We start from the raw sequence: 67,870 nt of genomic DNA, 5'->3' as shown, positions 1-67,870 counted from the left end.
TGAATAATCCCTCTCTTTTTCATTTTTCCTCCTTTTTCTAAAGGAAAAAAACCCAATATTTATCTATCACCTCGGCAGAGTGTGGTTCCCAGCCTCAGACCTCAGCAGGACAAGTTGATTATAGATTTCAATTCCATATTTCCCTGGACGTCTGTGCCCATGACTCACCTGTGATGCCTCTTGGCCCTTTTGCTGCTCGGAATACAAACACCAGAAGCATCCCTGCTGCTGCAGAAGCCTCTGTCTGGTTTTTGGCTGGAGTTCCCCAGCTTGGGCAACACTTTGGGTGCCTGCAAGAGGCGAGGAGTCCCAGTCCAACAACCGTGCCCTTCTCTCTGCTCTTTCCCAGGCTTTTTAGTGCGATCCTTGGCTGCCGGAGCGAGGAGGAACCGCTGCCAACTGCATGGACCAATGCCTAGATTCATGGAGAGAGAAGAACTGGAAGAAAAATGGATTGGGGCTTTGCCCTTCATACCCACGTGCGGTTAAACACCCACTGTTGGCCGATGCCAGCACCAGATGGCACGAGCCACGGTGGCCAGAAGCCGCTGTGTTCCCGGCAAGGGCTCTCACGTAGCCAGGGTGGGAAAAGGGACATGATCTGGGTCACAGCATCCCGTGGATGAGCCATCTGGAGCTGGACGTGGGATTGGGTTGGATCCAGTCCTGCCTGTGGACGTGGTCCTGGGACACAACCGTCAGGGCTGGATGCAAGGGCTTGTCCAGCCCAGAGACAACAATGAGGCAGCCCAGAGCTGGGGAGAAGACTCATGGAATCGTAGAATGTCCTGGGTTGGAAGGGACCCACCAGGATCATGGAGTCCAACTGCTATCCCTGCACAGGACATCCCACAGGTCACCCCGTGTGTCTGAGGACGTTGTCCAGTCTCTTCTTGAACACTGTCAGGTTGAGGCCATGACACCTCCCTGGGAGCCTGTTCAGTGTCCAGCACCTCTGGGTGAAGAACCTTTGCCTCATATTCCACTGACCCTCCCTGGCACATCTTCTGCCGTTCCCTCGGGTTCTAAAGAGAAAATAGGGATTTTAGTAGAGCAGCACCATCCCTTCATCCTTCAACCACCAGAGTGGTCCCAAAGCTCAAACCATTGCCAAGGATTGACTGTTCCTAGAACAGATGATGCTTGCTGGCTCCAGGGCCAGATATGCTGGTGTCCACAGTGTGTCTTCCCTGATGCTACTCTAGCCCCTGTTTTGCTCCAGGGTTCTGTACCCATGTAGCACCCATTTCATGCGTTTTCTTCCAGAATGTCCCTCACAAAAATCATCTGGGGCCAGAACCAGCCCTCCAGGACAAGGGCTTGGTTGAGAAAACTCTGGGAAAGGAGTTAAAATCTCAAGTAGTCGTGACAACAAAGAAGACTGTGTGGGAAATGGGATTAAAATGCTCAGCTCCACGAGCAGCACGATGCATTTTACTGCTGGGCTCTGGGGAAGAGGCTGCAGCCGCCTCCTCCTCCTCAGTTCCCCAGCAATAATGGGCCAGGGTGGGTTTTGCTTTTACATCTGTTCTCCCCAGTATCTCCTGGGAGGTCAGAGAACTCACTGGTGCTTCCCCAGAGATAACCAGGATGGGCTTGGTCTAGGATAAACCAGTGTAAGCCCACTTTTATAGCACTGCCCCACATTCCAGCCTTCCCTCATGTCTCTCCTCTCTGCTCATTGCCATCAAGCTCATTAGGGAACAGCACCATGACCAGGATGATGCTCTTCATCCATGCCATGGCCAGGGAGCAGCTAGAGGTGCTGTCGCTTGGTGGTATGAATTTGCTGGGTCTCAGCAAAGGGGGGTTCCTCACCTCAAACCAACCATCAGTGATCAGAAAACACCAGTCAGGAATGCAAGAGAGGTCCCATGTGCCTTCACTGTGTTTCTCTTAGCAAAACATCTCCAGCCCAGCTGAGCCAGCCTTCCTCCAACCTCTCCTTAGGCTGGGTCCATCCCCTTGAGTTGCATCCCCAGCAGCGTTGGCAGCAGTTTTGGGGGGATCCTGCCCCTCTGCTCCGCTCTGGTGAGACCCCCTGCAGTGCTGGTCCAGCTCTGGGTCCTCAGCACAGGACACACATGGAGCTGCTGGAGAGGGGCCAGAGGAGCCCCAGGAATGATCCGAGGCTGGAACAGCTCTGCTGGGGACAGGTGAGAGAGTTGGGGGATTCAGCTGGAGAAGAGAGGCTCCGGGAGACCTTAGTGCAGCATTTCTGGACTTAAAAGGGGCTGATAAGAAAGATGGGGACAGAGTTTTGAGCAGGGCCTGTTGTGATAGGACAAGGGGTGATGGTTTTAAACTAAAGGAGGGAGATTCAGGCCGGATATGAGGCAGAAATTGTTTTGCGCTGAGGGTGGTGAGAGCCTGGCCCAGGTTGGGCAGAGAGGTGGTGGATGAACCATCCCTGGAGACATCCCAGGCCAGGCTGGACGGGGCTCTGAGCAACCTGAGCTGCTGAAGATGTCCCTGCTCATGGCAGGGGTGCCACTGGATGTGCTTTGAAGGTCCTTTCCTACTCAAACTACCCTGTGACTCTGTGACTCAGAGCGCGGTGCGGGGCTGGGACACAGGCCACACCACGACTTATTTGGTGAGCAGAAGTGATGCCATTCGGGCTGTGCACTGCACGGGGGGTCCAGACCTGATATCCCCATGAGTTCCATTCACAGGGACCATAGTGGGGACACGTGGGGTGTGCACGGACAGCTGTACCATCTTCTCCCAGATCCTGGTGGGACACAAGGAGCACCCCTGATGACACTGGTCTGCATGAGGTGGCCCAAGCTATGCTGGTCCTGCTGTGCCCTTTTCTGACCATGCAAGCTTGCACTTTGGACTGAAGAATCCAGACAGGGTGTTTTGGTCCTGGAAACCAGACTGTGTTTTGGGCTGGGAAGCCCAAAAGGTGAAAACAAGCCGTGTGGGTGACAACAAGCCACCCCCATGCCGGGGTTATCATCCCTTTGCAAAGCTGTACGGGAGCTGTCGCTTTGTGTGTGGCTTAAAATCATCACAAAGCCCAGCTTGCGATGTTTTGACTGCACTGCTCCGTATTTACATTGCTTTGCGTTTATTTGCATTCTTGGTGCTGTCTTTTTGGTGGCAGCAGAAGTATGCGCCGCGAACGGATCGCAGCAGGCGTTTGGGAAGGCTCGCTGGTGGCTTCCAGCTCTGCGCCGGTTTGATCTCGGGTCCCGGCCCGTCAGAGCGTTGCTTTTAGAACAAGCGCTCGCGAAGGAGAATTCCTGCCAGAGCACAGGACGTGGAAAAGCTTCAGATCAGCTCTGACGAGTCCTCCCCCACCCCGTTTTAAAGCTGCACCACTTAGATTCACTTGCACTGTTTAAATAGCGATAAATAAATTTAAATGTATCTATTTTATATTTTTCCTTTTTTTTTAATATTTCTATTTCTCTACTTTATATTTAGATAAATCCACTTAAATAATGATGATAAATAAATTTCTGCAGCACACTCAATGTTTTACATCCATTCGAAGTCCAGCAACTTGCTTCCATCATCTTCAGCGAGCAATCAGCTGGTTCATCTCACCCCAGTTTAAACACCGTGCAGAGGATCTGCTGAATCACCCAGCTCCTTCCGATGGCCGTGGGTTTGGGAGCTCTCCAAGAGGGCAATAACATCCTGGAGAAGGGAAGATCTAAGCAGGGTTTGCTCTTCCTGGCATGTCCAGATCCAGGAGACAACATCCACCCAAAGCCGCCTTGCTCCTGCAGGACCTTGGCTGGGAAAGGTTCAGCAGAGCAGCTCCGTGATTTATCAGCAGGGCTCATAAACGAACGCCGAAGCGCGAGAGCTGCTGCCAGGAAAATGTTTTGCCTGTCAAACTATTAAAAAAGTAAAAGGTTTATGACATCTCTGTGGTCGCCTCACCCCGGGTTGGGATGGAGCAGCCTTGACAAGACCCTCTGCCCATGGAAGCGTCGCGGGGGAAGCTGGACCAGCGTTACTGGGCTGGACCGGGGTCCATGGGGTGGGTTTGCCCCGCACCTCTGTGCTCCATCCAGGCCAGCTCTGCTCCCTCTCCCCTCAGCGAACAGCTCGGGGAGGGCTCGAACCCCACATGCTTTGGCACAGGATCTGCCCAGGAGTGATGGACTCTGGCAGCATCCTGCAGAGAAATTCCTCGCATGGACCCAGGGCTCTTTTTTTTTGGGGATTTGATGGATGTGAACAGGGAGGATTTGAGTGGACAGGAGTGGAACTGGCCTCCCTGGCTCCCGCCACGACGCTGGGAACCAGCTAATCCACACCATGAGACCCTGAGAAGGACCTGAACAAAACTCTGGGTCTGAAGAACATGTGGGATGAAACTACTGTCCATTTTCTCCAAGAACAGGGACAAAATCCTGAGCCAGATGAATTCTCGATCCCACCCAGCGCTGTTGTCACAAGGCTTTTCCTTTCCTGTTACTTCTAGATATCCACCATGAGGTTTCAGGGTTAACAGGTACCCTCTTCAGCTGAGGCAGTCATAGGGGAGTCTGAGTCTAGATGTCCAGCGTTAGGTTTCAGGGTTAACAGGTTCCCCCTTCAGCTGAGGCAGTCGTGGGGGAGTCTGAGTCTAGATGTCCACCATTAGGTTTCAGGGTTAACAGGTTCTCTCTTCAGCTGAGGCAGTCATAGGGGAGTCTGAGTCTAGATGTCCACCATTAGGTTTCAGGGTTAACAGGTACCCTCTTCAGCTGAGGCAGTCATAGGGGAATCTGAGTCTAGATGTCCACCGTTAGGTTTCAGGGTTAACAGGTTCCCTCTTCAGCTGAGGCAGTCGTGGGGGAGTCTGAGTCTAGATGTCCACCATTAGGTTTCAGGGTTAACAGGTTCCAAGGCAGTCGCAGGGGAGAGGGGGAGTCTGAGTCTCCTCTCAGCAGATGGAAGTGGCTGATTTGGGGGTGCAACATGCCTCCGGTTTGGGCTGTGTTGCTTAAACTTTAGCTGCTGGTTTGATCCCTGTGTTGTTCCCAGTGCTTGGAAAGAAGAAATCCAGGCCCTGAATTACCCAGCGTGATGTTTCTCTCCGCTGGTGCCGAGCTCTGCTGGCCATGGCCCAAGGGCTGGCAAGCTCTGCTGGTCCCCAGCCCCACGGGCAGCGAGCCCTGAGCCCCCCAAAGCACCCAGCGGTGGGTGCTCGGGTGCTGCTGCTCGCCAGGGCAGGGAAAAGTGAGGGAGGGGAAAAACAAATAACCCCAGAAACGAAAAACAAATACAAACAACCCACAACTTCGCTCTTCTCGCTGAGCCCGGGATCAGACCTCCGTGTTCCTGATGGGTGAATAACTTACAGCAAGACGATGTATTTATAGCATCGAGCTCATGAGTTTTTAATTAAAATTCCATTTTCTTTTGCTCCAGATGGCATGAACAACCATTTCGGTGTTTTTGTTGGGTTTTTTGAGGGATCACGAGGCTCTTGCTGGGTCGGGTTTGTTTTGGGGGTGCGGGGAGGGGGCGTATGGGGGGAAGGGAAGGGGGGCAACATGTTCTGTACAGCACATTGTCTGCATTTATGGATTTTCTGGGATGGAGGAGAAGGTGACTGGCTCCCCCCTCACCTCCGCAGACAAGTGTTGGGTCTTCGGGGACCGCATCCATCCAACCGCCGCGGTGCAGAGAGCAGCTCGTGGGACAGGAACGGCTCCACGTCAGAAAATATCACATCAGGAAACCAAACCTTTTACCGGAGCTAAATGGAGCTGGCGGAGAGGCTGCATCGGGGAGCAGCGATGCCGGGACGTGGTCCCCGCCGTCCCCACCGAGATGCTCGGCTGGGATGCAGCTGGAGATCAACACAGGCACTTCCCAGCCTAATGTTGCCTCCTGGGGTCTACTGAGCCCCGCTTGGAAATCTGGGGGTGATGGGGCTGCTCAGGGATTGTCACAGAACCACAGAATCCCAGAATGTCAGGGGTTGGAAGGACCTGGAAAGCTCATCCAGTGCAATCCCCCCATGGAGCAGGAACACCCAGCTGAGGTTCCACAGGAAGGTGTCCAGGCGGGTTTGAATGTCTGCAGAGAAGGAGACTCCACAACCTCCCTGGGCAGCCTGGGCCAGGCTCTGACACCCTCACCCCCAACAAGTTGCTTCTCCTCTTTCAGTGGAACCTCCTGTGTTCCAGTTTGCACCCATTGCCCCTTGTCCTGTCACTGGTTGTCACCCAGAAGAGCCTGGCTCCATCCTCCTGACACTGCCCCTTTCCATATTGATCCCCAGGAATGAGTCCCCCCTCAGTCTCCTCTTCTCCAGCTCCAGAGCCCCAGCTCCCTCAGCCTTTCCTCACACGGGAGATGCTCCACTCCCTTCAGCATCTTGGTGGCTGCGCTGGACTCTCTGCAGCAGTTCCCTGTCCTTCTGGAGCTGACGGGCCACAACTGGACACAAGATTCCAGGTGTGGTCTCCCCAGGGCAGAGCAGAGGGGCAGGAGAACCTCTCTGACCTACTGACCACCCCCTTCTAACCCACCCCAGGTACCATTGGCCTTCCTGGCCACAAGGGCCCAGTGCTGGCTCATGGTCATCCTGCCTGGATGTCCCTGGGAGGTAACCTACCTAAATAATGAGCTGGGGCAGGAAAAGTTCCCGCTTCACGGAGCTGCTGCTGCAAGGCTGGAGGATGGACAGAGCCAGGAACACCCCGACCCAGCGGCACAGGGATGTGTCCAGAGGAAAAAGTCGAGTTCAGGTCCTTGTTTTGAGTGTTCTCCTTGCAGGAGCCTGGAACCCCCTGGTCTGGGTTGAGAGTGACAAGGGCAGGGGGAGAAGGGATGATGGGGGAACAGACTTTTGAGCAGGGCCTGTTGCGATAGGACAAGGGGTGATGGTTTGAAACCAGAGGAGGGAGATTCAGGCCGGACATGATGCAGAAATTGTTTGTGCTGAGGGTGGTGAGAGCCTGGCCCAGGTTGGGCAGAGAGGTGGTGGCTGAACCATCCCTGGAGACATCCCAGGCCAGGCTGGACGGGGCTCTGAGCACCCTGAGCTGCTGAAGATGTCCCTGCTCATGGCAGGGCTGGGAACTAAAGGACCTTCAAGGCCACTTTCAACCCAAACTATTCCACAGTTTGATAATTCCATGAACCCCAGAGTCAATCCCGGTTCAACTCCTGCTCTCCAAGCCCCTTCCAGATGCACAAAGCATCTCCAGCACATGGTGGGAGCAGCAGCCCCAGCCCAAAGCAGATTAGGAAACACCACGAAGACTTGGCATCTTGTTTCCGCTGTGCAGCTGCTTTCTGCATGAACAGAGAAGAATTGAGGAAACCTTCCAGCTCAGTGGACCTGTAAAGATATCCAAGCCCTGTGAGTAAACACACTCAGTCATACGATGTGGAGCACGGTGCTGCCACAGCTACTGGGATCTCCATGTGAACCCCAGCAGCCGGAGTGGGCAAAAATACAGCAGAAGCTCTGCAGATCATAGAATCATAGAAGAGTTTGGGTGGGAAGGGACTGTAAGGCTCCCACAGTTCCCCCCTGCCATGAGTAGGGACATCTTCAGCAGCTGAGGTTGCTCAGAGCCCCGTCCAGCCTGGCCTGGGATGTCTCCAGGGATGGTTCATCCACCACCTCCCTGTTGACAGATGATGGAGCGGGGCCGCCCAGGCTTTCACCTCAGGGGAATAAGGCAGGATGCACTGGGTGAGGTGTATGAGTCTGGATGTGGTGGTCCCATGGAGCTCAGAGCCCCAGGTCCTGTGCAGGATACTCCCAGGTTAAGTCGGTACCCAGGAAGGAAAGCAAAGCTCCTGTCCTGCATCCCTGGTTCCTCTCCACAATGAAGTGGGAGCTGCTCCCTGCTTTCCTCCTGAGATGTGAGGATGGGCAACCTGAGCACGTTCCCCTCCCAGTCCCCAAAAAACATCCCCCAGAGCAGTGGGAGAAAGCAAATCTCCACATGTCCTGCCCAAGGCACGGACCCCGACCATGGGTAAGGAGGACAGCGCTGCCTGGAGCATCCTTGGCAGCTCAGCCCTTCCCCGCAGGACTCGGTGTCTGGGGCAGAAATGCATTAGGATCCCACGAAGACAAAATAAAGAGCCTTTTGGGAGTGACTCGGCAGCGCAGCCGGAAGAGAGACGGCACAGTTTGCTTTTTAGGAGATCTTTTTGGTTTCTTTTTTAATTTTATTTTCTTTTATTTTTGGCAGCTGAAACGGCAGCAGGGAGGGAGTAAATGGCCTTGCTCGAGCCCAGATGCATTTGTGGCTTTCAAGAGGCAGAAGTGGCCGGAGTATGAGAGTCTCTGTGCTGCAAAGGGCATGAGTCACAGCCCAGCAGTGGCGGGGAGGGCAGAGGGGGAGGCTGTGAACCCGGTTGGGTGCCGGGATGGAGGAGCAGGATACTGGGATAGAGGAGCAGGGTGCTGGGATACAGAAGAAGGAGTGGGGGAAGAGGATGCTGGGATGGAGGAGCAAGGTTGGAAGAGCAGAAATACTGGAATGGAGGAGCTAGGAGCTGGGATGGAGGACCAGGATATGAGGATGGAGAAGCAAGATGCTGTGCTGGAGGAGCAGGGTTGGAAGAGCAGGATGCTGGAATGGAGAAGCGAAATACTGGGTTAGAGGAGCCAGGAGCTGGGATGGAGGAGCAGAATTCTGGGATAGAGGACCAGAATGCCCAGAGAGAGGAGCAGAGAGCTGTGATGGAGGAGCAGGAATGGAGGAGCAGGATGCAGGGATGGAGGAGCAGGGATGCAGAGATGGAGGAGCAGGGATGCAGGAGCAGGGATGCTTGGGTGGAAGAGCAGGGATGCAGGGATGCAGGGATGGAGGAGCAGGGATGGAGGAACAGGGATGCAGAGATGGAGGAGCAGGGATGGAGGAGCAGGGATGCTTGGGTGGAGGAGCAGGGATGCATGGATACGGGAGCAGAGATAGAGGAGCAGGGATGCTGGGGTGGAGGAGCAGGATGCTGGGGTAGAGGAGCAGGATGCAGGGATGAAGGAGCAGGGATGCAGAGATGGAGGAGTAGGATGCAGAAATGGAGGAACAGGGTGCTGGGATGGAGGAGCAGGGATGCTTGGGTGAAGAAGCAGGGATGCAGGGATGGAGGAGCTGGGATGCAGAGATGGAGGAGCAGGGATGCTGGGGTGGAGGAGCAGGGATGGGTGAGCAGGGATGCAGAGATGGAGAAGCAGGGTGCTGGGATGTAGGAGCAGCTGCCAGGGCAACCCAAGGGCCCATTGCAGGAGCCCTCACCAGTCTGATGCCATAAATGAAGACACCTGCTCACACCCTGTGTGTCCTCATGCCAGGTGGAGGCAGTCAGGAAGGGCCTGTCTCTGCTGCCCTTCTTCAGGCTCCTTTCAGCACCTTCCTCTTCCTCTCAGTGCTATCTGGAGTGACTGGGGGGATCCACTGACCCTACACAGCTCCCCTCTCACAGGGATCCTCTGCTTTTCCATTTTCTCCAGCAGCAGAGAGCTCAATCCCTTTGCGGAGCCAAACCTCACCCACCCAGCACCCCCAGTCCCCTCTCTGGCAGCAGGAAGGTTCTTCATCTCCCTGCCTGCGCTTGGCAGTGGCCTTGAACCCCTCTGCAGGGCGGTGAGGTCTCCTGGATGAACCCCAGAGCACTCCCGGGGAACACAGAGCCGTGGCAGGCACGCTTGGGGCATCTTTGCAAGTGATGGCTGGGCTCCCCAGTCTGGGGTGGAATAAGGCATCAGAGCTCCTTACTGCTGCTTTCCCACGTCTGAAGAGGTCCCGGAGCAGGACAGAAGCTGCTGATGGTGCCCTGGGGCTCATCTCAGGGGCTCAGCAGGGAGCAGCAAGTGTCTGGGGTAGTAAAGAGCCATGGGATGCTCCCCAGGAGAAGAGGTGGCCTCTGCCTTTTCCCCAGGGCTGCGCTGGTGGGCGATGCAGCAGCTGCCGGCGACAGCTTGTGTTGTGTTCTGTTTGCTGACGCCCGCGGCTGCGGCTGGCGAAGAGCAGAGCTTGTGCTGGGGGAGCAGCAGCACCCTGCCAGACACTGCACTCACGAACCACAGCACCCATGAACCATAGCACCCATGAACCATAGCACCCATGAAACATAGCACCCATGATCCACAGCACCCATGAACCACAACACCCTGCCAGACACAGCACCCATGAACCACAGCACCCATGAACCACAGCACCCCATGAACCACAGCACCCATGAACCACAGCACCCTGCCAGACACAGCACCCATGAGCCACAGCATCCATGAACCACAACACCCATGAGCCACAGCACCCATGAACCACAGCGCCCTGCCAGACACAGTATCCATGAGACACAGCACCCTTCCAGACACAGCACCCATGATCCACAGCACCCCATGAACCACAGCATCCATGAACCATAGCACCCCATGAACCACAGCACCCATGAACCATAGCACCCATGATCCACAGCACCCATGAGCCACAGCACCCATGAACCACAGCACCCTGCCAGACACAGCACCCATGAGACACAGCACCCATGAACCACAGCACCCATGAGACACAGCACCCATGAGCCACAGCACCCTGCCAGACACAGCACCCATGAGCCACAGCATCCATGAACCACAACACCCATGAGCCACAGCACCCATGAACCACAGCACCCTGCCAGACACAGCACCCATGAGACACAGCACCCATGAACCACAGCACCCCATGATCCACAGCACCCATGAACCATAGCACCCATGATCCACAGCATCCATGAACCATAGCACCCATGATCCACAGCACCCATGAGCCACAGCACCCTGCCAGACACAGCACCCATGAGACACAGCACCCATGGACCACAGCACCCCACGAACCACAGCGCCCTGCCAGACACAGCACCCATGAGCCACAGCACCCACGAGCCACAGCACCCACGAGCCACAGCACCCATGAACCACAGTGTCCTGCCAGACACAGCACCCATGAGACACAGCACCCATGAACCACAGCGCCCTGCCAGACACAGCACCCATGAGCCACAGCACCCATGAACCACAACACCCTACCAGACACAGCACCCATGAGCCACAGCACCCATGAACCACAACACCCTGTCAGACACAGCACCCATGAACTGTAGCACCCTATGAACCACAGCACCCACAAACCACAGCACCCATGAACCATAGCATCCCATGAGCCACAGCACCCATGAACTACAGCATCCCATGAGCCACAGCACCCGTGAACTACAGCATCCATGAGCCACAGCACCCATGAACTACAGCACCCCACGATCTACAGAATCCTCTGAGCTGCAGCATCCCATGACCTATAGCACCCATGAACTACAGCACCCCATGAGCCCCAGCACCCCATGCACCACAGCACCCCATGCACCACAGCACCCATGATCTACAGCACTCCACGAGCTACAGCACCCCACAAGCTACAGCAACCTGTGAGCTACAGCAGCCCATCATCTACAGCACCCCCCTGAGCTACAGCACCCCACCAGCTACAGCACCCTTGAACCTCAGCACCTCATGAGCCCAAACATCCCCTGAGCCTCAGCACCCCATAATCTACAGCATCCCACAAACTACAGCACCCCATAAGCTGCAGCACCCCATCAGCACCCCATGATCTACACACCCCATGAGGCACAGCACCCCATTAGCTACAGCACCCCAGGATCTACATGCCCCATGACCTACAGCACCCCATAAGCCCTAGCACCCCATAAGCTGCAGCACCCTATGAACCACAGTACCCCATTATGTGTGCACCCCATGATCTATGCACCCCATGATCTGTGCACCCCATAAACCGCAACACCCCCTGAGCTGCAGCCCTGGTAGCAGCCCCCGGCACAGCTCCTGTAAATGATCGTTCCAGCTCCTCTGTGCAACGCATGAGGAATCTGAGGGTGACACGGTCCCCTCCGGACAGCCGGGTACAACCATCGCCCTCCTGGCAGTGAGTGACGCCAATGAGCAGAGCCTGGCAGAGGCTTTCCCTGTCCCCAGGGTGACGGTGACACCAACACATCCGCACCACCTGCCCCTGCAACGCTGAGCTGCTCTGTGCACCATGGGCTTCTGTTTCCTGCAGAAACCCTCCCCAAACCCAAAGTTATTTTGCTTTTCCTGGGTGAGGAACCACCCTGCCCTGGCACTACCTGTTGGTTACACACACGGGTGCTCAAAAGGACCGTGGATCTGGGAATTGCGCTGCTGAAGGCAAAGAAATCACAGCTCTGCCTCCTGCGTGATTATTCTTTCAGCTTTTTACACCCTTCACCTCCTGTGTAAGTCTGGGTTTTCCTCCTTTTGCTTTCACAGGGTGCAGAACAGATGCAAAGCACATTCTGGATGGGCTCAGTGAGCCTCTCCTGCCCCTTCTCACCTGCACAACTTGAAAACCAAACGGAAATGTTGCTGGTGTCAGGGGGAGAAGAGCAGGGCTGGGAGCCAGGGGGGCACCTGTCACCTCCTGGCACGGGGGAAGGTCCCCTCAGCCCACGCTGAGAGCTAATTCAGTGTGACCATGGAGCATCCTCCCTCCCATGTCCTGCAGCAGAGCAGCAGAGGCTGTGACATTCAATAATTCCTGTCCTCACGAGCACTTTTGACACCGCTCCCCCTTGGGGCAGGTTTTGTGTGTCCCCGCTCCTGCATCTGGACACCAGGGCAGAACTGGGGACAGGACGCTGGGGACCCTGCAGCGATACTGCAGCAGGAACCCCCTGGGGACCGGAGGGACCTGGGTGTCCCACTGCGGTGACACATGTCACTGCTCGCCAGCAGCCTGCTTGAGGTGCCAGCACATGTGCAAAGCACAATTGTTCCTCGTTTCAGGTGTCAGCGGGTGGTGAAATGTGTCCCGGGGTCACACGTGCAAGCCGAGATCATTCCCTTTTCCAGATGGCAGGACCCATTCCTGCTACCACCCAGGAATTCTGTATTTTGGGTGTTTTCTCCCAAAGCTCTCCCCGGTGAGCACAGCAGATGCCTGGGGTGGAGCAGGGAGAGGGAGGGTGGCAGCAACACAGGACTGGGATAACCCTTGGTGGCCATTGGCCAGAGCAGAGGCCACAGCGCTGATGGCAAAGCACACGCTGGCAGCAGCACCCCTGGAGTGGGGCTCACCCGAGCGCCCACCCTGCACGGGGTCTGCGTGTTTGGGGTGCCCCACACGCACCCCTGCAGTCGTGCATGTGCGATGCACAGCAGAGGTGCACACACATGAGCACCCATGCAGACAGAGGGGCTGCAGGGCTGTGTACGATGTGGGAGTGTGTAATAGGGCATGTGCATGTGTGTAAATACAAGTGTGTGTGTGTAAATATGTGCGTATGTGTGGCTATGTTGGGGTGTGTATGTGTGCATATACATACGAGTGTGTGGGGGAGGGGGTGTGTGCACACAGGTGTGCATGGGTGTGCAAGAGTGTGAGTGTGCATATATGTGCACGTGTGTGTGTACAAGTGTGGGCAAGGGGATGCACACACATATGCCTGAGTGCGACTGCGTGTGCATACACAGGATGTGCTGGTACCGGCGTGTGCTGGTAGCAGAGCTGGGACCGGTGTGGGTGTGGGTGCTGGTGCCAGTTTGGGTGTGTGCCAGTACCAGTGTGGGTGCGGGTGTTGGTACTGGTGTGTGCTGGTGTGGTTGTGGGTGTCCATGCCGGTGTGTGCCAGTACCAGTGCGGGTGTGCACACTGGTGCCAGTGCCGGTGGTGTTGTGGGTATCGGTACCGGTACCAGCAGATGTGCGGGTGCCAGTGTAGGCACCAGTACCAGTTTGGGTGCGGGTGTTGGTACTGGTGTGTGCTGGTGTGGTTGTGGGTGTCCATGCCGGTGTGTGCTGGAACCAGTGCGGGTGTGCACACTGGTGCCAGTGCCGGTGGTGTTGTGGGTATCGGTACCGGTACCAGCAGATGTGCGGGTGCCAGTGTGGGCAGCAGTACCAGTGGGGTGCGGGTGTCGGTTCCAGTGGGGGTGCAGGTTTAGGTGAGGGTGCTGGTGTGTGCCGGTACTGGTTCCAGCAGGGGTGCGCGTGCTGGAACCAGTACCAATGGGTGTGTGAGTGTCTGTACCAGTGCAGGTGAGGGTGTGGGTGCCGTTTGGCATGAGGGTGTCGGCATCACTGCCAGTGTGGGTGCAGGCTGGGGTGAAAGTGCTGCTGTGTGCCCATACTGGTGACAGTGGAGGCGCTGGTGCCACATGGGGTGAAGGTGCCAGTGCCAGTACCAGTAACGGTGGGGGTGAAGGTGTCAGTACTGCTTGGGCTGTGGGTGCTGGTGTGTGCCGGACCAGTACCAGTGTGGGGTTATGGGTATCCATGCCAGTGGGGGTGTGGATGACGGTACTGATGGGGGTGCAGGTGCCAGTGCAGGTGTTGGTACCAGCAGCAGTGTGGGACCGCTGATGTCAGTACCAGTGGAGGTGCGGATGCTGGTACTGATGGGGGTCCAGATGCTGATACCAGTGTGGGTGCAGGTGCCAATACCGGTACCGGTGTGGGTGCAGATGCCAGTGCAGGTGCCAGTACCGACAGCAGTGTGGGGTTACGGGTGTCCATGCCAGTGGAGGTGTGGATGCCGGTACCCATTGGGGTGCGGATGCCGGTGCCGGTGGGGATGCAGGTGCCGGTATCGGTACTGATGGAGGTGCGGATGCAGGTGCCGCTACCGGTACTGATGGAGGTGCGGATGCCGGTGGGGATGCAGGTGCCGACAGCGGTACCGGTACTGACGGAGGTGTGGATGCCAGTGGGGATGCAGGTGCCAACAGCGGTACCGGTACTGATGGAGGTGCGGATGCCAGTGGGGATGCAGGTGCCAACAGCGGTACCGGTACTGACGGAGGTGTGGATGCCGGTGGGGATGCAGGTGCCGACAGCGGTACCGGTACTGATGGAGGTGCGGATGCCGGTGGGGATGCAGGTGCCGACACCGGTACCAGTGCGGGTGCGGACGCCGGTGCCGGTCCCGGTGGGGCGCGGGGGGGCGGTGGTGCTGAAGGACAGCTCCGCCCCCACCCGCCCCCTCCGCCCCCCCCTCCTCCTCCTCCTCCGCCGCTCCGCTCCGCGCCGGTCCCTCCGCCGCCGCCGCCGCCGCCGCCGCCGCCATGCCCCAGACGGCCCCGCCGCCGCCTCCCGCCGCCGCCGCCGCACGATGAAGCGGCAGAACGTGCGGACGCTGGCGCTCATCATGTGCACCTTCACCTACCTGCTGGTGGGAGCCGCCGTCTTCGACGCGCTGGAGTCGGAGGAGGAGACGGCGGAGCGGCGGCGGCTGGAGGCGAAGAGCCAGGAGCTGAAAAACAAATACAACCTCAGCGCCGAGAGCTACCGCGAACTCGAGTGGGTCGTGCTCAAGCTCAAGCCGCACAAGGCCGGAGTCCAGTGGAAATTCGCCGGGTCCTTTTACTTCGCCATCACCGTCATCACTACTATAGGTACGGGTTGTCCCCGCCCCGGTGTTTCCCGATGTCCCCGGAGACCCCATCCCTCCTCCCGGCCTCGGGATACCGGCTCCGGTCACCTCCCGCGCAGACCGTTGCCGATGCGCCCCGTCCCTGCGATATCGGGCGACCCGCTCGCCCGGCTCCTCCGCTACCAGGAAACCCCCCGCCCATCCCCGCGGTATCGGGGTGACCCGCCCGCCCGGCTCCTCCGCCACCGGGAACCCCCCGCCCGTCCCCGCGGTACCGGGGCGATTCTCCCGGGTGGCTTTTCCGCCACAGCGAAACCCCAGCCCAGATCCTCCCGAAGTCGCCCGTCCCCGTAGAGTCAGGGTGACCCGAGCCGCCCGCGGCTCCGCTGCCCTGGGAACCCCCCGCCAGGACCCCCCGCCCATCCCCGCGATATCGGGGATCCCTCTTGTCCCGGTTCCCCGTCCTCAGCGAACACCGACCCGCCCGTCCCCGTGGTCTCTGGTCTCCCGAGACGCCCTCCTGCTCCCAACCCCGCAGCCTTTGCCCCCATCCCAGCTTTGGGGACCCCGGCACGGACCCGGGGCTCCCCTCTGCAGCCCGGGGGTGTCGGGGGGGGGAAGTCTGAGCTGGGACCCCCTTCCAGCTCTGCGGGGGGGGTGCAGAGTCCGACAGGGCTGTGGGGGCTGAAAATGCTCGGGGGGGTCACAGTGAAACAGGCAATTTCCTCAGCTGACCCCTTCCCTGGAGGAGGAGGAGGAAGGTCCCGTGGGGACAGGGTTCCCTCACAACCCATCTCCTGCCCCTCCCAGCATGGTGGGATCCCCAGCCACGGAGGGGCCAGGGATGTGTCCCTCTGTCCCTGCAAGGGGGGTGCCATTGCTGCACCTCAATGCTCAGGGTGGTGTCTCAACCCCAACCCGACCTGACCCAGGGGTGCCCAGGGTGCCAGAAACCAGAGTCCCTGGGGAAGAGCTGCTGGGGGGTCCCCACTTTGAGAGGGGGGTTGCACAGTAGGGGGGCTGCATGCCCCCCCCAGGTTGCAGACTGCTGCTCCATGCGTTCACCCGGTCACATCATCGACTCATCTGTCCTTTGGGTCACCTCAATGGACTGCCTGGGGTCACCTACCGGCCCTCGGTCCCCAAACTGCCCCATCCTCAGCGCACTGAGGGCCTGGAGGGCTTGGGGACAGCTGGTGGCTGCACCAGAGTGGCACATGCTGGCTTGTGCCTGGCTGGCATCCCTGGTACCGGTACAGCCCTGGAGGGATACAGGCAGGAGCTGGAGGGAGGGGAAGGCCAGTGGGACACCAGGTTTGACACGCAGATGTTGGGGTGGCTGGTGGTTCCCAGGGCTGAGACACTGATGTTGGGGGTGGCTGTTGATTTTGGGTGCTGAGACATGGATGTTGGGGGTGCCTTTTGCTTCCCAGGGCTGAGATGTGGGGTGTCAAGGTGGCTGTTGGTTCCTGGGGCTGAGATAGGGGTGTTGGGGTGCCTGTTGGGTTTTGGGGCTGAGACACCGATGTTGGGGTGTCTGTTGGTTCCCAGGGCCGAGGTGCGGGTGTCGGAGCAGCCGCGGGCTGAGCGGAGGCAGCGTCTGGGCTCTCCCGGCTGGCGGGAGCAGCTGGGAAAGGCTTTGAAAGTGAAGACAAGCAGCTTATGTTTGACGTGAGAGGGAGGAGGAGCAGGCAAGGGGGTGCACGGGGGGGCTGGGGAGGGGAGCAGGAGCGAGCGGCATCTCGCCAGCCGACACAAAGGATGCTGCAGTGATGGAGGAGGGAGACAAAGCCAGTGGATGTGTGGGGTCCCGAGGGGCCGTGGGGCTGCAGGCAGGTGTTAGGGACCATGTTGTGCCCCCCTGGGGACACCCAGCTCCTCTGCCCTGCCTGCAGCCGCCTGGATGGGAGAGACGGAGCAGGGATGGGGGAGCGTGGCTGAGCCCCAGTCTAAGTGTTACACCCCAGGAAAGCATCCTCCAGCTGGGGCTGGGGGTTCAAACCTTAAAACCTCCTCTTGGGCTCGATGTGGGAGCTCAGAGGTTGGGGTGTTGACACCCAGCCCCAAAAAATGTGAGTCCAACCACAGCAGAGTGGGACAGAGTGCTCCCAAACTGGGATTTACTGCTCTGCAGGTGTCAAGTCCTCCTCTCCCGGTAGCTCCAGCCTCTCTGTAATGTCCGTGGGTGCACAGGGGGAAGGGGCATGGACAGAAATACACAATACAATATTGTTTTTATCAAAATCCAGACGATTTCGAAGGCAGGTGTTTTAGCTGGGCCGCTGCAATGGAGCTGGGGGAGCTGCTGAACGGGGCCAGCGTGGCCCAGCAGAGAGAACAAAATCATCAAAAGCCGTGAGAGGGGGAAGAAAATCCCATTATTGCCATGAAATGAGATTTTCCGGTGGGGAAAAGCAAACCAACCAAAGAGTCATTTTTCCAGGAAATCACCCCTCTGTGAAGCTCCTGTTGCAGCTGGGGGCTCCCCGCTGTGGCCATTGGGGTGCCAGGGCTCCAGCACTGGTTGGGGTCCCCAGCTCAGGGCGCAGGAAGCAGGAAAACCCAGGAGGGTGAGGGGTCCCACTCGGGAAGTTTCTTCTTATATTTTGCCACTTTTTAATACATTTAAAACATTTTATCTGGGAAAAGAGCCAAGAGACGAGCTACTCCGAAGGTCGTGACGTGCAGCCCCCCCAGGAGCTCCCGGGGACCCCCAAAGCACCGCAGAGGGGCACCAGGATATTTAGGTTTGCTGTCGCCCCTGCAAAGCTGGGGACAAGGGGAGCGACAGGGCAGACAGAGCCAGGTCTGGGGTCCCTTCCAGCAATGACAGTGTCAGTAGGACATATCCCCTGTCACCTCTGTCCCTGTCCCCTGTCACCTCCATCCCTGTCCCCTCCCCAGGGCCTCCACGCTCCAGGGATGGCTGTGACGGCTCTTGCTGGATTGCACCCAAAAAACGTGTCCCCCCCACCTCGCTGTGCGTGCGGCCACGAGCGGCCACATGGACCGGGGCAGGTGGTGGATGCCACCGCGGTGTCACCATCTGTCACAGCCCTCTGCCCTCCCCACTTGTTTATCAAGGGAGCAGGGACCTCGCCTAGGCCAGGAGACCACGGGGTGACACTGGGTTCGCACCGACCTTCTTCTGCTTGTGGTGTCCCCACCAGTCACCCTGTCACACCTGCTCACACCTACAGGCTTGGCCTGGGGATGAAGGACTTGAGGACACCACAGGACGTGCACCCCTGGTCACCTCTGGTGCCAGCGGTACCAGCACAACCCTCCCAGCACTGGCACCGGTGGGAGGGGAAGGACCCCCTGATTCTCTGGCCTTAGGGGATGCAGCACGGGGAGAACACAGGAGCCACCGCCACTGGGACAAGGAGGTCACGGTATTTTTGGGGCTGGTTGGGGTGAGGGAGGTCAGGGATGGGGCACCCGCTGCCTCCGGACATTTCTGTTCCCATCCTGCACTGGCCATGCCCGCCGAAAATGACGGCAGTCGAAATTAGTGTTGGCACCTACGGACATGCCTTTGATAGGTTTCAGAGTTAACATGCTGGAGGGGAAAGCTGTACCGCTGTGTTCCAGGGCTGGGACCCCAGGCGACAGGGAGAGACAGGAGCATCTCACCTCTTTCTAACCCTGGGGATGCGCAGAGGCCCCTTCCAGGCCGGCGGCTCCTTGGTCGCTGCGGGGTGTTCGTTTCGGTGCCCCTGTCGTGCTGCTGAGTGCAGGAGCTGCCAGAGAGCAGCTTTCCTCCCTCCCCAGTTAGATATCAGGCCACCCCCTGCCACCTTTGCCTGTGGTATGCTGGGATTGCTGCCTGGGGTGTTCACTCTGAAACCTAATGAGGGCATATGCACCTCCCCCCATACCAGGGACTTGCCCTGCACGATCATCCCTCCCCCACATCCCGCTCCCACCTCCCCCCCATCCTCTCCTCCTGCCTGGGCTATAAATTCCGGCTCTTCTCCATCCCGGAGCGATAACAGCAATTAATACTCGCTCCCTCCCTGCCCCCCCGCCCGGCCTCTCCCAGCTGATGTCTCATTAAACTCAACAGCAAAGCCTGACTCAGAGCAAGGCATAAACACCACGTGCCGAGCGGGAGATGCTCCAAGGCGAGGAAGGTTCATCCCCCAGGCAAAAAGGACCCAATTTCTTTGTGTTTTGAGGGTCTTTTTTCCCCAATTACCAAACCCCAGGGCTGGTTCCTTGGTCTCGGTGCTGCCAGGTCTGGTGCCAAGAGGCCAGAGCTGAGCCGGAGCTGCGGGAGAGCCCCGCTCTGCCGGCGTGTGATTTATGAGCCGGCTTAAATATTTATCAGGCAGCTCTCAGGCTGAAGTGACTGCGGTGCAGGATTTATAGCCGGCACCGCCGCCTCGGATAAATCACAGCCGGGGGGGTGAATGGAAGGAGCAAGAGCAGAGCGAGCTGCGGTGGGGGGGTCCCACCTGGCTGGCTGCACAGGAGGTGAAGGGGAGCGGCTGTGGGGCAGGAGGGCCCCACTGCTGCTGCAAGGTGCTGGTGCATGGTGCAAGGTGCTGGTGCACAGTGCATGGTGCATGGCTCTGCACACAACGCTGGGTGCTGGTGCATGGTGCTGGCGCACAGTGCATGGCGCTGGTGCATGGTGCAAGGTGCTGGTGCACAGTGCATGGTGCACGGCTCTGCACACAACGCTGGGTGCTGGTGCATGGTGCTGGTGCACAGTGCATGGTGCTGGTGCACGGCTCCGCACATGGCACTGGGCTCTGGTGCATGGTGCTGGTGCACAGTGCGTGGCTCTGCACATGGTGCTGGGCGCTGGTGCACAGTGCATGACTGTGCACATAGCACTGGGTGATTGGTGAAGGGCGCTGATACAAGGTGGTGGTGCACAGTGCTGAGCGCTGGTGCACATTGGTGGGTGTTGGTGCAGGGCACTGGTGCATGGTGCTGTGCACTGCACATGGTGCTGAGCACTGGTGCACAGTGCTAGCTGCTGGTGCACAGTGCTGGTGTTTGTTACCGTTGTACAGTGCTGGTGCATAGTGCATGGTACAGGTGCACAGTACTGGGTGCTGGTGCATGGTGGTGAGCACTGGTGCACAGCACTGGTGCCCTGTGGTGGGTGCTGGTGCATGGGGCTGGGCACAGACACACGGTGCTTGTGCACAGTGGTGAGCTCTGATGCATGGTGCTGGTGCACAGTGCCAGTGTCCTGTGCTGGGCGCTGGTGCACAGTATTGGTGCATGATGTTGGGCACTGGTGCTGGCTGCTGGTGCACAGTGGTGAGCACTGGTGCACGGTGCTGGGTGCTGGTCCACAATGGTGGGTGATGGTACACGGTGCTTCTGCACAGCTCTGGGCACTGGTGCATGTTACTGATGCACCATGCTGGTGCACAGCGCTGGGCACCGGTGCGTGTTATTGGTGCACGGTGCTGGGCACTGGTGCATGTTACTGTTGCACAGCATTGGGCACTGGTGCATGTTACTGGTGCACCGTGCTGGGCACTGGTGCACGGTGCTGGTGCACGGCGCTGGGCACTGGTGCATGTTACTGGTGCACGGTGCTGGGAACTGGTGCACATTACTGGTGCACGGTGCTGGGAACTGGTGCATGGTGCTGGTGCACAGTGGTGAGCACTGTGGGATGGTGCTGGGCGCTGGTGCACCCCCCCACCCTGCCAATACTCCAACTGAGCCAAGCACTGAGAGGAAGGAGCCGAATCCACTTTTCCCAGGGTGGGGGTGAAGGGGCCTGGGGGGGTGCAGAACTGAGCCATGGGGCAGCCAAGGCCTGAGCCAAAAATTGGTGGGGGATAACCCCATTTTCTGTAAAGAAGGAGCAGCACAGACCCACCCACGCCTCCTGAGGAATGGGACATAAGGAGCTTTGCAGTGAGGGCTCAGAAGCTCTGGGGGGGACACTGCATCATGTCACTCCCTGGGGACACGATGCTCCAGCTGGTGCTGCCTTCCCCTCCGCTGGGGTTTGGGGGAGCAGGGGGGTGCATTTGTAGATGGGCTGGGGGGAGTCAGGGCGGCATGGGAGCTACTTGGGGGGCTGAAGTTTGCAAGAGGCTGCGGTCACTGTCACCCCCGGGGGGCTCCCACGAGGTGATGCACAGGGGGTCATGGTCTCTCTGCCCAGGTGGAATTGGTGCAGGGGGCAGCTCGTGTCCTTGTCCCCATCCCTACCCACCCCGGCAGAAATCCGCCCTAAAGGCTTTAAATGACTTCTTATTCCACCCCCGGGGGCCCCTTTTCCCTGTGCAGGAAGGAGCGGAGCTCCTGCTCTCCACTTCAGCCATCCCAGGGGAGTGGGATTGTCCCCCCCGCAGGTCTGTGCTGTCCCTTGGCTTATGGGGTGTCCCCCCCCAAATAAAACCCAACAGGACCGTCCTGCAGGTCAGGGTGTCTGTGTGTGCCCAGCCATGCCCATTGCCGGGGTATCCCGCCCTGCACCCCAGCACAGAGAGCAGCCCCGAGGGCAGAGGGGGACCCGGCTGCACCCCCCTTTAGTGGAAGGAGGGAGGGGGGTCGGAGGGGCCAAGAAGGGGCCTGGCGGAGCCCCAGGATGGAGGGAAAACTGCCAGTTTTGGCGCAAACAGGGCGCTTGGCCGGCGCCGGGATTTTCCATGACACCATCCTGACCCCCCCGCCACGGCAGCATCCGGCCCCCGGCTGCGGGCAGCACCGCCCAGGGGGGACAGGCAGCGGCTGCACCCCCAGACCCTCCCGCTGGGCACCCCAGGAGCAGGGAGCGGGGTGGCTCTGAATCCATTTGGGGTGACACCCCCCAAGTGTACAGGAAGGGGTCGCGGTGACATGGGGACCAGGGGGGTGGCAGGGGCACAGGCAGCAGGGGATGGGAGGAGGTACTGGGGGGTTACCCCAATGCTGTGTTTTGGGGGGAGCTCAGGGTGTGGGTCCCACCTGCAGCCCCCCCAGCTTACTGGGGAGGTGGTGTCCTGGGGGGGGTGGATGTTGTATGGATGGGTAGATGGATGGACAGATAGATGGATGATGGATGGAAGGATGGATGGATGGACAGATAGATGGATGATGGATGGAAGGATGGAAGGATGGATAGACAGTTGGAGGGATGGAAGGATGGAAGGACGGATGAACAGATAGATGGAGGGATGGGTGGATGGATGGACAGATAGATGGATGATGGATGGAAGGATGGATAGACAGTTGAAGGGATGGAAGGATGGATGGACAGATAGATGGAGGGATGGATGGACGGGTGGAAGGATGAATGGGTGGATGATGGATGGATGGATGGATGGATGGATGGATGGATGGATGGACGGACAGATGGATGGATGGGTGGATGGATGGATGGATTGCTGGATGGATGGAAGGATGGATGGATGGACGGATGGATGGACGGATGGATGGACGGATGGATGGACGGATGGATGGACGGGTGGCAGGGTGTGAGGACAGCTGGCTGGCTGCCCCTTCTCCCGCCCCGGTGAAGGCACAGAGAGGACAGTCGCTGCTCCAGGTGCAGGACCCAGCTGGGACAGGGACACCTGTGTGCTGTGGTCCCAGTGCTCATTCCAGCTCCATGTCTCCCCAGAGTCCGGTCCCTCTGCTCCCGCTGCCTGCCCCCCTGCCCTGCCCAGGAGCTGTCCCCGGGCAGCACGAGCCCCTTCCTGGTCCTGGGGGGACAGAGGCACCGCAGGGCCCCTGTGTCCCCACGCAGCACCGTGTCCCCCTGTACCAGGGCTGTGTTTGCTCGGCAGTGCCGCTGGCTGCCACATGCTGCCTTTCCCAGCCGCTCCCCGCCTGCTTGTTTGCTCACTGTGCGAAGACAAGAGATCTCCCAGGCAGCACTGAGTGGCACCCCGAGTGCCACCTGCATCCCCTGGGTCCCCATCCCCAGCCGGGGGGACAGCCAAGGTCCCCAGGCTCAGCCTGGCACTGGTTAACTGGTAGGACTGGGAACAGCCTGAATTGCTGCTCTTGGCCACAGGTGATGGAGAGCTTGGCACTGCCCATGTCCTGCTTGTGCCTTGGCTGAGCTCGTGTCACCCAGGGGACACAGCAGGAAGCTGGTGCCCGTTAAACACTGAGCAGGTTGTTGGTCCTTACTGGGAGCAATGGGGCAGGGGGATGCAGGGCTGGCGCTTCTCAGAGGAGAAAGATGCTCCCTGTGGCACACAGGATCCCAGAAGATGCCCACCCACCCCAAGGGATGCCCACCCACCCAATAGGATGCCCACCCACCCCATGAGATACCCATCTACAACACAGGATGCCCACCTACCCCATAGGATGCCAACCACCTCAAGGGATGCCCACCCACCACCTCCATCTCTAGGGGACCCCCAGGGGTCTCTCCATGAGGAGAAGGGGGTGCCCAGGGCAAGCAACTGGGGGGCTCAGGGTGTTTGTTGCTTTTGGGTGCTAAAGGGCTTTGGGAGCAGGGGGGTTGCTGTGTGTTTGTGCCATACCAGGCAGCAGTGAGCGTGGGGTCTGCTCGGGCGGGTGGTCTCCATTGGGGGGATGACATCTCCAGAGGACGAGGCTTTTCCTCCACCAGGGCATCCCTGGGACACTCCTGACTGTGGATCCCCTGGTGTCTACAGGTGCAGTTGTGTCCCCCCTTTTCCCCCAGAATGCATGGGTATGTAGTGACCTCGGTGGCTGCTGCTGAACCTGCCAGGAAGGGGGACAGCACCCGAGGGCTGCGGGTTTCATGGTCTGAAGCCAGGCTTGAAAGGACAAGAGCTGAGTTCATCCCAGGCTTAGAAAGACAAGAGCTGGGTTCATCCTGGGCTTGGAAGGATGAGAGTTTATCCTGGGATTGGAAGGATGAGAGCTGAGTTCATCCCAGGCTTGGAAGGACAAAAGCTGGGTTCATCCCAGGCTTGGAAGGACAAGAGCTGGGTTCATTCTGGGCTTGGAAGGACAAGAGTTGGGTTCATCCCAGGCTTGGAACGATGAGAGCTTATCCTGGGATTGGAAGGATGAGAGCCAAGTTCATCCCAGGCTTGGAAGGACAAGAGCTGGGTTCATCCCAGGCTTGGAAGGATGAGAGCTGGGTTCATCCTGGGCTTGGAAGGACAACAGTTTACCCTGATTTGGAAGGATGAGAGCTGATTTCATCCCAGGCTTGGAAGGATGAGAGTTGTGTTAATCCTGAGCTTGGAAAGATGAGAATTGGTTTTGTCCCAGGCTTGGAAGGATGAGAGTTGGGTTCATCCCCAGAAACAGGGGCTGCTCCAAAGCACTGAAGACTGCTTTGGTGGATCCCCACATCAGCTGGGATGCCTGAACCTTCCTCATCATCCCGGCGATGGACAGGGAAAGCTGCAGCAGGTCAGACACCGCAGGGACCAGGCTGCTGCGCTGGCACGAGGTGGCAGCTCCACTGGTAAAGGGGGAGACACCAGCCCAGCAGACACCCTGGCTATGGGACGATGGTGACATGAGGAACCCCCCCTGCTACCAACAGGGACCTCGGGAGCATCCCCAGCTGCTGAACCACAGGAGGAGCAGCGTGGTGGCTCTGGCAGCGGGGTGCAGGGTTCCTGCCCGGGCATGGGGGTGACAAAGATGCTAAAGGGAGTGGAGCATCTCCCGTGTGAGGAAAGGCTGAGGGAGCTGGGGCTCTGGAGCTGGAGGAGACTGAGGGGGGACTCATTCATGTGGATCAATATGGAAAGGGGCAGTGTCAGGAGGAGGGAGCCAGGCTCTTCTGGGTGACAACCAGTGACAGGACAAGGGGCAATGGGTGCAAACTGGAACACAGGAGGTTCTGCTTAAAGATGAGAAGCAACCTGTTGGGGGTGAGGGCAGCAGAGCCTGGCCCAGGCTGCCCAGGGAGGTTGTGGAGTCTCCTTCTCTGCAGACATTCAAACCCGCCTGGACCCCTTCCTGTGGAACCTCAGCTGGGTGTTCCTGCTCCATGGGGGGATTGCACTGGATGAGCTTTCCAGGTCCCTTCCAATCCCTGACATCCTGGGATTCTGTGATTCTGTGAATCTGTGTATTTTGGCACCAGCCATGGCTTATGGCCACCAGCCCTCGCTCCCTGCCAGCCCTGATTTCCTGCAGAGGTTCTGTAAAGCAGGGAGACGGTTTTCTGACTGCTTCGTACCCCCAAAGCCTCAGTCCATCTCTTGTCATCAGCTGGGACTCCCCATCCCCTGCCCGGGCTCCGTGCACCCCCTTGTCCTGGCTCCCTGCACCCCCAGACTCCCTGTACCCCCACCCCCCTCCAGCACCCACTCCCACCCTAGGGACCCTCTCCCTGCCTTCCCAGCCCTTTGCACCCACCAACCATCCAACACTTCCCTCTGCAAATTCCCCCTCCTGTCATCCCCGGCAGCTGCTCCGCTAATCCCCCCATCCATCCATCCCTCTGACAGCCCGGGATTTGCTCCAGGCTTGGGCCAGCCCAGACCTGCACCTGCTCCCCGGAGCCATGGCCAGATCCCCCCCCAGCTCCTCCGCAGCCCTAAAAAGGAGACGAGCCGGCCGCGTTCCTCAGGGACATGTCATGTTTTCTCCCTGGGGACATTGTGTTTTCTCCCTGGGGACACACACGTCTGCTTGCAGCACCCTGAACGGGAGCCTGGAGCACCCCGACTTTGCAGCATCCCTCCTGGGACACCCCTTGGGTGGGGAGGCTTGGGGGGGCTGCAGGAGATGGAGAGGAGCAGGGATGCTGAGCCCCTTCTCATGGGGAGCGGAAGAAACCACAGAGGGATTTGGGGGAACTTCAACCTTTGTCACCTTCCCGGGGTGTCCCTCTCCCCATCAGCCAGAGATTTGATGTCCCAGTGACCTCCCCACCATCCTCAGACACGCTGGAGCTCAGGCAGCGTCCGCTAAAGCCGGGAAAGAGCAGCAGGGGCCCTGGCAGATTGACGGATGCTTGGACACGCTGTGAGAGCTCATAAAACTCCCTTCCCCGGAGAAACGGGGCTAAATATAGCGAGGGGAGGCTGTGCTGCTGTGGGCAGGGCGGGCAGGGACGGGGCTCGGGGGCAGCGCTCGGGGCTCGCGTCCTAAAACCGCATCCTTGGCCGGCTGATGCGCCAGGACTGGGGACGTTTGGGCTGTTGGGAAGGGGACGGAGGTGACAGGCAGGAGATGAATGGTCGACTGGCAGGGTGAGGGGTGGGATCCTGGTTTGAAAAGCAGCACCCAGGTGGCACAGTGTTGCCTTGGTGTCCCCTCTGCCACTGGGGAGGGGACAGGGAGCCACAGGTGGGGAGGGGACACCAAACAACAGCCCCTTTTTCCACCAGTGTGGGAAAGGACAGGCTGGAACCTGGCACCGGTAAGAGCAGCAGTGATCTCCAGTGATGCTCTTCAGTGATGCTCTTTGGCACTGGGGAGGCCAAACCTTGAATCCTGGGGCAGTTTTGGGCCCTCACGTCAAGAAAGGCCTTGAGGTGCTGGAGCGAGTGGAGAGAAGGGAACGGAGCTGGGGAGGGGCTGGAGCACAAGTGTGATGGGAGCGGCTGAGGGACCTGGGGGGTTCAGCTGGAGAACAGGAGCTGAGGGGAGACCTTCTGATCTCTGAACTGCCTGAAAGGAGCTTGGAGCCAGGGGGGTCGGGCTCTGCTCCCCAGGAACAAGCGCCAGGAGCAGAGGAAACGGCCTCAAGTTGCCCCAGGGGAGGTTGAGGTTGGATCTTGGGCTGCAGTCCCCTGGGGTGTCCCCGTGTCACAGCTCTGTGTCCCATCACCTCTGCTCTGCGGGGACCAGGAAGTGTGAGAATGTCCTCGGGATAAACCTCTGTTTGTCCGTCTCCTGACTTTTCCCGTGGATGAGGAAGAGGAGGGAAGAAAGGAAAAGAAGGGTAAGGGAAAGAAGGGCAAGGGAAAGAAGGGCAAGGGAAAGGGCAGGAACGGAAAGGGCAGGAAAGGAAAGGGCAAGAAAGGGCAGGAAAGGGCGGGAAAGGGCAGGAAAGGGCAGGAAAGGGCGGGAAAGGAAAGGGCGGGAAAGGAAAGGAAAGGGCGGGAAAGGAAAGGGTGGGAAAGGAAAGGGCAGGAGAGGAAAGGAAAGGGCGGGAAAGGAAAGGAAAGGAAAGGAAAGGAAAGGAAAGGAAAGGAAAGGAAAGGAAAGGAAAGGAAAGGAAAGGAAAGGAAAGGAAAGGAAAGGAAAGGAAAGGAAAGGAAAGGAAAGGAAAGGAAAGGAAAGGAAAGGAAAGGAAAGGAACAGTGTCACAGCTGGCGGGAGGGCAGCACCCCCATTCCATGGCTCCACCACCTCTGCCCAGCTACAGGAGCCCAGATCCCATCAGGGACAAATAATCTGCTGGCACAGTGACGGGATAAATCCTGCCTGTGTGGATTTTGCGCAGGCAGGAGATTAACTGAGACTCCAATGGGCTCCCCCGGGCTGGGTGCAGATGCTCCCCCAGCTCCCACGGACATGGCAGTGGGACATGGGGATGTGGGGACGTGGGGCTGGGTGACAGAGGGGCTGCTCCTGATTCTCCATTCCTTAAAAAATCTCTAATTTCTGCATCTCCTGTGTCTCTCCACCCGCTGCTCGGACACAGGCCACCCCGGGATGGGATTTCAGGGAAGAGCCATCTCCAACTTCATAGGATCACAGAATCATTTTGGTTGGAAAAGCCCCTCAAGATCATCCAGTCCAATCATAACCCCTGGCACTGCCCCATGTCCTGAGAACCTCATGTCCGTCTGTCCAGCCCTCCAGGGATGGTGACTCCAGCACTGCCCTGGGCAGCCTGTTCCAATGCCCCACAGCCCTTTGGGGAAGAAATTGTTCCCCAAATCCAACCTCAACCTCCTCTGGTCAACTTGAGGCTGTTTCCTCTGGTCCCCTCACTTGCTACTGGGGAACATCCCCCACCCCAGCCAGGGTCCATCCGAGCACCCGTCGGCCACCCCCACCCCAGCCCAGGGATGCGGCACCTTGTCAATCACCCAGCCCTCCAGCTCCTTTACTATGACCCCAGGACTTACCCCCTTCTCCAGCTCCATTTTCCTTTGGACTCCCCATTCCACCCATCTCTCAGAGTCCTCTGTGGTCACTCCTTGTTCCCAGGGGTCAGGATTGGGGTCCACCACTGGCGACTCACTCAGGGAAACTGTTTGAGGTGCTGCACCCCCCTACTTGGACCATCGAGCTGATTCCCCCTCTGCGGCTTTGCCCCCCAGGTTATGGCCACGCGGCACCCAGCACGGATGGGGGAAAGGTCTTCTGCATGGTCTACGCTCTGCTGGGGATCCCCCTCACCCTCGTCATGTTCCAGAGCCTGGGTGAGAGGATCAACACATTCGTCAGGTACCTTCTGCACCGCGTCAAGAAGTGCCTTGGCATGAGGCGGGCGGAGGTCTCCATGGCCAACATGGTCACCATCGGGTTCTTCTCCTGCATCAGCACCCTCTGCATCGGGGCAGCCGCCTTCTCCTACTACGAGCACTGGAGCTTCTTCCATGCCTACTACTACTGCTTCATCACCCTCACCACCATCGGCTTCGGGGACTATGTGGCCCTGCAGAAAGACGAAGCCCTCCAGAACAAGCCCCAGTATGTGGCCTTCAGCTTCGTCTACATCTTGACGGGCCTGACGGTCATCGGGGCGTTCCTCAACCTGGTGGTGTTGAGGTTCATGACCATGAACGCCGAGGACGAGAAGCGGGACGCCGAGCATCGCGCTCTGCTCACCCGCAACGGCCAAGCCAGCAGCGTCCACACCACGGACACGGCCGCGGCCACCCCGGCGGCCACGGGCGGCGGGTTCCGGAACGTCTACGCCGAGGTTCTCCACTTCCAATCCATGTGCTCGTGCCTGTGGTACAAGAGCCGGGAGAAGCTGCAGTATTCCATCCCCATGATCATCCCCAGGGACCTCTCCACCTCGGACACCTGCGTGGAGCAGAGTCACTCTTCGCCCGGCCGCTGTCCCCAGACCCCCAACAACCGATGCTTCTGCAATGCCCGCCGCTCGGCCATCAGCTCCGTCTCCACCGGCCTCCACAGCCTCGCCGCCTTCCCGGGGCTCACGAAGCGCCGCAGCTCCGTCTAACCCCAATCCATCCCCCCCAGACCCTCCTCCTCAGCCAAGGACTCTTCTTGGTCACAGCAGGAGGAGAATACTCCAGGGTTTGGATGTGGAGAGGGCAGCGGGCTCAGGATGGGACCCCTGGGGAGCCGGGGACCGTGCTGCTCTGGGATGGATACAGGAGGAGCGGCGATGCTGCCCTGGTCCTCCCCGACGCAGAAAATAAAACAAGGGAGCTACTGGTGTTATTTTATTTTAATTTATTTTATTTTTGCAAAAACCACTCCTCAAAAATGTGAAACTTGAAGAGCTGGAGGGTGTTTTAACCCAACGTGAGGTTTGAAGACGGGGGGGCGTGTGTACACCTGCAGCTCCCACTGTGGTGCCTCTGTGGAAGCAACTGGGGAGCCCCACGGCCCTGGGACAGCCCCACGGCAGCCCCACAACATCCCAAGCGCCATCCGGACACCGCGTGGGACACGGGGACAGGAGGACGTGGGGCTCCTGGTGCTGATCCTGCGTCCCGGCCCCTCCATCCTCTGCCTCCCGGGGAGGAAGGCAGCGAGGATGCCACGGCCAGAGATGTCACAGCGAAGGCGAGCGCGCATCAGCGCGCAAATCAGGCTAAGAGGGGCTTAGACAGAGCTTTTTTTCCGTCGCTGCGCACATCAGCTTGCCCCCGCGGCCGGGAAAACAAGACGTGAGTCACGTAGGCTGCCAAAAACTCGGTGGGCAGCCCGCCGGCAGCTTCACGGGGTCATTTTAACCCTTTTTAGATGGGCAAACCCGAGGACTCTCTGCCCCGGGATGCAGGAGCAGGAACCCCCCATCCCCATCCTCCCCTGGGGCCGGAGCCGTTACCCTCGAGAGCTTTTTTGGAGACAACCTGGGGCATTATAGGACTTTTTCAACCTCTGTCTTCACCTTCAACCTTCACGGGGAGCACCCCCAGCACCCAAAGCACAGGCTGTCCCCCTATCGATGTGGACACCGGGGGACACCGGGACATGCGCTGGTCCCTCTATGAGCCCCAAGGGTGTCAGGGGGACTTTGGGGACAGCCCAGGCACCCAACCCGCCTGTTTCATTTCTCACCTTTTACCAGAAGAAAAACCAATGTATTTCTAATACTTGACCTGTACATACTGTTAGATATCAAGAGGATATTTATTATAAATGGCGTTATCACCATATCTATAGAAATCTATAATTATCTATCAGATAGAGGAGTCTTGGGGGGAAATTCATTGATGACTGCGGGGAATTTCTCTTTCTGCTCTCTGCATCTTTCTCGTTGTTGGGCGCCCGTGGGCACCCACGCTCCTCCCGGCCAAGTTTCTCGGGTTCTCATGCCAAAGTCTATTTGTACCGCGGGGTTCTTCCTTTTTCCTTAGCGAGAGAGAAATAAAGGCTGGTTCAAACCTCGGCATCGCCTCGGCTCCTTCGTCGGGCGCCGGGTGAGGATGAGGAGCGGAGGGTCGCGGTCCCCTGGGGTGTCCCCGTGTCACAGCTCTGTGTCCCATCACCTCTGCTCTGCAGGGACCGGGAAGTGTGAGAATGTCCTCAGGATAAACCTCTGTTTGTCTGTCTCCTGGCTTTTCCCATGGATGAGGAAGAGGAGGAAAGAAAGAAAGGGAAAGGGAAAGGGAAAGGGAAAGGGAAAAGGGAAAAGGGAAAAGGGAAAAGGGAAAAGGGGAAAGGGGAAAGAAGGGAAAGGGGAAGGGAAGGGGAAGGGAAAAGGGGAAAGGGAAAGGGGAAAGAAGGGGAAGGGGAAGGGGAAGGGGAAGGGGAAGGGGAAGGGGAAGGGGAAGGGGAAGGGGAAGGGGCAGGGGCGGGAAGGGAAGGGAAGGGAAGGGAAGGGAAGGGGCGGGAAGGGGCGGGAAGGAAAGGAAAGGAAAGGAAAGGAAAGGAAAGGAAAGGAAAGGAAAGGAAAGGAAAGGAAAGGAAAGGAAAGGAAAGGAAAGGAAAGGAAAGGAAAGGAAAGGAAAGGAAAGGAAAGGAAAGGAAAGGAAAGGAAAGGAAAGGGTTCAGCATTGAGCTTTGGGCTACAGCATCCTATGGTAGGCTTATCAGGTGAGGGACCTTGGGCTGCCCCTCCCATCCCACCATCACACCCCAAGGAGGAGGGGGGGGGGTCCTGCAGCAGCTTCTCCCACCCAAGGAGCCCCCCAAATCCCAGCAGAGCTGTGTCCTTCCTGCTCGTGCCCATAGTGGCATCTCTGCAGCCTTCGCTCCATGGTGTGGGCTGGAGATGTCCCTCTGCTCCATGCAAGCAGCACCCAATGAGTGCGAGCAGCTGTGACCAGGGGGGACAGGGCTGAGCCCCCCTGTATTGAGCTATGCGGGGAAACTGAGGCACAGACAGGAGATCAATAGAGGGGAGAGCTGAGGGTACCTCTAGTGGTGTTGGGCATCCGGGTCCAAACTTCCAAGGGGATTTGGGCATCACCGGTGGCCAGAACACACCCGAATCATAGAATCATCGAACCACAGGGTGGTTTGGGTTGAAGGGACCTTAAAGCTCCCCCAGTGCCACCCCTGCCATGAGCAGGGACATCTTCAGCAGCTCAGGTTGCTCAGAGCCCCGTCCAGCCTGGCCTGGGATGTCTCCAGGGATGGTTCAGCCACCACCTCTCTGCCCAAGCTGGGCCAGGCTCTCACCACCCTCAGTGTAAACAGGATGACAGGGACATGTCATCCCCATGACTGGGGCCACCGGCAGAGCTCTGGGGTGCTCTCCTGCCTTCAAGTGGATAAAACTCCCTCCATTCAAACCCAGGCCAGAGCTTAATCTGCTAAAGCTAAGCCTACAAAGAGCAGGTGTGTCCTGGCAGCAGCCAATGGAGACAGCAGCTTGTCCCCAGGGTGCACCCATGGGGATGTGTTGGAGGAACTGGGAGGCTGCTGGTGCCACTGGACTGGGAGTGGTGGAGATGCCAGAGGGACCTAGAGAGGATGAAGGTGCCAGGGGGACCTGGAGAGGATGAAGGTACCAGGGGGACCTGGAGAGGATGAAGGTACCAGGGGGACCTGGAGAGGATGGAGATGCCAGAGGGACCTGAAGAGGGTGGAGATGCCAAAGGGACCTAGAGAGGATGAAGGTGCCAGGGAGACCTGGAGAGGATGGAGATGCCAGAGGGACCTGAAGAAGGTGGAGATGCCAGAGGGACCTAGAGAGGATGAAGGTGCCAGGGAGATCTGGAGAGGATGAAGGTGCCAGGGGGACCCAGAAAGGATGAAGGTGCCAGGGGGACCCAGAAAGGATGAAGGTGCCCGGGGGACCTGGAGAGGATGGAGGTGCCAGGGAGATCTGGAGAGGATGAAGATGCCAGAGTGACCTGAAGAGGGTGCAGATGCCAGAGGGACCCGGAAAGGATGAAGATGCCAGAGGGACCTGGAGAGCATGGAGAAATGGTCAGAGGAACCTCACAGAGTTTAACAATGAGAAGGTCAAAGTCCCATCCCTGGGGAGCAACAACTCAATAGAGCAGTGGCCACCCAACGGGAAAGGCCCTGGGGGTGCTGGTGGACACCAGGCTGACCATGAGCCAACAACGTGCTGCAAGGAAGGCTGAGGGTATCTGGGGGGTCCTCCTCTGCTCAGCACCAGTAGGGCCAGTGCTGGGCTTCCCAGTTCATGAAAGACAGAGACAGACTGGGGAGAGTCCAAGGGTAGACCATGAAGATAATGGAGGGACCGGAGCATCTGTCCTAGGAGGAAAAGCTGGGGAGCGGAGAAGGTTCAGGGGGGTCTCACCATGGCTACAAATACCTGGTGGAGGAAGAGGATGAAGTCACGATCTTCCCAGTGCACAAAACACTCGGTCACCTCCAACGGGTCCCCCAGCCCAAAGTGGAAAGCTGGGACATCCCCAGGAGAGCCATGGGGACCTGCAGGACCACCGGTGACACTCCTGGAGGGGTTGGGAGCCCTTGAACCAACGTCCCCACTGCCTCAACCTGGGGGATTTTTTCTTTCTCTCCTTCTCAAAGCATTTAAATTATTCTTGTCAGCTATAGCCCAAATGTTTACAGACCCCTGGAGCAACTTAAAGTTCCTCCCCAGGATTAAGCAGCGTAGCCGGGACTCATCCTGCTGCCTCCTCTGGACTGTGAGGAGGAGGAGGAGAGAGGGATGGGGAGTGAAGGCTGCTGAAAAAGGGGCAGGTAGGGGGTGGGAAGCAGGTAGAGAATGGAGAAAATGGGGGAAAATAAGAAAAGAAATCAAGCAAACTCATGCTGCCCTGGTTTCTAAAGCCATTTTGGGTAAATAGGGGTTTCATTGAAAAAACAAACAAAAAAAACCAACAAACCAAACAAAACCACCACACATATTCAATGTTTCTGTTTTCCCATCCCAGTTCATGACACCCGGAGGAAAACTCCAGCAGATGCTGTTGAGGGGAAGAAAACTTCATATTTATAACTTAATCTTCTCCCCACCGCATCCCACACGCGGTCCCAATATCCCTATTGTCCTGCACTGGGGGCCTTCGGGTGCTGATGACACCTGTGTGGGGACCTTGGGAAGGGGGACATGCTGGGCATCACTACTCCCTGTCCCCAAACTGTCCCCTCACTGACCTGAATTTGGGGAGAGGTGCCGGGGAGGAGCGATGCACCTGCCTGGATGCGGCTGCAGCACCTCCTTGGGGACCCTGTGCTGGTGATGGGGACACCGGGGTGACCCAGGGGGTGGAGGGGACCCGCTGCAGTGGCATCTCCATGGGTGGCATCAGGTCATCCTCTGTGTCGTGATGTCACTCTGGGGTGATGGCACGATGTCACACGTGTGCGTGTTGTGCGTCATGCTCTGCCATTGCTCCCCTCCCCATCACATCCTTCCCCAGGGACACATTTTGGTCCCCTCCCTATCTCATCCCTCCCCTCGGACACATTTCGGTTCCCTCCCCATCCCATCCGTCCCCAGGGACACATTTTGGTCCCATCCCTATCCCATCCCTCTCCAGGGACACATTTTTTGTCCCCTCCCTCCCCAGGGACACATTTTGGTCCCATCCCTTCCCAGGGACACATTTCGGTCCCATCCCTCCCCAGGGACACATTTCGGTCCCCTCTCCATCCCATCCCTCCCCAGGGACACATTTTGGTCCCATCCCTCCCCAGGGACACATTTTGGTCCCCTCTCCATCCCATCCGTCCCCAGGGACACATTTTGGTCCCATCCCTCCCCAGGGACACATTTCGGTCCCCTCTCCATCCCTTCCCTCCCCAGGGACACATTTTGGTCCCACCCCTCCCCAGGGACATACTTTGGTCCCATCCCTCCCCAGGGACACGTTTCAGTCCCTTCCCTCCAGCATCCCTGGGGGCAGCAGGAGATGCTCACCCCCCCCGCCCCTCCGTGCCCCCCACCACAGGAAGGGTTAACTCCATGGCGCTGGCGGCCTTGGCCTTGGCGAGGGCCCTTGGAGCAGGTTTCTCTCCCCCCGTCACGGCCGCCGGGGCTGACGTGCGATGGAAAAACAATTTATCTCCGGCTGACGGGGAGGCCGGGGGGAACGGCAGTGGAGCTGCTGCCAGGTGTGGAGGGGCCCCCCGACACCCTTGGTCGGGGCGCTGGGAGGTTGGGGACCATGAGTGGGTGGTGAGACCCTGGGGTGCAGGATTGGCCCCCAAAGGGGCTGGAGGGGCAGGTGCCCCCAAGAACCAGCTCCAGCATGGGGGTATAGGGAGGCTCGGGGGGCTGCATCCATGAGTGAGGACCATGAACCCCTGTGGACAGCACCCCCATCCAGCCCCATCAAGGCTTAGTCTGGGCCCAGCAGGGTTAGTCCAGGTATGGACAGCCCAAGCAGGATTAGTCCAGGCAGGGCAGGGGTAGCCCAGGAAGGGCTTAGCTTGGGGAAGGTTAGTCCAGGTAGGGTTAATCCAGCCAGGATTTACCCTGGGAAGGGTTAGAACAAGTAGGGTTAGTTCAGGCATGGTTAGTCTGGGCAAAGTTAGCTGGAGCAGGGTTAGACCAGGCAGTTCAGTCTGAGCAAGATTAGTGGAGGCAGGGTTAGTCTGAGCAGGGCTGGGTTAGTCCAGACAAGGGTTAGCCCAGACAGGGTATAGCCGAGGCAGACTTAGTCCGGGGTGGGGCAGGCTTATCCCAGGCAGTGTTCATTCAGGGTAGTTATCCCAGACAGGGCTTAGCTGGGACAGGGTTAGTCCAGGCAGGGCACGTTTAGCCCAAGCAGAGTTAGTCCATGTGTGGTTAGTCCACGCAGGGCAGGCTCAGCCCAGGCAGGGTTAGTCCAAGCATGGTTAGTCCACACAGGGCGGGCTTAGCCCAGGCAGGGTTAGCCCGGGCAGGCAGCCCGGAATGGTGACCCCGGCCGGGGTGAAGGGTCGGTCGCTCCTGCCTGGCTCGGGACGGGCAGTGGGGCCGGATTCCCGGACCGGGAAAGCCCGATCCTGCTCCGCCGGCGCCATCTGCCGGCACCGCCGCGGCGGGGACACGTGTGACACGGAGTCCCGGACACACCGCGCACGGGGACCGCGGCGCTGCACAGCGAGCCGGGGAGAGGGGCACCAGGGCGTAGGGACCGGGACACCGGGGTGTCTCCAGGGGGACCGGCGGCGGGGGGACCACAGGGCGACAGCGTAGGGAGTGCGGTGTGCGGGGACGGGGCCACGGGGCCACCGGGACAGGCGGTATCGGGATACGCAGCACCGGGGCAGGGAGCGCCAGGCAGGGCTGCACCGGGGACAGGGAGCACCGCGACAGACAGCACCGGGAGGGCGGCATCGGGACGGACGGCACCAGGACGGGCAATACCCAGCAGGGCAACACCGAGCAGGGCAGCACCGGGGCAGGGAGCACCGGGACAGGGAGCACCGGGACAGGGAGCACGGGGACAGGGGGCACCGGAACGAGCAGCACCGTGCAGACAGTACCGGGCAGGTGAGCACTAGGACGGACGGCACCCGGACAGGACGGCACCGGGAAGGGCAGCACAGGGAGCGCCGACATAGGGGGCACCAGAACGGGCAGCACCGGGACAGGGAGCACCGGGGCTGAACTCCGGGAGCGCAGCGACCACGGCAGGACCGGGCGGGCGGGGCCATGTGAATATATGGGCGTGGTTAGAAGCTGAGGGAGGGGTCACACAGCCCTGTGGGCGTGGTCAGCGTTGAGAAGCGGGGTCGCAGAGCGCTGTGGGCGTGGTTAGACGCTGATGGGCGGGGGTCACACAGCCCTGTGGGCGTGGTCAGCCGCTGGGGGCGGAGCGGGGCAAATAGGGGCGGGGTTTGACGGGGCGGTGGGCGGGGCGCTGCGGGCGGGGCGGGGCCGTGGCGCGGCCCGGTGCAGGGCGGGAGCGGCGGCGGCGGCGGGGCCATGGCGTGGTCGCGGTACCAGCTGGGCCTGGCCGCCCTCATGCTGCTCACCGGCTCCATCAACACCCTGGCGGCCAAGTGAGTTCTCCCGGAGGCTGATGGGGGTCCCGCACCCCGGGGCTGGGGTCCCACAGCGGCCCTGGGCACCCCCGGGGCTCGGGGCCCTCCCGGGGCTCAGCCCCGCGCAGGTTCCGCGCTCCCCGCGGGGGATTTGAGCTCGGCCTTCGGGGCCTCCATCCCCTCCTTCCATCACAGGGTTGGTCCACCAAGGCTCCGGGGGTGTCACACCCCGGGATGGGTTCCATGTCCCCTCATGTGGCCTTGGGGACAGCGACCCTTGGGCGCCCCAGGCCGGGCTGTGGTCAGGCTGGGTTGGCACAGCCCCCCCCGTGTCCCCCGGCTGGGGGAGTCGCCATGGAACTGGGGGTCAGCCCTGGGCTGGGGTGCCCCATGGGACTGGGGGTGCCCTATGGACTGGGGGTCAGGCCTGGGCTGGGGTGCCCCGTGGGACCGGGGGTGCCCGATGGGACTGGGGATGCTGGTGCTTGGGGTCCAGCTCCTGGTGATGGGGAGGAAGGGGGTGCATGGCCAGGGGGGCGGGGGCTCCTCTTGTGGGTGCTGCCCAGGGGTGCAAATCTCCTGCCGTGGGTGCTGGGGAGGAGCCATGCAAGTGCCCCCCAAAACCAGGCTCCCCACACCCGCTGCAGCTCACCCCAAAAGCCAAAAAGGCTGAGCCCCTTCCCTGGGGGAGCCCCCGGGCGCAGCAGGATGAGGATGGTGAGAGCTGCCCGGGCAGGGCAGACCTGCCGGGCCTGCTCGTCCCGCTGCCGCCGGGCAGACACCTGCACACCCATGGGGTTTCAAGCTCCAGCCGGTGTCACAGCCAACCGAGGTCCCTGGGTGGGGAAACTGAGGCAGAGCAGAGCCGGGAGGTGACCCGGGCGCTCAGCCGGCTCACGAGACCCGTGTGTCCCGACAACGCCTCTTGCGACACCGGCGGCGGGGCTGTGTGTGCCGTGTCACCCGGCGCTGACTCACGCCGAAATCCCGCTGGCCTGGCTGAAAAGCCCCTCGCCAAGTGACAGGGACGGGCTGGGGATCGTCCCGGCCACTGCTGCGGCCCCGTTTCCCCCAGCTCAGCAGATCTGCGGTGCAGCTGCCGCTCGGCGTCAGCAAAAAAGCATCCGGAGGGGAGCGGGGTGCCGGTCTCGGGGTGCACTGCAGTGTGGGGGTGTGCTGGGGACGGGCACCGTCACCTAGGGGCTGCGGTCCCTAAGGAGGGGACATCCTGACCGAATTGGGCTGTGGGGACAGTCTCTGTTCATCCCTCTGTGCTGCTCGGTGCACCCAAAAGAGGGGGTTTGTGCCCCAAAACTGTGGCTGGGGGTGTGAGCAGTGGGAGCTGCTGCCCCCCCAGCCTGCGATCCAGTGTCCCTTGTGTGTCCTGTGTCCCTTAGCGCCCAAAGCTTCAAGGTGACACAGAGGGGAGGGAAGGGGTTGGGGTGGCCCCACTGGGCTGTCCTGGGCTCACAGGCTCCAGCAGCGATGGGTGCAGGGACACGGGGTCATGGGGACACTGGATCACGGGGACACTGGATCATGGAGACATGGGATCACAGGGACACCTGATCATGGAGACACCCAGTCACAGAGAGACAGGAGTGCAGGGACACCTGATCAGGGATCACAGGAGTGTAGGGACACCCAGTCATGGCGACACAGGATCACGGGGACATGGGATTGCAGGGCTGCATGACACGAGTGTGGGGACCCCATATCGTGGGGCTGTGCAACGTGGGCGCAGGGACACCAGACCCTGGGGACAACGGGTCACAGGGCTGTGTGACACGGGCGTGGGGACACCGGATTGCGGAGCTGTGCGACACGGGGACACCGGATCGCAGGACTATGTGACACAGCGGTGTCCATTTCCCCGCCTGTCACTCAGGGCCGGGAGCCGGGCCAGGAGCTGCGGGCAGGTCTGGGCGGCCGCGTCTTTGTCTCCTGTCCCCGCATCTTTGTCTCTTGTCCCCCCGTCTGTCACCTGAGGGGCTGCTGGCCCAGGTGACAGCCCCGTGCTGGGTTTTGGGGTGTCCCCCCACTCTAACCCCCGTCCTCTCTGCCTCACAGATGGGCCGATAACTTCAGCGCTCCTGGCTGCAGGGGTTCGGAGGAGCACGGTTTCCAGCACCCGTTCCTGCAGGTGAGCCCCCCCCAGCATAACGGCCACGTCGGCCGGACCACCCCCCTGACCCTCTTTTCCTGCAGGCCGTGGGCATGTTCCTGGGGGAATTCTCCTGCCTGGGGGTGTTTTACCTGCTGGTGTGGAGGGATCGGCGGAGGCCGGAGCCCAGCACGGCGCTGGCACAGCCCTTCAACCCGCTGCTCTTCCTGCCGCCCGCCCTCTGCGACATGACCGGGACCAGCATCATGTACGTGGGTGAGTGCTGGGGACGGGGACGTCACCGCTGTCCCCTCTTGGTTGTTCCTGAGGCTGTCGGGCTGTGGGACTCCACGGTACGTTTGGTTTTGGGGAGGCACACTGAAGGGGTGTGATGAGTTGTGGCAGGACTCGGCGAGTCGTGTTCTTTAACGGGGGGACACGGGGTTCCTGTGGGGCTGTGTCTGGGCACGAAGCAGCTCTGAATGGGGGAGACAGCATTGCTGCCCCTTCCTCCGGTCAATCACCGCACTGCTCTTAATTCAGGGAATCACAGAATCATTTTGGTTGCAAAAGACCCTCGAGATCATTGAGTCCAACCATTACCTGCCCCACGTCCCTGAGAACCTCATCTGTCTGTCCAGCCCTCCAGGGATGGTGACTCCAGCACTGCCCTGGGCAGCCTGTTCCAATGCCCCACAGCCCTTTGGGGAAGAAATTGTTCCCCACATCCAACCTCAACCTCCCCTGGCGCAACTTGAGGCCATTTCCTCTGATCCTTCGCTTGTTCCTTGGGGCAGAGCCCAGCGGTGGCCCCGGGTCGGCTCCAGCACCACACACACTTATGGGTCTGTCTCTCCCCGCGCAGCCTTGAACATGACCAGCGCCTCCAGCTTCCAGATGCTGCGAGGATCCGTCGTCATCTTCACCGGGCTCCTCTCCGTCGCCTTCCTGGGCCGCAAGCTGGAGCTGAGCCAGTGGCTGGGGATCCTGGTGACCGTGGTGGGGCTGGTGGTGGTGGGGCTGGCGGACCTGCACAGCTCCCATGGCCAGAGGCACAAGCTCAGCGACGTGATCACTGGTACGTGGGGAAAGGGACGGGCAGGGAAATAACCCCCCAGGGCACTGCGGTGCTGCCTGGCCTGTGGACAGGGGCTCAGCGCCCTGGCCTTTGCTTTTTCCTTTCCTTTTTCCTTTGTTTTTTCCTTTCTCTCTTCCTTTCCCCTTTCCTTTCCTCTTTCCCCTTCCCTTCCCCTTCCTTTCTCCTTCCCCTTTTCCTTCCTTCCTTCCTTCCTTCCTTCCTTCCTTCCTTCCTTCCTTCCTTCCTTCCTTCCTTCCTTCCTTCCTTCCTTCCTTCCTTCCTTCCTTCCTTCCTTCCTTCCTTCCTTCCTTCTTCCCTCCCTCCCTTCCTCCCTCCCTCCCTTCCTCCCTTCCTTCCTTTCCCTTTACCTTCCCTTCTCCTTCCTTGCCTTTTACCTTCCCCTTCCTTTCTCCTTTCTCCTTTCTCCTTTCTCCTTTCTCCTTTCTCCTTTCTCCTTTCTCCTTTCTCCTTTCTCCTTTCTCCTTTCTCCTTTCTCCTTTCTCCTTTCTCCTTTCTCCTTTCTCCTTTCTCCCTTCTCCTTTCTCCTTTCTCCTTTCCCTTCCTTTCTCCTTTCTCCTTTCTCATTTCTCCCTTCCCCTTCCCCTCTCCCTTCCCCTTCCTCTCTCCCTTTCCCTTCCCTTTTCCTTCTTCCCTTCCCCTTCCTTTCCCTTTCCCCTTCCCTCCTCTCTCCCCCATCTTCCCTTCTCCCCATCTTCTCTCCCCTCTATTTTTCTTTTCCCCATCTTTCTTTTTCCCCTTCCTTCCATCCATCCTTCCTCTCTCCCCCATGTTTCCTTCTCCCCCCTTCCTTCCTCCTCCTGCTCTCTCTCTTCCCTCTCTCACCCCGTCTGTCCCTCTCTCCGCAGGTGACTTGCTCATCATCATGGCGCAGGTGGTGGTCGCCATCCAGATGGTGCTGGAGGAGAAGTTCGTCTACAAGCACGACGTGCACCCGCTGCGGGCGGTCGGCACCGAAGGTCTGTCGGGACATCAGTTTGGGGTGCTGGGCGCCTCAGCGGCGTCAAATCCTGCAAATCCGGGACAACCCCGGTATCGGTCCAGGCTGGGGATGCAGAGATGGGGAGCAGCCCCAGGAGAAGGACTTGGGGTGATGGGTGAGACATTGGACATGACCCGGCCGTGTGCGCTGGCAGCCCAGAACCCACCCGTGTCCTGGGCTGCGTCCCCAGCCCCGTGAGCAGCAGGTTTGGGGGGATTGTGCCCCTCTGCTCCGCTCTGGTGAGACCCCCCTGCAGTGCTGGTCCAGCTCTGGGTCCTCAGCACAGGGCACACATGGAGCTGCTGGAGAGGGGCCAGAGGAGCCCCAGGAATGACCCGAGGCTGGAACAGCTCTGCTGGGAGGACAGGCTGAGAGAGTTGGGGGGTTCAGCTGGAGAAGAGAAGCTCCGGGGAGACCTTAGTGCAGCCTTTCAGTGCTTAAAAGGGGCCGAGAAGAAAGATGGCACAGACTTTCGAGCAGGACTTGTTGTGATAGGACAAGGGGTGATGGTTTTAAACTAAAGGAGGGAGATTCAGGCTGGACATGATGCAGAAATTGTTTGTGCTGAGGGTGGTGAGAGCCTGGCCCAGGTTGGGCAGAGAGGTGGTGGCTGAACCATCCCTGGAGACATCCCAGGCCAGGCTGGACGGGGCTCTGAGCAACCTGAGCTGGTACAGATGTCCCTGCTCATAGCAGGGGTGGCACTGGGTGGGCTTTGGAGGTCCCTTCAACCCAAACCACCCTGTGATTTGATGATTTTTTGACACCCCCCCGCCAGGTTTTTTCGGCTTCCTCATCCTGGCCCTGCTCCTGGTGCCCATGTACTACATCCCCGCGGGCGGCTTCAGCGGGAACCCTCGCCGGACGCTGGAAGACGCCCTGGACGCCTTTTGCCAGATTGGCCACCAGCCCCTGATCGCGCTGGCGCTGCTGGGGAACATCGGCAGCATCGCCTTCTTCAACTTCGCCGGCATCAGCGTCACCAAGGAGATCAGCGCCACCACCCGCATGGTGCTGGACAGTCTCCGGACCCTCGTCATCTGGGCCGTCAGCTTGGCCGTGGGCTGGGAGACCTTCCACGGCCTGGAGGTTTTGGGGTTCGGGGTGCTGCTGGCGGGGGCTGCTCTGTACAACGGGCTGCACCGGCCGCTGCTCACGCGGCTGCGCCGGCGTGGGGACGAGAGCGGCGGCGCCGAACGGGAGGGTTTGCTGCACGGGGACAGCACGGCCATCAACAGCGACAGCTGAGCCCCGCACCCATGTGACCCTGGGCTTTATCTCCCTGGATCATTGTCCCTTGTCCCCTCCTCGGGGGGCTCGGCGTGGTGGTGGGGACACCGTGGTGGTGGGGACACCGTGGTAGGGCCAGCGGCCGCTGTCCTGCTGTTATTTGCAGGATAAACCTGTCCTTGCCTCGCTGGGAGGGGACAGCGATGCTGGGCCTGTCCTTCCTTGTCCGGGGGGGAATATTGAAACCTCTGCCCCTGTTCCCAAGGGGCTCCAGGGTGGGGGGGCTGTGGGGGGGCTGGGGCTGGTCCCGCTGCTCCTCAACTTGTGTCTCCCCCCAGTAAAGAGCATCTGCCCATGAGTGGCTCTCTGGGTGTCTGTGCTGTTGTGGGGTCCCTGTGGGGCTGGGGTGGGGACCCCCCAGGGGACGGTTGGTGCTGTGTCCCCCCCATCACGCTGACCCTGCAGGACTTACCACCCATGTCCCCAAGGGAAAGAGAGCACCAGGACCTCTTTCCAGGGGGTGGGGGACAAGGCAGCAAGCCCCAGTGTCCTTGGGGGGCCTCCTGCCAGCCCCGTTTTGGGGGGGCTACATCCTGCCCTCCCCATTTCACAACATCCAACGCTCATCCTTAGGCGGCTGTTTCTACAACGTTTATTTGCTGGGCGAGGGGTGCGCCCCAAAGAGTTGAGCACAGTCGGGGGGTTCGGCTCTACCTTTATTTTCTCTCTGTTTCGGGGCCCGTGGTGGGACCCCGGCAGCGGTGGGGGGGAGCAGCGGCGTTCGGCCCCCCCGGCATGGGATGGGGTGCTGGGGGGTGCTCAGTGGGGCAGGGGCACCATCGCCCGGCTATTCTCTGTGGGATAAAGGATTTTGGGGGTGAGCCACGGCCTGGCCCCCCCAGCTCCCCCGTGGGGATTCTGGGGTCACAGACTCACACGGCGTTTTGCTTGTAGTGCCGAAGCGCCTGCTCGGCCACCAGCTCCATGAAGCGCGGGTCATCCCAGGAGATGTCCCCGGGCACGGTGAGGGACAGCGGCTCTGAGTCGAACAGCTGCACCGTCACCTGCGTATCAGGGGGCGCCGAGGGGTCCTCGGGGTTGGGAGCCTTGGACAGGACCTGGAAAAGCGGGGGGCGCACAAAGGGAGAGCCGGGCTAGTCCCCCGCGCCGGCCCCTGGCCCTGGCAGCGGCGCAGCCGCCGCTTTTGTGCCCGGCCGGGCTCACAATCGCCTCTTTCTCCCCCTGACCCACTTTCCGCGGCTACAGAAACCGCGGCGGGACGGGGGCGTTCGGAGCCCCACGGCCGCGGGGACGCACCGTGGTGACCTGCAGGAAGCCGTCGGTGCCCTGGGTGAGGTTGGCCAGGCGGGACACCCAGCCGAACTGGCGGTTGAGCTGCTCCAGGAGGCTGCTGGTGTTGAGCATCTCGGCCTGGAAGGCGCGGAGCAGCTCGTCGTAGCGGCGCGTGAAGCGCTCGGCCAGGCGCAGCGCGTCCTCCAGCTGCTCCCGCAGCGCCTGCTGCGCGGGGTCGCTCTGCTGGCAGTCTGGGGGGGCACGGGGAGCTTTGGGGGCACCCTCTTGCTGGGGTTCACCGCAGCCCCGGTGCTGGAACCCCCTTGCGCTCAGCTGCATCTCATCCCTGCAACCCCCGTGCATGCACCCCTTGCACCCCACCAAATCTCAGCCCCGCTGCCTGCACCCCTTGCATCTCATTCCCTCATCCCAGTGCCTGCAGCCCTTTAAACCCCACTGCATTTAACCCCCTCACCTCCAGCGCCAGTGCCTGTATCCCCTTGCACCCCAACACATTTTATAGGCTCAGCCCCAACCCTGGTGCATCCACCCCCTTGCACCCCACAGCATCTTACCCCCTCACCCCCAGTGCCTGCACCTTCTTGCATTTAACCCCCTCAACCCCAGCCCCAGTGCATGCACCCCACAGCATCTTACGCACTCGCTCCCATGCCTGTACCCCTTTAAACCCCACTGCATTTAACCCACCCACCTCCAACCCCAATGTGTGCACCCCCTTGCACCCCACTGTATTTCATCCCCCACACCCACAGCTCTGCTGCCTGCACCCCTTGCACCCCGCAGCATCTTATATCCTCACTCCAGTACCTGCACCCATTTAAACCCCACTGCATTTAACCCCCCCAGCCCCAGTGCCTGCACCCCACTGTATTTCATCCCCTCACCCCCAGCCCCAGTGCATGCACCCCCTTGCACTCCACCATGTTTTATCCCCTCAGCCCCAACCCTGGTGCATCCGCCCCTTTGCACCCCTCAGGCTCTTATCCCCTCACCCCCAGTGTGTGCACCCCCTTTAAACCCCACTGCACATCATCCCCTCAACCCCAAGTGCATGCACCTTCTTGCATTTAACCCCTTCACCCCCAATGTGTGCACCCCCTTGCACTCCACCACGTTTTATCCCCTCAACCCCAATCCTGGTGCATCCACCCCCTTGCACCCCACAGCATCTTACCCCCTCACCCCCCATGTCTGCACCCCTTTAAACCCCACTGCACATCATCCCCTCACCCCCAAGTGCATGCACCTTCTTGCATTCAACCCCCTCACCCCCAGCCTCACTGCATGCGCCCTCTTGCAACCCCTTGCATTTGATCCCTACACCCCCAACCCTGCTGCCTGCACCCCCTTGCACCCCACAGCATCTTATCCCCTCACTCCCGTGCCTGCACCCCTTTAAACCCCACTGCATTTAACCCCCTCACCCCCAACCCCAGTGCCTGTACCCCTTTGTACCCCAACACATTTTATCCCCTCAGCCCCAACCCTGGTGCATCCACCCCCTTGTGCCCCACAGCATCTTACCCCCTCACCCCCCATGCGTGCACCCCCTTTAAACCCCCTGCACATCATCCCCTCATCCCCAAGTGCATGCACCTTCTTGCATTCAACCCCCTCAACCCTGCTGCCCCAGTGCATGCACCCCCTTGCACCCCACAGCATCTTATGCACTCACCCCCAGTGCCTACACCCCTTTAAACCCCGCTGTATTTCATCCCCTCACCCCCAGCCCCAATGTGTGCACCCCCTTGCACTCCACCACATTTTATCCCCTCAGCGCCAACCCTGGTGCATCCACCCCTTTGCACCCCTCAGGCTCTTATCCCCTCACCCCCACTGTGTGCACCCCCTTTAAACCCCACTGCACATCATCCCCTCACCCCTAAGTGCATGCACCTTCTTGCATTTAACCCCCTCCCCCCCAATGTGTGCACCCCCTTGCACATCACCACATTTTTATCCCCTCAGCCCCAACCCTGGTGCATCCGCCCCTTTGCACCCTTCAGCATCTTAAACCCTCACCCCCAGTGTGTGCACCCCTTTAAGCCCCACTGCACATCATCCCCTCACCCCCAAGTGCATGAACCCCCTTGCACCCCATCCCTGCTGACTGCACCACCTTATACCCCACCGCATCTCATCCCTTCATCCCCGGTGCCTACACCCCCTCGCACCCCACCACATGCCACCCCTAAATGCGTCCATCCCACGCCCCCCGTCCCCCCGCTGACCCACGGCGAGGATGTCCCGGCACTTCTCGCACTCATCCCGCATCCGCAGGCAGCCGGCCGAGTTCCTCCGGATCTCCCGGCACACCATGCGGTCATCACTGAAGTTACGGGACTCTGCGGAGAGCACCCCAAAAACACCGCGGTGCGGGGGGCAGCACCACAGACCCCCAACACTCCAAGGTGCCACGGCAGGGCAGCATTAAAGTGCTTTTCCCAGGGAATTTCCCCCCCGCCGGCTGTTTGTTCCGAAGGGCAGCGCTCCCTGCCAGCCCGCGTTTCGAAATCGCCGGTTCCCAGCCGCCGGGGCCGCGGTGGCAGACGGTGACGGCACCGGCACTCGGGCAAAACAAACACCTTCCCGAAACGGCGGCTCCGGCAGCCAAGATTTAAGTGTGGGGGGGCGGAAAACCCAAAAAACACCCGGCAAAGCACTCTGCAAACAGTGGAGCCTGTGATTCCTGCACTCCCATGGGGATTCCCTGATGTGCCGTTGAGCTTGTCCTCTAAATTAGTCACCCCTTAATAAGAAGGGGGGCTCGCTGGGAATTCTGGCCGTAAACACGCCGCTTCCAGCCATACTGGGGGACCCACGACACCCACCCGTGGCTGAGCACCCTACCTGAGCCAAGGGTGCCCACGGGGCGCTCCCAGCCGCCCTGCACCTCGTCCAGCATCCGCTGCGTCATCTCGAAGAGCGGCTGGAAGAGGCGGTGGAAGCCGTGGTGGGGATGCGGGAACAAGGGATGCAGCTCCCGGGAAAACCTCTGGCTGCGCGGGACCAGGCGGACACGCTGGACCGGGGGGCGGAAAGCCTCGCGGAACACGCCGAAGGGCGCTGGGAAGAAGGGGTGAATGCGGCCGTAGACTTGGGTGCTGTCCTGGAAGATGTCGTCCACCTCGTCCTCCAGCAAACCGAATCGTTCTTCCAGGTCCTCAAACTGCCGCTCCTGGCGCTGGTCGCGCTCCAGCAGCGAGTCGATGCGCTCGCCGTTCACCCAGATGGAGAACGGGGACGAACGGTTGAGGAATTCCTCCAACTGCCGGGCAGGGGAGAATCACAGAGTCACAGGATGGCAGGGGTTGGAGGGCCCTGGAAAGCTCATCCAGTGCAATCCCCCCATGGAGCAGGAACACCCAGCTGAGGTTCCACAGGAAGGGGTCCAGGCGGGTTTGAATGTCTGCAGAGAAGGAGACTCCACAACCTCCCTGGGCAGCCTGGGCCAGGCTCTGACACCCTCACCCCCAACAAGTTGCTTCTCCTCTTGCAGTGGAACCTCCTGTGTTCCAGTTTGCACCCATTGCCCCTTGTCCTGTCACTGGTTGTCACCCAGAAGAGCCTGGCTCCATCCTCCTGACACTGCCCCTTTCCATATTGATCCCCAGGAATGAGTCCCCCCTCAGTCTCCTCTTCTCCAGCTCCAGAGCCCCAGCTCCCTCAGCCTTTCCTCACACGGCAGATGCTCCACTCCCTTCAGCATCTTGGTGGCTGCGCTGGACTCTCTGCAGCAGTTCCCTGTCCTTCTGGAACTGAGGGGCCCAGAACTGGGCACAATATTCCAGATGCAAAGGATCACACCAAAAAAAACCCCAACCCACAAACCCCTCCGCTCCCAGCACCACCGTTGCTGCGGTGCCAGCTCTCACCTGCCTCCCCACCAGCCCCGAGCCGCTGTGGCAGGTTCGGGAGTAGAAGCGCATGCAGGTGTGTTTGAGGCAGGGCTTGCACTCCTCCCACAGCGCCAGCATCGTCTCGTTGCAAACCTCCTGCTTGGCCGCCAGCTGCTGCTCCTTGTCCCGCGCCAGCTGAACCGCCTCCTGCAAAGCGCCCGCATCCAGAACGGCATCCAGCACCCCCAGGAACAGCATCCCCTGGACCCTCCGGATGCAGCCCAGCCCGGGTACCACCGCCCTCCTCATCCTCACTCACCTCCTTCCTCCTCTTGGTCTCCTCCAGTGTGTGCAGGATGGCTTGGTGTTCCTTGCTGGTCTTGTCCATGAGGGTCTTCATCTGCTTCACCCCGTTGATGGCGTTTTCCACCTCCGTGTCGATGTATTTGCTGCCGGCCGCCGACATCTCTGGCAGGGAGGGGAAGGAAGAGCGTCCCTCACCCTCTGCTCCCGAGGTGGGGGGAGCCCCACCAGCACACACAAGTATTTGGGGGGGTAGAGTCCTGTTTGCTCAGCAAGAGCCCCGTTCCAGTTCATAGAACCCAAGAGAAGTGACCCAAAAATCCTGCCCAGGCTGGAGCCGCATCTCCCTGCCCATCTCCCAACATTGGGGCAACACTGCCCCGAGTTCCCCCCACCTGCCCCCCAGGAACGGCCTCACGCCGAGGTGGCCATTGGGCTGTGCTGTCCCCATCCGGCCATTGTCACCAGCTCTTGCTGTGCCCACCCCAGCCCCAGGGGATCTCTGGGGGCAGAATCTTCCTTTCTTGCCCCCCCAAAAGCATCCAGCCCCAACACTGCGTTCCCATCTCACCCAGGGATGATGTTGTGCCCGCCCCAGGGATGATGCTGTGCCCCCCCAATCCAGCCACCCCCAGGGATGACGTTGTGCCCCCCCCAGGGATGATGCTGTGCCCCCCAATCCAGCCACCCCCAGGGATGACATGGTGCCCCCCAGGGATGATGTTGTGCCCCCCTTCAAATTGCCCCCCCAGGCATGATGCTGTGCCCCCCAGGGATGGCGCTGTGCCCCACCCCGGGATGATGCTGTGCCCCCCTCCAAGCAGCCCCCCCATGGACGATGCCGTGCTCCCCCAATCCAGCCACCCCCAGGGATGACACCGTGCCCCCCAGGGATGATGCTGTGCCCCCTCCATCCAGCACCCCCGTGGACACAGCGCACCCCCCCACCCCACAGCCATCCCATTTGCTCCCCCAGCCTACAGGGAACAATCCCTCCCCCAATTAAAAGCTGTGCCCCCCCCCCGACCCATTAGGTCCAGCATCCCCCCACCCAGCGCTGCCTGGGGTGCTGCCAGACCCCCCGCGTCCCCCACCCCACGACCCCCACCCGGGCTGTGCCCCCCCCACTCACGCTTGAGCTCGCTGGGGGGGACGAGGGCCTGGCCCCCCCGCCCGGCGAGCAGGAGCCCGAGCAGTGCGAGCGGCAGCAGCGCCATGGTCCCGGCCATGGTCCCGTCCCTGCAGGCAGCGGGGGGGTCAGAGCAGGATCCACCCCCCCGGCCACGGGGCTCTGAGTCAGCAGCAGGGACCAGCCCCCCCGCTCCTTCCCGGGCATCGCTTTGGGGACACGGCGATGATGGAGCTAATGCTGCGTTACCCAGGGGAGCCGGGGGCTGCAGCGCGTCCCCATGGGGGGTCTCTGGGCAGGGGGGTCCTGCTCGCAGCCCTGGCTGGGGGGGCAGGATGTGTAGCCTGTGTTCCCCCCCCCCCGCCTGTCTACGGGACAAACAAGCCCCAGGCCCAGGGCCAGGCAGGGCGGGCGGCCAAGGCAGTGACCAGGCACAGATTCCCCCCCACCGTGAGAGCCAGCGCTGCTTTTCTGTTACCCAGCAGGGATGGAGAGGGGCTGGGGGGGCTCTAAGGAGCGGGGGGGGCAAAGCCAGGGCAGCTCTGAACCCCTGCCAGCTGCAGGCAGGGATGAGCACAGCTGGCAGGACCCCGGCCCCCCCAAAAAGTGTCATGCCCAAGGCACCCAGTGCTGACAACTCCAGCTCGCCCCCCACCCGAGGCTGCGCAATATCGGTGCTTCCAACCGCCCCTCCCCCGCAAAAAAAGTTTGTGCAATGGCCCAGCTGCGGTGGGGCTCTGCCCGCCCCCCCCCGGTGCCCTGCAGCACTGCAGCACCCATTGCAGCACCCATTGCAGCACCCATTGCAGCACCGCTGCACCCCCCTGCCCTGCTGCCCCTCCCCAGCGCTGCCCCCTAAATAACCCCCCATCCTGCCCCAGCTCCATCCCGCCCGGCCCGGGGCATTGTGGGAAACTCCTGCCCAATGGGCTGAGCATCCAGCCACCGCATCACCCCCCCAGCACAGTGCGGAGGGGTGGGCGGCACCCCGGGGTGCACGGCCCCCAGCTCTGCCCCACAGCAGCTGCCCCACACCCACGAGTTGCTGTGCACCACCAAAACAAGCGTGGAGCACCCAGTCCTCCCACAGCCAGGGCAGTGGCACCCCAGGGACCACCCCGGGGAGGGGTGGGGGGGTTCTAGCATCGGCTGAGACCGGGCAGAGCTCATGGCAGGGATGGGGAGATGAGATGAGGAAGGGATGGGGAGATGAGGAGGAGATGGGGAGATGAGGAGGGGATGGGGAGATGAGGAGGGGATGGGGGGATGAGGAGGGGATGGGGGGATGAGGAGACGGGGATGAGGAGACGGGGATGGGATGGGATGGGGGGCGGACGGGGATGGGATGGGATGGGGGGCGGACGGGGATGGGATGGGATGGGATGGGATGGGATGGGATGGGATGGGATGGGATGGGATGTGGGGCGGACGGGGATGGGATGTGGGGCGGACGGGGATGGGATGTGGGGCGGACGGGGATGGGATGGCGATCCGTACCTGCACCCCGCCGCCCTGGCCGGCTCCACCGCACCCGCCCCCGCCCGCCCCTATTTATCCGGCCGCGGCCCCGCGGGTCCGCCCCGCTCCGGCCCCGGAGCTTTCTGGAACCGGCGGGACCGGCCCCGTCCCCCCCGCGGCCCGTTTCCCGTTTCCCGTTCCCCCCCGCGCCCCGACGCCGCGGGGTTGGGCGTGGTGCCGCTCGCACATCCCGCCCCGCCGCGGGTGGGCATCGCCCCCCCAGAAAACGGGGGTGGGGGGGGACGGGACACGGGGACCTCGCATTCTATCCGCACTCTCCCTGGGGTTCACAAAATCCGGCGGGGGAAACCTCGCCAGACATTGCGCAGCCTTTATTATCCCATCCCGGGGGGGCTGGTGCGAACGGGGCATCCCCTCCCCACCCGCGTACCCAGCGGGGTCTGCGTGGGACCCTCCCCAAGCTCCTCCCCCCCGGCCCAGCTGCAACATCCACCGCTGCCACGGGGGAAACTGAGGCACGGGGGAAACAAACTGAGGCGCAAGGGAAACTGAGGCACGGGGGAAACTGAGGCACGGCCCCCACCCGCCTCCGCTCCCGGCCATGGCCCCCCCGCACAGCCCGAAACCGCAGCTCCCCCCCGGGGCTATAAACAACCTCCCAGCTGCCGGTCACAGCCCAGCGCCCGAACGCCGCCTGGGGAACTGGAGGAACTGATTGGCGCCCAGTAAAGAGGCGGGGCCGGTGCGCAGGGGCTGGGGAGCTGCGGACCCCCCCGCGCCGCGTTCCGGGTGGTGGGAGGTGCCCACGGCCCCGCGGGACCGGAGCCGCCCCCGGGAGCGCTGCCCGGCGCGGCCGCACGGACGGTACCTGGGACGGGACGGGACGGGACGGGACGGGCGGGGGGTGCGCGGGCCCCCCGGAGCGTGTGGGAGACACTTGGGTGCGTGTTGTCCCCGGACACGCGTGTGCACGGGCGGGTGATGGGGGTGCGAGATCTTCCGGGAGTGTGTAAGGGACATGTCGGTGCATGTTCTGCCGGGACAGTGCCGGGGGGAGCCTGGGGAGGTGGGTGCAGGTTCGGGGGGTTAAGGAGGGGCTGGTGCTTCACCCAGCCCCCCGTGCCCCCTTTTCTAGGGGCTTCACACCCCGCTCTGCTCCCCGCAGCCCCAGCGCACGTGGAGGAGAGGACATCTAGGTGGAGGAGGGGACATCCCCGAGCAGGAGCCATCTTGGTCTGACATCCGACCAGCCCGGAGAGGCCCGACCAACCTTCCTCTTCCTGCCCCAACCTCCTCTTCCTCCTCCAGACTCCTCTTCCTCCCCCAGCACAGAGCACCCGTGTACCCCGTGTGCTGCCGGTGCTGGCACAGACAGACGGACGTGGCAGCGGGAGGCGGAGGCGAGGACCCAGCGAGGTGACACCCCGTTGCCTTCGCGGTTTTCGGGGCGATGGCCTATGCCTGGAGCAGGAAGAACCAGCAGAATTGGTTGGTGTACAACATCCTCCGGGAGACCCTGTTTGGGGACCCGGAGGAGGAGTTGGGAGAGTTCTGGCAGTTCCGAAACCCCGGTAAAGGCCGGTGGCCGAGCAGGACCCTGCGGTTGCCGTTTGGGAAGAAGCAGATGTGGGAGGAACCTGGTGATGGGCCCCCAGTGCACCTTACGATGTTGGCAGACGCCAGGATGGAAGAGCCATGGAAGGAAGAATTCGCGGGCGTGTGGGCGCGGGATGAGACGGACTGCGGGCGGGTGGCCGGCGAGGTGGAGGTGAACGGGACGCCGGTGCCCTTCAAACCGCAGCCCCGGCTGTCAGCAGAGATGGAGGAGGTGGCAGCGAGGATGCTGTGGAAGCTGGAGCGGGGTAGCGTGGTGGTACGAGGCATCTCTCCCTCCAACAGCCCCTTCAAGCTCAGCAAAAAGAGCGACGGGAAGACGTGGCGCCTGACGCTGGATTGCAAAGCCATCAACAGGGCCACCCCGGTGGTGGTACCGCGGGTGGCCCTGGAGAGGACCAAGCTGGTCACCACGCTCAGCCCGCAGAGCAAGTGTTTCTCGGTGCTGGATCTCTCCAACGCCGCCTTCGCCATCCCCTTGGCGGCCGGTTCCAGAGCCAGGTTTGCCTTCACCTTCCGGGGCCAGCAGTACCTGTTCACCCGCCTGCCCCAGGGCTTCCACAGCACCCCCTCCATCGTGCACCGGCGCGTGGACGAGATGTTGTCCCAGCTGGACCAAGAAGATAGAGCTTGGGTTTTATCCTTCGTCGATGACATCCTCATCGCCGGGAGAAACAAGGGGGAAACCGAAGCCCGAACGAGGAAAGTCCTGAAGCTGATCCAAAAAACAGGCTTTAAAGCCAAGTATGAGAAGGCGCAGCTTGTGCGGCCCGATGTGGTCTACCTGGGGATGACGATCGGGCCCAAGGGGCGAGGGATCCTCCCCAGCAGGGTGGACGCCATCCAAAAAGCACCCTCCCCGTGCGATATCCACAAACTGCGCTCGCTGCTCGGCCAGTTTGCCAACCTGCAGGATCACATCCCCGATTACTGGGAGCTGGCCCGGCCGCTCCAGCGCCTCACCCTGCAGGATGTCCCGTGGGAGTGGGGAGTGGAGCAGGAGCAGGCGCTGAGCCGCCTCAAACGCACCATCCAGGCTGCGCCCACCCTGCGCTTCCCCGATAAATCCCAGCCCTTCGTCATCAGGTTGACGATCAACAAAGAGACGGTGGCGGCCACTTTGCTGCAGGAGGACGAAGGAGAGCGGCTGGTCCCGGTGGGACATCACTCCCGCATGCTGAAGCAGCGCGAGGTGTCCTGCCTGGAGCCGGAGAAGGGGTCCCTGGCGGCGGTCTGGGCCGTGCAGGCATTCAAGACCCTCACGGCGTCGGCCCCCATCTGCATCCAGATGCCCCATTCCCCGTGGGAATGTCTCCTGTGGGGTGAAGGGTCAGGGTCCGGCGCGACAAACCTGGAGCCGGCACGGTGGACTCTGCGCCTGGTCAACAGGGGGCTGACGGCAAGGGGACCCCAAGCTGAGAGGGGCCTGGTCCCCACTGCTCCCCCGCTGCAGCTGCTGCTCGCCCACGTCCCCCCGGCCAACGTGTGGTTCGTGGCCACCAAGGAGGTTTCCTCCATGGGCTTTGCCGCCGTCAGCCTGGAGGAGCGGTGGCTGCTGGGGGTGGCCGAGGGCTGCTCGGCTCTGAGCGCGGAGCTGCTGGCTCTCAGGGAGCTCATGCGCCGTCACCGGTCCCCGGCACCGCTCTACGTGTACACCAGCCACTGGGCCTTGGTGAAATCGCTACGAAGCCGTGTAAGAAATTGGGAGCTGTGGCCCAGCTCCGGGGATGGTTTGTGGCCGAGCATCTGCCAGTGGGTCTGCGCCGAAGCGGGGAGGCTGCACATCAGGTGTGTGGGAGGGGACAGGAGCGAGGACGCGGGGGGCAGGGAGTGGTGCCGCAAAGCAGGCAGGAGGGCCGGGGCCATGGCCGGCGGGGCCGCGGGCACGCGCTGGGTCTGGGAGCCCTCCAAGCACGAGAAGCAAGAGATCATCGCCCAGTGCCACGGGCGCTGGCACGAGGGGGTGCAGGGGACCCTGGCGAGGGTGCAGCGGGTGGCGTGCTGGCAGGGTGACAGCCAGCAGGTGAGCCTGTGGGTGCAGGGCTGCCTGCGGTGTGCCGCGGGCAGGGTGCCCCCGCAGCGGGCAGAGGGGCCGTGGTCGCAGCTTCGCCTGGACTGCGTGAGCGGGCTCCCCGAGGGCACCGGGGGGCTGCGCGCCCTCCTGGTGCTGGAGGATGAGTTTTCGGGGTGGCTGGAAGCCTTCCCGCTGCGGGAGAAGACGGCGGCCACAGTGGTCGAGGTGCTGAGCCGGGAGGTCTGGGCACGGTACGGGACGCCCGGTACCGTCCGCTTGCCGCGGGTGCCGCGTTTCCTGCGGGACGCCGTGCTGAAGGTGATGCCGGAACACAACATGTGGCCGGCGTGGGAGGTGATGGAGGCCGGGAAGCCGGGACCGGGCGCCGTGGTCCTGCAGCGGCTGGCGCAGGCGGCTGGTGCGGAGTGGGTTGGGATGCTGCCCCTGCTCCTGGCGGCCGCCAGGGCCACGCGGGTGCGGGTGGAGGAGACGGGACCGTACCAGATCACCTGCGGGTTCCCGGTGGAGATGTGGTGGGAACGTGAGAGGGTTGCCGATGGCAACATCCTCGCCTTGTTCAGGAGGCTGAAGAAGGATGGGACCGGCTACAGGGGCCAGCTGGAAGCCGCATTGCAGGGGGGACTGCCCAGAGGGGGATCATGGAGTCATTGAACAGTTTGGGTGGGAAGGGACCATTGAAGCCCCCCCAGTGCCACCCCTGCCATGAGCAGGGACATCTTCAGCAGCTCAGGTTGCTCAGAGCCCCGTCCAGCCTGGCCTGGGATGTCTCCAGGGATGGTTCATCCACCACCTCTCTGCCCAACCTGGGCCAGGCTCTCACCGCCCTCAGCACAAACAATTTCTGCATCATAGAATCACAGAATCATTTCAGCTGGAAGAGACCCTCAGGATCATCGAGTCCAACCATAACCTAACCAACTCTACCACTAACCGCTGTCCCTAAGAACCTCATCTAAACGCCTTTCTGAATCTTCCTTCTTTTAGTTTTAAACCGTTATCCTATAGTTTTTAGTTTGAAGCCAGTATCATTGGTGGCTCATGGCCAGTGTCTCACCCATCACCCCAAGCCCTTCTCCTGGGGCTGCTCCCCATCCCTGCACCCCCAGCCTGGACCGATACCGGGGTTGCCCCGACCCAGGTGCAGGACCTTGCACTTGGCCTTGTTGAACCTCATGATGTCCACATGGCCCCACTGCTGCAGATTGTCCAGGTCCCTCTGGGTGGATCCTGTCCCTCAGGTGTGTCCCCTGCACCACTCACCTTGGTGGCACCTGTGAACTTGCTGCGGGTGCTCTCCATCCCACTGTGTCATTGGTGAAGATGTTAAATTGCTTTGGGGCTTTTGAGCCAGTCTGGGTGTTTTTAGGCAGGACTGGGAAGCTTTTAGGTAGGACTAAGCAATGCAGAAGCTCTTGCTATGGTGTTCAAGTGCAGGGAGGGAAGGCTCGCTGGGTATACTGGTTTTGACTGGGACGGCGTTGGTTTTCTTCAGAGCGTCCAGCACGGTGCTGGGCTCTCCAGCTGTGCCCCCAGGGGTGCTGGGAGCACTGGGATGGTGCCTCCATCGCCAGGCCTGGGCCAGCTGGACCAGCTTTTCCTCGGGACTGTGCGAGATGGTGAGCAACGGCCTTGCTTTAGTTTCTTTATTTTCTTTCCCTCTTTTTCTACTTCTCGTTTATTAAACCATTTTTTATCTGGAGCCACAAGTTTTGTTTTTCCTCCTCCTTTCTGTACCGGGTTTGGGTGGGATAGAGTTAAGTTTCGGGTTTGGGCTGTGAACGGCGTTGATAACAGAGGGATGGATGCTTTTGTTATCTTGCGGCTGGCAGAGCGTCAAGGCCATTTCTGCTCCCCATCAAGGCCATTTCTGCTCCCCATCAAGGCCATTTCTGCTCCTCCTGCTCCTCTGACCACAGGGATTCCCCCACCACATGGGGACCTGAGGCTCAGGAGCCTCTGGGAGCGGTGGGAGAGGAAAGAGGAGCCACCGTGTCCAACACCCAAGTCCCACACCCCCCCTTAGTGACCCCAGGTGGTGTCCTGGTGCTCCTCGTGGTCTTCAAAGGGCGGTGGGTCCATGTCCTTCTCCATCTCGCGCAGAATCACAGAGTGTTAGGGATTGGAAGGGACCTCAAAAGATCTCTCCTGATGGTTCTCAGGTTGTAGTCATTGTGCTACTTAAAACTGTAGAAATCATGGAATCATTTAGGTTGGAAAAGACCCTTAAGCTCGAGTTCAACAATTAAACCAAGTGATGGAGGGTGACCACAAGCCCTGTGAGTGCGCAGACCCCAGGGAACCTGAGCTCTGGTCCATGAGCTGGTTGAAGCCAGAGGAGCAGAAAGGTGGGAGCTGGGGGCTCACCCGGGCACCCCAAAATGATGAGTTGCCCTTGACAACAGGTATGAAATGTAACAAGGGCAAGTGTAGAGTCTTGGATCCGGGCAGGAACAACCCCAGGTTCCAGTGTAAGTTGGGGAATGACCTATTAGAGAGCAGTGTAGGGGAAAGGGAGCTGGGGGTCCTGGGGACAGCAGGGTGAGCATGAGCCAGCACTGGGCCCTTGTGGCCAGGAAGGCCAATGGTACCTGGGGTGGGTTAGAAGGGGGTGGTCAGTAGGTCAGAGAGGTTCTCCTGCCCCTCTGCTCTGCCCTGGGGAGACCACACCTGGAATCTTGTGTCCAGTTGTGGCCCCTCAGTTCCAGAAGGACAGGGAACTGCTGCAGAGAGTCCAGCGCAGCCACCAAGATGCTGGAGGGAGTGGAGCATCTCCCGTGTGAGGAAAGGCTGAGGGAGCTGGGGCTCTGGAGCTGGAGAAGAGGAGACTGAGGGGGGACTCATTCCTGGGGATCAATATGGAAAGGGGCAGTGTCAGGAGGATGGAGCCAGGCTCTTCTGGGTGACAACCAGTGACAGGACAAGGGGCAATGGGTGCAAACTGGAACACAGGAGGTTCCACTGAAAGAGGAGAAGCAACTTGTTGGGGGTGAGGGTGTCAGAGCCTGGCCCAGGCTGCCCAGGGAGGTTGTGGAGTCTCCTTCTCTGCAGACATTCAAACCCGCCTGGACCCCTTCCTGTGGAACCTCAGCTGGGTGTTCCTGCTCCATGGGGGGATTGCACTGGATGAGCTTTCCAGTGAGGGGACCCAAAAACATGGGATGGGGAGAGGGGCTCAGCAAGGAGCCCCCAAACATCCCTGAGCCCCATGGGACCCCAGTCCTGTGTCTCAGGACTGGGACCACTGCACCAAACCACAGCAGCCAGGGTTCCAGCCAGGACCCCCCACCCCCAAACACAGACCCAGGACCCCAGACCCCTAACCCCATATCCCCGACCCAGGGGCCAGACCCCAGCCCATCTCCCCAAACCCCCATATTCCTGATCCAGATCTAGGGGCCAGACCATGGATCCCAGATCCAGGACCCAGATCCAGGGGTCATATCCAGGACCCCAGACCCATCATACAAAATCCCCACGTCCCTGCCCCACGTGCAGGGGCTGTGCCAGGACCCCAGGCCCATCTCCCAGGTCCTTGACCCAGATCCAGGGGCTGTACCCCAGATCCTACACCCCAACTCCCCACATCCCTGCCCCACATCCATGGGCCATAAACAGGATCCCAGCCCCATATCCATGGGCCATAAGCAGGATCCCAGCCCCATATCCCACATCCAGGGGCCATACCAAGGATCCCAGCCCCACATCCCATATCGCTGCCCCACATTAAGGGCCATTCCAAGGACCCCAGCCCTGTCTCCCACATCCCCAACCCACATCCAGGGGCCAGACCCTGGACCCCAACCCATCTCCCCACATCCCTGCCCCACATCCAGGAGCCATACCCTGGACCCCAACCCATCTCCCCATATCCCTGCCCCACATCCAGGAGCCATACCCCAGACCCCAGCCCATCTCCCCATATCCCTGCCCCACATCCAGGGGCCATACCCCAGACCCCAGCCCATCTCCCCACATTCCTCCCCACATCCAGGGGCCATACCCCAGACCCCAGCCCATCTCCCCACATCGCTGCCCCACATCCATGGGCCATACCCCAGACCCCAGCCCATCTCCCCACATTCCTCCCCACATCCAGGGGCCATACCCCAGACCCCAGCCCATCTCCCCACATCCCTGCCCCAGGGATGTGCCCAAACCCCCATTCTGACCCCAGCCCCTCACGTCCCCAAGCCAGATTCCTGAACCACTCTGCCCTTAGCGCCGGACGCCCAAACCAGCCCCACTTCCACAGACCCCAGAGCCCCCCACATGCTGCTGACCGAGGCCAGCTCAGCTCAGCACCGCCCGGCAGGGTCCAGCTCAGCGTCGGTCGCACATTTGTTTGCCATTAGTGCTCAGGGACTCCGGGCGGGCGCCGGAGCCGTTTCCTCCATTGTGCGTCCCGGTGGCTCCGCCGTCCCCGTCCCGCGTGGGCAGAGCCCACGGGTGCCCAGGGGATGTTCTACCGGCGGGGTGGCTGCTGAACGGCTCCCGGGCGGTTTTGGGAGCGGGGGGCCGGTTTTGGGGGGGAGCAGCAGCCCCGGCCATGCTGGCCGCTCGCTGACGCTGGCCGGGGCGGATGTGGGAAGCGGGACCGTGAGGCCTGGGGGGCACAGGACCGGACCCACCGCCCCCCCAGCGTGGGGCTATGAGAGGTGAGTGGGGGGTGGCTGGGGGGGCTGGGGCTGTGGGGAGAGCGGGGGGGACGCTGGCACTGGGGATGGGGGGGGATGGCTGTGGTGGAGTGGGGGGCACTGGGGTGATGCACCCCCCAAATCCCAGTGCACCCCATGGCCAGGGGCTCCAGCCATGGGCAGGGACCCCCCGATTGGGGTGGGGAGCAAGAAGGGCTGGGGGGGTCCTGCTTGCTCAAAACCCACCACTTGTTGATTTCCCGGGGCAGAAAAGCACCGTTTGGGGTGGAAAAGCTCAGTTTGGGGCGGAAAAGCTCAATTTGGGGCGGAAAAGCTCCATTTGGAGCAACTGAAAAGCGAAGGGCCGTGTAAGGAGAGGAGGGAGGGAGGGAATCGCCACCGCCCCACCCAGCGACCCCCCCACCGCAACCCCCCTCCTTTGCATGGGGGAGGCCAGGCTTTATAAAGCCAGGCTTTACAAAGCCGGCGCTGCGCTCACCCCGGCTGTGCCCCCTTGGGCTGGAAACCTCTTTGGCTGGTGAGGACCTGAAGGGCCCGAGATGGGAGGGGGGTTACATTTTGGGGCGCTGCAGAGGGGCCACTATCCCCCTGCCCTATGGGGTTGGGGGTTTTCCAGGAGCCATCGGCTTCTCCATCACTTGATTTTTATGGGCGAATCCAACCAAACGTCCCCAAGTTGCCCGTTTGGCAACGCAAAGGTCCCGGTTGAGTCCCATGGAAGCGGGGGGGATGTGTCCCCAAGGGGTTTTGTCACCGGGCTGAGGGTGACGTGTGGTTGCATTGCATGGTGTTGCAGGGCGTTGCCATGCAATGCATTGTATTACAGCAAGAAAAGGGGCTCAATATTATGTAGGATTTCAGGTAACTCATCTCTGATGCGAATGGCAGGAACAATCTGCACTGTGTTCGCTCCTTTGGAAAAAGCTCCGTCAAACCTTCCGGTTTTAGAGCCCGGAGAGATGAGGAAAAGTCTTAGTGTTCAAAACCGAGTTTCTCCTGAGTGATTTTTGGGTACGGTTTCAATGGTGTAAATGAGGAGTTAGGCACGTTGCTCGGATTTAGATTTCATGCAATGCATGTTGGCGATACCCTGTTTTCTAACGTTATTAGAAATTTCTGACTTTGGGGATTTATTTTCCCTTTCAAGAAAGAAATTACATTTTTAAATGAAATTATTTCTCTCCCCCATTTTTTTTATGAATAAAAACACGTGGCTGTTACAAAATCGTGGCAAAAGAGAAGAAAATCATTTGCTTTAGCGTTTGTTAGTATATTTTTTTGTATTAAAACCATTTTCCAGCCTTTGATTGGGAAGCTAATGTGATATGTTTACTACAATGTGAGGCAGGACACAGGGTGCAGGACACAGGGAGCAGGACGCAGGGTGCAGGATGCAGGACGCAGGGTGCAGGACACAAGATGCAAGACACAGGATGCAGGGTGCAGGACACAGGGTGCAGGGTGCAGGACGCAGGGTGCAGGGTGCAGGACGCAGGGTGAAGGGTGCAGGGCGCAGGGTGAAGGGTGCAGGACACAGGGTGCAGGACTCAGGGTGCAAGGTGCAGGATGCAGGGTGAAGGGTGAAGGGTGCAGGACACAAGGTGCAGGATGCAGGGTGCAGGGCACAGGGTGCAGGACTCAGGCTGCAAGGTGCAGGGTGCAGGACTCAGGGTGAAGGGTGCAGGGTGCAGGACGCAAGGTGCAGGATGCAGGGTGCAGGATGCAGGGTGCAGGGCACAGGGTGAAGGGTGCAGGACACAGGGTGCAGGACTCAGGGTGCAAGGTGCAGGATGCAGGGTGAAGGGTGCAGGGTGCAGGGTGCAGGATGCAGGGTGAAGGGTGCAGGGTGAAGGGTGCAGGGTGAAGGGTGCAGGGTGCAGGGCGCAGGGTGCAGGACACAAGGTGCAGGATGCAGGGTGCAGGATGCAGGGTGCAGGGCGCAGGGTGCAGGACGCAAGGTGCAGGATGCAGGGTGCAGGATGCAGGGTGCAGGGCACAGGGTGAAGGTTACAGGACACAGGGTGCAGGACTCAGGGTGCAAGGTGCAGGATGCAGGGTGAAGGGTGCAGGACTCAAGGTGAAGGATGCAGGGTGCAGGATGCAGGGTGCAAGGTGCAGGATGCAGGGTGCAGGATGCAGGGTGAAGGGTGCAGGACTCAAGGTGAAGGATGCAGGGTGCAGGATGCAGGGTTCAGGGTGCAGGATGCAGGGTTCAGAGTGCAGGGTGCGAGGTGCAGGACGCAGGGTGCAGGATGCAGGACGCAGGGTGCAGGACGCAGGGTGCAGGGTGCAGGGACCAGGGTACAGGGACCAGGGTGCAGGACGCAGGGTGCAGGACACAGGGTGAGGGGTGCAGGATGCAGGGTGCAGGATGCAGGACGCAGGATGCAGGACGCAGGGTGCAGGGTTCTTGATTCGGGATGCAGGGTGCAGGACACAGAACGCAGGGTGCAGGGTTCATGATTCGGGATGCAGGGTACAGGGTGCAGGACGCAGGATGCAGGACACAGGGTGCAGGACACAGGACGCAGGGTGCAAGACACAGGATGCAGGGTGCAGGATGCAGGGTGCAGGGTGCAGGACACAGGATGCAGGGTGCAGAACACAGGGTGCAGGATGCAGGGTGCAAGGTGCATGATTCGGGATGTAGGGTGCAGGACACAGGACGCAGGGTGCAGGCAGCTCAGATCCCTCCTGTGTTGGCTTTTCAGAAGCCGAACCAGCGGGAGCAGAGGAAGAGGAGATGCCGACCTTCAGCTGCCGAGCGAGCGGTAAGGCCGTCCCGGGGGGGACACGGGGGGCGGCAGGGCCTGATCCTCCCCTCTCTGCGCTCAGGGCGGGCGCGGAGCAGCTGCAGCCGCTGCCAGGAGCACCTCTCCCTCCAGACGGCCGTCAAAGTCCTCTACGGCTTCTCCATCCTGCTCATCGTGGCCCTGAGCGTCCTGGCTGCCGTGGGTGAGCACAGGCAGGGCTGGGGGTCCAGCTCCTACTCTCCTCGGGGTTTTGGGGTCCCCCAAAGCACCTTCAGTATCCAGCTATGGAGGGGAGCATCCAGCTCCCCCTGGGACTCATGTGGGACCCTGTGTGTGATGCCAGCTCACCAGGAGGTGGTTTTACCCCCATGGGGACCTCAGGAACCACCCCAGAGTCCAGAGGTCAGCACCTCATCATCTCCACGAGCAAGAAGGTTCTTCCAGGTTCATCAGAGGGTTGGCTGCTCCCTGGGACCCTGGAGATGCTTTGTGGACCTTAGAATCATCGAATCACAGAATACTCTGGGTTGGAAGGGACCTTCAAATGTCATTCAGTCCAATAGTTTGGGTTGGAAGGGACCTTCAAAGGTCATCCAGTCCAACCCCACTGCCATGAGCAGGGATCTCAGCCAAGCCCCGAACCTGAAGTCCCTTGGGACACCCACCCTGCAGAGCCAGCACCCACCATGCACCCAGCCCGGCTCCTCAAGCCCTGGCCACCCTCCTGGCCAAGGAACAAGCCCAGGGGAAAGGTGTGGGGGGACCATCATGTCCCAGTGCCCACCAGCCCTGACCCCCCACCTTTCCTCCGCAGTGTTCAAGAAGGTTGACTCCATCTCCAACGACATCAGCTCAGCCCAGACCTACTATGAGAAGAAGATCGTGTCCATCCAGGAGGATCTCCAAGGGTTGGGTAAGTGCTTTGCACCTGGACCTGGAGGTCTTCTCCAGGCTTTGGAACTGAGTGTCCCTCCAAGGGCTGAAGCGTCATCACTTCTCAGGTCCTGGTGCTCCCCCAGAGCCAAGACCTCATGTTCCAGTATGAGTTGGGGAATGAGCTATTAGAGAGCAGTGTAGGGGAAAGGGACCTGGGGGTCCTGGGGACAGCAGGGTGAGCATGAGCCAGCACTGGGCCCTTGTGGCCAGGAAGGCCAATGGGACCTGGGGTGGGTTAGAAGGGGGTGGTCAGTAGGTCAGAGAGGTTCTCCTGCCCCTCTGCTCTGCCCTGGGGAGACCACACCTGGAATCTTGTGTCCAGTTGTGGCCCCTCAGCTCCAGAAGGACAGGGAACTGCTGGAGAGAGTCCAGCGCAGCCACCAAGATGCTGAAGGGAGTGGAGCATCTCCCGTGTGAGGAAAGGCTGAGGGAGCTGGGGCTCTGGAGCTGGAGAAGAGGAGACTGAGGGGGGACTCATTCCTGGGGATCAATATGGAAAGGGGCAGTGTCAGGAGGATGGACCCAGGCTCTTCTGGGTGACAACCAGTGACAGGACAAGGGGCAATGGGTGCAAACTGGAACACAGGAGGTTCCACTGAAAGAGGAGAAGCAACTTGTTGGGGGTGAGGGTGTCAGAGCCTGGCCCAGGCTGCCCAGGGAGGTTGTGGAGTCTCCTTCTCTGCAGACATTCAAACCCGCCTGGACACCTTCCTGTGGAACCTCAGCTGGGTGTTCCTGCTCCGGGGGGATTGCACTGGATGAGCTTTCCAGGGCCCTTCAACCCCTCACATTCTGTCATTCTGTATCTCCCAGGGGTTTGGGAAGGGACAACTGTACAACCCCAAGGGTGGGGTTGGTGGGGTTGGGCTTTTTGGAGAACACTCTGCACAGAGGTGGCAGGAGCAGGATGAGGATGGGAGCTGGTGCAGGCTGGTGGCATCAGGTTTGTCCCAGTCATGGCTCCATGGTGTCCATCCCCAGGGTCTGCAAGGACAGACCATGGTGAGGCTCCTTCCTCCCCCCTGGTCCTCAGCAGGAGGGTCTCCAGGCCTGGTGAGGGATGGGGTCGGGTAACAGACCCCTCTGCCCTTTGTTCAGATGAGAAGACCTCGGGAAACTGCTCCCTGTGCCACGAGACAGGACAGCTGGGCCAGGACATCACCAAGCTGCAGGGCGAGCTGGAGGAGATCCAGAAGATGCTTCTGGTTCAAGAAATCCTGCTGGATCGGACCGCCCAGACCCACAACCAACTCTCATCCACCAGCAACAAGATCACCAGCGAGGTGGACAACTGCTCCTTCTCCATCCGGCAGGTCAACGAGAGCTTGAGGCAGCTCTTGGCCCAGGTCGGGGGCTGGCAGGTGGTCACGGCCCAGCTGGACAACTCTCTCAAGGGCTTGGCCCAGGAGCGCTATGATGTCCAAGCAGCCGTGCAGCAGATGAACTTCACCTTGGGGCAAACCTCCGACTGGATCCAGGTCATCCAGAGGAAGACGGACGAGGAGACGTTGACGCTGCAGAAGATCGTGAGCGAGTGGCAGAACTACACGCGGCTCTTGGGCGGGCTGAGGGCCACCTCCTCCAAGACCAGCGAGCTGGTGAAGAGCATCCAGGGCAGCGCGGGCGCCGTGGCGCGGCAGGTTGGCCAGAACTCGGAGAGCATGCACGACCTGGTGCTGCAGGTGATGGGGCTGCAGCTCCAGCTGGACAACATCTCCTCCTTCCTGGACGACCACGAGGAGAACATGAACGACCTGCGCTACCACAACAGGTACACGCAGAACCGCACGGCCGAGCGCTTCGAGACGCTGGAAAGTCGCATGAGCTCCCACGAGATCGAGATCGGCACCATCTTCGCCAACATCAACGCCACCGACAGCCACGTGCACAGCATGTTACGCTACCTGGATGATGTCCGGCTCTCCTGCACCCTGGGCTTCCACACCCATGCCGAGGAGCTCTACTACCTGAACAAGTCCCTCAGCTTGGTGCAGGGCACCACGGACCTGCTGCGGGAGCGTTACAGCTTGCTCAGCGCCCGGCTGGACTTCGACATCCGCAACCTGTCCATGGTGATGGAGGAGATGAAGGTGGTGGACGTGCGGCACGGGGAGATGCTCAAGAACATCACCGTCCTGCGAGGTGAGGAGCATCCCGGTGGGCAGGGGATGGGTTGGGGCTGAGCATGGTGGGATCTGGGGTCCTTGGGAGCGTCCTGCACCGTGGAGGAGCCCAACCACCATTGCTGAGGCCAAGGCGGAGATGGGGTGCACACAAAGGCAGGCAGACACATGCCCATGGATGCAGAGGTGTCCTGGGGACGGAGCTCCATGGACACGCATGAATGAGGTTCTTCGGGACATGGGTTAGTTCCAGGGTGGGGGTAATGGTTGAACTCGATGATCTTGAGGGTCTCTTCCAACCACAATGATTCTGCGCCTTGGCTTGCAGAGCTGTCCCTGTGTGTGGGGATGGGGACAGCGGGGAGGTGACCCCTGTCCTTCCAGCCTGATGCCAGTGACCCCTCTTACTGGTCCTGCTGGAGAGGCCCCTGGATGAGGGTGCTCAAAGCTTCCCCCGGTGTCTCAGGTGGCCTGGGGACATCTCCATGCATGGTGGGGACATCTCCATGCACCCTGGGAGCAGCAGGGCTGGCCCAGCTCCACCACCGGCTCCACAAGCCCATGGGCACCCCAGAGCTTCTCCCTCCACCATGGACCACCCAGCCCACAGCCATCGTTATGGGGCTGCCCTAATTAAGGACCCCAGGCTGTTCCCTGGACCTGGTTTTAGGGGGAGCCCTGCAGTGGCCCCCCTATGGCACTGTGAGCCCCCTTGGGACCCACAGCAAGGGCTGCAGGGCTGGGGGAGCCAGGCTCAGCTGATCCTGCTCTTACTGCAGATCTGCAGGGTTGTGCATGTCCCCATGTCCCCTTTTCTGGGTGCTGCCCCCACTCACCCCTCCTCTCCCCCCAGGTGTTCCTGGCCTCCCAGGCCCCCGCGGCCCCAAGGGCGACGTTGGCACCAAGGGCCCCCCCGGACACGAAGGCGAGAAGGGTGACATGGGCAGCCTGGGCTCGCCGGGCCCCCCGGGACCCTCTGGCCCCCCAGGACCCCCTGGTCCCCAGGGAGAAAGGGGCCCCCTGGGCCTGAAAGGCTTCCCCGGCCTCAAGGGCACCAAGGGCAGCTTTGGGCAAACGGGCTCCCGGGGCCAGGGGGGGCCCAAGGGAGACCCCGGCCCCCCAGGACCGGTTGGGGTGCCTGGACCAGTGGGACCCCCTGGCCCCCAGGGCACCCCAGGGCTGCCCGGGACCCCCGGGGCTGTGGGGCAGGTTGGCCCCACAGGGCCCAAGGGAGACCCCGGTTTGCAGGGCCCCCCCGGGCTGCCAGGCCCCCCCGGCCCCCCAGGACAGTAACCCAGCCTGATGCTGGCCAGGGTGGCGGGGACGGGGGGGTCCCCATTGCCACCCCAGAGCGTCCCCCATGGGGGTGTGAGGCTGAGCCTCGCAGAACAGGGGGGTGGGGGGTCCCAGTGTCCCCAGTGCGAGGGACGGGGCTGGTCCCTGCTCCCAGGGTGCTGCCGGCTCCGGGCTCGGCGCTGGGGGGTCCCCGTGGGATGGGTGCAGCTGGTTTGTGCCATTGTCCCCGCTCTGGTCCTCACTATCCCCGCCAAACCACACGCTGTGTCCCCAGTGTACTCCTGGCACAATAAAACTGTTTGGGGACAGGTGGCTCCTGCCTTGGGGACACTGTGGGGGGGGAACACCGGGGTGCATGACTGTGTGTGCATGAGGATGTATGTGCACATGCATGCATGTATAGGCACACAGGGTGCCTATAGATCTGTGTAAGCGATGGGAGGGGGTGCAGCTGGGACCCCCCCACGGGTGGGAAGGTGCTTGCTGCTCTGCTCCGTGCCTCAGTTTCCCCAACCGAGCTGCTCGGCCAGACCGAGCGCAGGGGCAGAAGGGAATGGGACCCATTGCCACGTCAGCCAAACCCAGGGTCCCCAAACCCGGGTTGTGGGGGGACCCACCGGGACAGAGGGGGTGGCCATAGGTCCCAGGTGCCAAAAGCATCGTGGTGCTGGGGACAACAGCCCTGCTGTCCCCTCCATCTGCTGGCAGGGACATAGAGACCCTGCAAACCTCTGGTGCTTTAGGGGGATGTGGGGACCCTGCAAACCTGCCTGGTGCTTCGGGGACACATGGGGACCTTGCAAACCCAATCAGTGCTGAGGGGGACATGGGGACCTTGCAAACCTGCCTGGTGCTTTGGGGGGACATGAGTACCCTGCAAACCTGCCTGGTGCTTTCGGGGACACATGGGGACCCTGCAAACCTGCTCAGTGCTTTGGGGGGACATGGGGACCCTGCAAACCTGCCTGGTGCTTTCAGGGGACATGGAGACACTGCAAACCTGCCTGGTGCTTTGGGGACACATGGGGACCGTGCAAACCTACCTGGTGCTTTGGGGGGACATGGGGACCCTGCAAACCAGACCAGTGCTGAGGGGACATGGGGACCTTGCAAATCTGCCTGGTGCTTTGGGGGGACATGGAAATCCTGCAAACCTGCCTGGTGCTGGGGACACATGGGGACCCTGCAAACCTCCCCAGTGCTGGGGGGACATGGGGACCCTGCAAACCCAATCAGTGCTGAGGAGGACATGGGGACCTTGCAAACCTGCCTGGTGCTTTGGGGGAACATGGGGACCCTGCAAACCTCCCCAGTGCTGGGGGGACATGGGGACCCTGCAAACCTGCCTGGTGCTTTGGGGGGACATGGGGACCCTGCAAACCTGCCCAGTGCTTTCGTGGGACATGGAGACCCTGCAAACCTGCCTGATGCTTTGGGGACACATGGGGATCCTGCAAACCTGCCCGGTGCTTTGGGGGGACATGGGGACCCTGCAAACCTGCCTGGTGCTTTGCGGGGACATGGAGAACCTGCAAACCTGCTTGGTACTGGGGGGACACATGGGGACACTGCAAACCTCCCCGGTGCGGAGGGACATGGGGACGCAGTAAAGGGTGCAGGGCTGGGCCTGGGGAGCCCCGTGCCCTGCCCGGGGCGCAGGATCCAGCCGGCCGGGTGGTTTATTGCTGTTGGCAAAGGCTTTTCCTGTTTTCGGCGCAGAAACAGCCCCGGGCTGGTTGGTAACACGGGCCAAGGCGCCCGGCCCTGGTTGGAGCCGCCAGCACTGGGTGGGGGGGACAGAGCTGGGGAGCAGAGACCCTGCAACTCGGGACACTGGTGGGGACAGGTGACCGGGCACAGGGCAGGGCTGGGTGGGACTGCTGGGGCTCTGGGGACGGGAGGGAGCTGGTGACAAGGGACGGGATGGAAACGTGCTGGTGGGGGGACATGGGGACCCTGCTAACATGCCTGGTGCTTTGGCGGGACATGGAGACCCTGCAAACCTGTTTGATGCTTTGAGGGGGGACATGGGGACCCTGCAAACCTGACCAGTGCTTGGTGGGGGGGGGCGACATGGAGACCTTGCAAACCTGTCTGGTGCTTTGTTGGGGGGGAGAAAGGAGACCCCCAAAACCTCCCTTGTGCTGCAGGGACCCATGGGGACCTTGCAAACCTGCCTGGTGCTTTGGGGGTGGGGAGAGAA

At 60.9% G+C, this 67,870-nt stretch overlaps 4 protein-coding genes across 6 annotated transcripts; 3 read left to right on the top strand and 1 right to left on the bottom strand.

Moving 5' to 3' along the window:
- Positions 1-15,043: 15,043 nt before the first annotated feature.
- Positions 15,044-30,800, top strand: KCNK3 (potassium two pore domain channel subfamily K member 3). 2 transcript variants are annotated; one of them, XM_071807208.1, is made up of 2 exons: positions 15,044-15,396; positions 28,529-30,800. In XM_071807208.1, the coding sequence occupies exons 1-2, from the start codon at positions 15,114-15,116 to the stop codon at positions 29,398-29,400; spliced, it is 1,155 nt and encodes a 384-aa protein (XP_071663309.1). In that variant the 5' UTR covers positions 15,044-15,113; the 3' UTR covers positions 29,401-30,800. The 2 variants fall into 2 exon arrangements, with proteins under 2 accessions (XP_071663309.1, XP_071663310.1); XM_071807209.1 differs by lacking the exon at positions 15,044-15,396 and adding an exon at positions 19,192-19,901.
- Positions 30,801-36,674: 5,874 nt separating this feature from the next.
- On the top strand, positions 36,675-42,546 carry SLC35F6 (solute carrier family 35 member F6). The gene is made up of 6 exons (XM_065834636.2): positions 36,675-36,797; positions 38,850-38,922; positions 38,988-39,159; positions 39,749-39,961; positions 40,828-40,938; positions 41,740-42,546. Exons 1-6 carry the CDS (start codon positions 36,721-36,723, stop codon positions 42,207-42,209), a joined length of 1,116 nt encoding a protein of 371 aa, XP_065690708.2. The 5' UTR covers positions 36,675-36,720; the 3' UTR covers positions 42,210-42,546.
- A 281-nt stretch (positions 42,547-42,827) lies between these two features.
- Positions 42,828-50,420, bottom strand: CLU (clusterin). The gene is made up of 9 exons (XM_065833855.2): positions 50,274-50,420; positions 48,780-48,886; positions 47,664-47,812; positions 47,381-47,551; positions 46,356-46,773; positions 45,737-45,850; positions 43,509-43,735; positions 43,128-43,309; positions 42,828-43,045 (listed from the first exon to the last, which is right to left on the bottom strand). Exons 2-9 carry the CDS (start codon positions 48,874-48,876, stop codon positions 43,039-43,041), a joined length of 1,365 nt encoding a protein of 454 aa, XP_065689927.1. The 5' UTR covers positions 48,877-48,886; positions 50,274-50,420; the 3' UTR covers positions 42,828-43,038.
- Positions 50,421-58,283: 7,863 nt separating this feature from the next.
- Positions 58,284-65,979, top strand: SCARA3 (scavenger receptor class A member 3). Of its 2 annotated transcripts, none has more exons than XM_065835808.2 (6): positions 58,284-58,559; positions 61,271-61,330; positions 61,395-61,514; positions 62,127-62,225; positions 63,347-64,390; positions 65,225-65,979. In XM_065835808.2, exons 1-6 carry the CDS (start codon positions 58,553-58,555, stop codon positions 65,662-65,664), a joined length of 1,770 nt encoding a protein of 589 aa, XP_065691880.2. In that variant the 5' UTR covers positions 58,284-58,552; the 3' UTR covers positions 65,665-65,979. The 2 variants fall into 2 exon arrangements, with proteins under 2 accessions (XP_065691880.2, XP_065691881.2); XM_065835809.2 differs by lacking the exon at positions 58,284-58,559 and adding an exon at positions 58,991-59,076.
- Positions 65,980-67,870: the final 1,891 nt, after the last annotated feature.

Source organism: Patagioenas fasciata, chromosome 3 (assembly GCF_037038585.1).
Source record: "Patagioenas fasciata isolate bPatFas1 chromosome 3, bPatFas1.hap1, whole genome shotgun sequence".
Lineage (NCBI taxonomy): Eukaryota > Metazoa > Chordata > Aves > Columbiformes > Columbidae > Patagioenas > Patagioenas fasciata.
This window is presented reverse-complemented; position numbering and strand designations above follow the sequence as displayed.

What these genes read in the sequence shown, in the direction of transcription:
- CLU (XM_065833855.2), bottom strand. Translation starts at nt 48,876, where the DNA reads ATGGCCGGGACCATGGCGCTGCTGCCGCTCGCACTGCTCGGGCTCCTG. An exon ending in CGTGGGCACCCTTGGCTCAG is followed by an intron (nt 45,851 to 46,355) that starts GTAGGGTGCTCA and finishes TGCTCTCCGCAG; the next exon opens with AGTCCCGTAACTTCAGTGAT. An exon ending in CCGGGACATCCTCGCCGTGG is followed by an intron (nt 43,736 to 45,736) that starts GTCAGCGGGGGG and finishes GTGCCCCCCCAG; the next exon opens with ACTGCCAGCAGAGCGACCCC.
- KCNK3 (XM_071807208.1), top strand. Translation starts at nt 15,114, where the DNA reads ATGAAGCGGCAGAACGTGCGGACGCTGGCGCTCATCATGTGCACCTTC. An exon ending in CACCGTCATCACTACTATAG is followed by an intron (nt 15,397 to 28,528) that starts GTACGGGTTGTC and finishes TTTGCCCCCCAG; the next exon opens with GTTATGGCCACGCGGCACCC.
- SCARA3 (XM_065835808.2), top strand. An exon ending in GAGCGTCCTGGCTGCCGTGG is followed by an intron (nt 61,515 to 62,126) that starts GTGAGCACAGGC and finishes TTTCCTCCGCAG; the next exon opens with TGTTCAAGAAGGTTGACTCC. An exon ending in GAACATCACCGTCCTGCGAG is followed by an intron (nt 64,391 to 65,224) that starts GTGAGGAGCATC and finishes CTCTCCCCCCAG; the next exon opens with GTGTTCCTGGCCTCCCAGGC.
- SLC35F6 (XM_065834636.2), top strand. Translation starts at nt 36,721, where the DNA reads ATGGCGTGGTCGCGGTACCAGCTGGGCCTGGCCGCCCTCATGCTGCTC. An exon ending in GCTCAGCGACGTGATCACTG is followed by an intron (nt 39,962 to 40,827) that starts GTACGTGGGGAA and finishes CTCTCTCCGCAG; the next exon opens with GTGACTTGCTCATCATCATG. An exon ending in GCGGGCGGTCGGCACCGAAG is followed by an intron (nt 40,939 to 41,739) that starts GTCTGTCGGGAC and finishes CCCCCCCGCCAG; the next exon opens with GTTTTTTCGGCTTCCTCATC.